Source organism: Schistocerca piceifrons, chromosome 10, assembly GCF_021461385.2.
Source record: "Schistocerca piceifrons isolate TAMUIC-IGC-003096 chromosome 10, iqSchPice1.1, whole genome shotgun sequence".
NCBI lineage: Eukaryota > Metazoa > Arthropoda > Insecta > Orthoptera > Acrididae > Schistocerca > Schistocerca piceifrons.
In genome coordinates, this window is record NC_060147.1 from 135050083 (window position 1) to 135122171 (window position 72089).

General features: G+C 42.2%; 1 protein-coding gene across 1 annotated transcript; it reads right to left on the bottom strand.

Annotated features, from left to right (window-relative positions):
- Positions 1-4884: 4884 nt before the first annotated feature.
- On the bottom strand, positions 4885-32433 carry LOC124718771. The gene is made up of 5 exons (XM_047244383.1): positions 32220-32433; positions 31801-31953; positions 30485-31429; positions 8387-9084; positions 4885-4919 (listed from the first exon to the last, which is right to left on the bottom strand). Exons 2-5 carry the CDS (start codon positions 31818-31820, stop codon positions 4885-4887), a joined length of 1698 nt encoding a protein of 565 aa, XP_047100339.1. The 5' UTR covers positions 31821-31953; positions 32220-32433.
- Between the last annotated feature and the right edge of the window lie 39656 nt (positions 32434-72089).

Consider the following 72089-nt stretch of genomic DNA (forward strand, 5'->3'; position numbering starts at 1 on the left):
AAATAAATAAATGCAGGAAAATGGAGGTGTTCGAGGGAACCTACAGTTTGAGAGTGTGGTGGTACTGCACTTTAACATTTAAATTATAATCAAAGCAGTGGCTGTATAACAGTTTTCATTAAATAAATGAGCAAAGTAAAATATGAACAGTATTTGATGAGACAACTACAAGGGGTGTTAAACATGGACAGTAATACAAGTACCAGTTAAAAGAAAGCCTTAACTATTGAAACTATAGTCTATGTGGAAGTACAAAGACAACTTTCAACAAAGCAAAGTAAGTAATGAACAACAAAGATGATTATATGAAGTTTAGCAGAGGGGAAGTGTTGAGCTGTGTCTGGTCATTTAGGATGAGATCTGGACTGTGAGCAAGATGTTTGTTAATTTCCAGGGCTTCCAGCAGGTTGAGTTTATGGCCTTTATTTGCTAAGTGATGTACATGGGACACTGGCTGGTAGTTGTGACCCTCACTCAGTACATGCTCAGCAAATGCAAAGTCTGAATTCTGCAACCTCCAGCTGCGTTCATGTTCAGCCAACCTAGTTGATATGTCTCTGCCTGACTGAACAATGTAAAATTTGTCACAATCAGAACAGGTGATTTTGTATACCCCACTGTTGGCTAATAACTGGATCTTGTCTTTGCTATTAAAACCACACTGGGCTGTCGTGTTCCTGACATAATAGGAAAGCCTATACTTGCAGCATTTCAATACTTTGGCTACAATCTGTGATACCTAACCTAGAAATGATAGTGTACACCATTTCGTGCAGACAGTGGATGGGGAAGCAGGTGGGGCATAGAGGAGGGGTATAATTTTCCGTTTTTGTTTCCTGTGCAAGATGTTGTCAATAAGAACTGGATTGTAGCCATTGGCTGTGGCAATAAATTTTATTGTATCTAACTCTGCTTTAAAATCGTCTCTGGACACGGGGATAGATATGAGACGGTGTACCATTGAGTGGAAAGCTGCAGGTTTGTAAGCAAGAAGGTATTACTGTGTCTGTAGTTGTTGTTTTTTCTGTGAATTTTGAAACAATGTGTGTGTGTGTACTGATTTCAATGGTGAGACCTAAGAAGTTTATGGATTTGTTGCCAATCTCCATAGTGAACTGGATATTTATATGTTGACTGTTTAGATTTTTCAAGAATGTGTTGTCTTGTAGTACCAGTCCAAATACACAGATCATCATCTTCATATCTAAACCAGATGTTTGCACTCAAAGGTTCTGTTTTTAGAAAATTTTGTTCAAAATTGCCCATAAATATTTTAGCCAACAGTGGACTAAGAGGGGAACCCATAGCTAAGCCATCCAATTGTTTATGAAGAGTCCCTTGGAACTGGAAATAGTTATGTGCGAGGCATTTCTGTGTGGCCAGTCTCAAGACATTCAATACTACAGGATTGACATTAGACTTGTGCATCAGCTCTGTCAGGATATCAATGCATTCTACTACTGGTATGTTAGAAAACAAACTGCTGACATCAAAGGATACTAATTTATCACTGTGAGACAGATATACCTTTTAACTTGTTTACTAGGTCCACAGAGTTTGAAATACCATGCTTTGGTTTGAATTTAGTCTTGCTCTTAATTAGGACATCCAGTTTACTGGCTAGTTTGTAAGATGGAGCAGTGAATGATGATACAACTGGACGAATAGGAACATCTTGTTTATGCACTTTAGGAAGACCATACATTCTAGGAGGCACTGGGTTCATATTAGTTAACAGTTGTGCTTCAAATTCAGAGAATATGCTTTTGCATGAATTGATTGCATATTTAACATCATCTTTGAACAATTTAGTAGGATCTTTAGGAAGGACTTGGAAGCCTGTGGTATTCAGGAAATCATTAACTTTATCCACATAATCAGATTTTGTGGCAATGATACCTTGGTGTTGTAATTTCAGTTTTAAGGACTTGAGGGTGTGAACGTCAATAGACCGTGAGATGTTACACAAGAATTTGGTTTCGTTCTTTAGTGCATTGGCAACTATATATTTTGCAGTGGTGTCTTTCGTTAGAGCATATCCAATATCAACTTTCATAACATCCAGTTATTTTTCTGATGGAGGGTGGGGAGGAGCATATTTAAAACCTTTCTCAACCACTTTTTGTTCGTTTGGAGACAGATAAGTTAATTACACGTTGCGGAAAATTTTGTTTACAGTTTGAGGTTAGAGGAACACTCACCTTCCTAATCATGTGTAGGCATGCTATTCCTATTTTGTGCTACAGGTTTTCCTGTCTACTCCATTGTTATTTATGTACTGTTCAGTTTTTACTTTTTCATTGCAAATATGCTACTTACTGTATGTTTCTACTTCAGTCTAGATGTGTTACTTTTCTTCCAATGTTGTTTGTTAACATTTAACTACTTTGGTGATAACTCAGTAAATGTCTGAAGATGGCCTTGTAAGCCGGAAAAGCGGTTAATAATAAAAGTAATATTGTAAAACAAAAGCAAACTGGAGCTTTTCATTTATTACTAAATTTGTTCTATGCATCACATACACACAGCATGAGTTATGCACTGAAATCTGCCATGAATTTTCTGTGTATTAGCAGACCCTGCCATAGATCCCAGGTCACTTCGAGTCATACAATATCGCGTTTATAATGAACCTCATACTGCAGTGATCACTAAACAATACCACGTATATGCTTTATATTTAGAAATCAAGTAATGTCGACATAAATGGAAAAACGAGAATGATGTATAATTTGACTTATATTAGACGACTAGCAATTCAGGTTGTGTGTAAAATTGGTATGCGAGTCTAAGGATTCCATTCAACACCTTGTTAGCTAGTCCGGTGCAGAAGTTAAAGATAGCAAAACCAAAGCCTAAGTTTTAAATTTCACGTTTAAGACATCGTTCTCGCACGAAGAACCGTACATACATGCCATCTCTTGACCTTCGGACAGATCCCCGAATTGGATGACTCATAAATAAGTATACCTGACATAGAGAAGCAACTTAAAGATTTGATAAACAAATCATCGTCTGGTTCGGATGGCACCCCAGTACGATTTTTACTAGGAGTTCTCTAAGGCATTGGTCCGTTACCCAGCCTGGATTTGTCATGAATCTCTCTCTCTCTCTCTCTCTCTCTCTCTCTCTCTCTCTCTCTCTCTCTCTCTCTCGCCCAATACAAAGGCCCAAACGACTGAAAAAAGGAGCGGGTGACTCCAGTATACAAGGAAGGTGAAGGAACGGACCAGCAAAATTGCATACCAGTAACCCTGACTTCGGTTTGCTGCAGAAATCTTCTACGTATTCTCAATTCGAGTATAATAAACTTTCTTGGGGCTAAGCTGTGTATATTCATCAATCAGCATGGTTTTAGAAAGCATCAATCATGCAAAACTATGCATGCCTTTATTTCACATGATATATCGAGAACTATGAGCGACGTGTAACAGGTAGATTCCATATTTCTAGATTTGAGGAAGGTATATGACACGATGTTCCATTGCAGTGTGTTAACGAAAGCACAAACATATGGAATTGAGAGATATGTGAGTGGCCATTGTGGGGCTGCGGGTGGAATAAATGTTAATGTTCCTATTATTTATTTAATGCTGTTGTTTGCCATTCTCAACACTGGCTCTCTAACTACAATATTGGCAACCAGAAAGTGATTAGCAAAATGTGAAGCCTGTAATTAGAATTCCTACTGCCCACTTCATCTGAGAAATGCATTTATAGCTACAGCTTATAGCTCTGAGGAATTAGGAGATTGTCTGAGATTCATAATCAAAAACCATTCTCTCTAAAATGTTCACTATATTCTGAAAGTCACAGACCAAAATAATCCACTCAATCCAACTACCAGAGCAGTTCAGAGTCTAATGCGCTGATGCAACTATAACTGTTCAATTTAAATGTTTAAGTGAATGCTCGCCATAATTTGATGATAATGTTCATCAAACGCCACGCTAATAATGATAGAATGTCTGTTCTGCAGCGGCACGTGAAAATACGACATACGCAAACTAAAGATAGATCATTAACTTCATCCCAAAATTAACACTTCACTCGAAAACGATTTCATGGTTACGTGTATCCCGAGTAACTTATTACTGCATCCGAGGCTGTTTATAGCAATGATACCGACGCGACGCGACTCCCGGCACAGGTGGTGCGCTAATCAGCGTCTCGAGAGAATTGGGGCCTTCCTTCCTTTCTTCTCTCGCAGCGTTCTTACATATAAAGCCGCGGTGCGGACGGCTAAGGGAACGCCTGATCAGATTTGCTCTCGCGACTAGCCGCTGGGCTAGTAATGCACCACTTCAAGTTGTCAAATCATTGCTTCCTTTGCTGATGGCCGATGAAGCTCTCAATTTAAATGTGCAATCAGCACACAGGTAAGTAATCATAATAAAAGTCTGACGTGGCTAAGTCAAATGTTTTGGGCGAGATAATCAATTTAATTGCACTACACGCAGTAGACGGGCTCCGAACTTGCTCTTTGGAGATACGCTATAGCTATAGTTTTATAGTTATTCTGTTAAAACTTCTCACATTTTTATGATTATAGCGGATCTCCCTTCTACTTAAATTTTAAACATCCTAGCTTTATTTATTCGCCTACTTAATCTATCTTGCTTCCTTAATTTCTGAGATAAAAACCAGAAAATCATGAATTTCAACTAAAATTTTGTGAGATCCAGAATACTGTTTCTACTAAATTATTATGCAAAAGGAAACTAAATATAAATTTTTAAGTTTCTAGCTCTTTTCTGTTGTGCCAATGATTTTTACAGAAAAACATCCAAATTTCGAAAATGGTTCAAGCTATTGAACTGATATCCAACACTTATTGATTTTGTATTACTCCTGACATGCTAGAAACGTTTCAGGTTATTTACTTCATTTTAACCCTCTATTGCCCAAATTATTATTTCCTGTAGAAAAAAATATTTATATGCATAGAATGTTAGAGAATAATGTATTTAACACATATAAGGTGAATTTTTGTTTTTTAAATAATTTTTAATTTAAAAAAAATCTCACGGGATAGATAAGGATGGTTCTCTTTATTAAGAATGGTAATACAAAGTAATATCTCCTTCTACAACAATGTATTTAGTTAACACACCAGACATTTTGCACCAAACATTTATCATCTGCATTAATCCTCCTGCGATTCCTTGTGTAGAGTGAAAATGGCTTGTCTGTTGTAACCACACGTGTTCGATAATCCCTGTAGGGTACCACTCCAACTGCAAATGTGCGATAAGAAATAATGTCTCTTTCATTGTAGGCCTCCATGAATTGACACTAACTACTTCTGTTGTAGTACAAGAAAACTGAATCTTGCAACCAACAAAAGTAACAGGTCCTTGTAGTAACTCCTGTTGACCAGTCTCATTAGGTGTAATTGAAAAGGTGTCCACTGTCTTGTACACTGGCAATCTGCTCCTTCTTCTATACATTCTCCTCCTGTACGGCATGGCGATGCGTAGTGTGCGGCAGCCTCGAGTCGAATGAGCCTGCCGTACAGGCCTGCACATAACAATGAAAAAGACAACAATGTACTCTTAACTCATTAAAAAAAAATTTCACGAGCGGTCTGGCGCGTCCAATAACCACCACAATCATTCAAGAATTGGAGCAGCGTACCGATTTTATCAAGGTCAACTCTAAAATACAGCGCTAGACGCTCCTCCTAATGCAACGCCCTATACATCCGCACTGCTCGGCGGTCGCAGAGCGACTGGCGCTCAGACCGGAAGTGCAGCTGGACCCCTGCAGCGCTCCTTATCAGCGCGATAAGCGACCGGAAGTGAATTTTTCTGCAACACGGGTCTAGTAATACTAGGACCCGTTTTGTGTTGCAGCGGCCAAGTCCGAATTCAAGGTCAAGCGCAATAACTCGCGTAAAATACTTCATCAGAGACAAGGGTATCGCCAGTAGAGCGATAGGACCGCCGCTGTTCTCTGTATACATAACTGATTTGGCAGACGGCAGTCTGCTGCTGCTGTTTACTGATGATGCCGGGGTGTATGGTAAGGCATCAAAGTTTAGTGACTGTCAGAGGATACAAGACGACTTAGACAAAATTTCTAGTTGGTGTGATGAATGGCTGCTGGCCTTAAATGAGGAAGAATGCAAGTTAATGCTGATGAGTAGGAAGAACAAACATGTAACGTTCATATGCAGTATTACTGGCGTCCCGCTTACTTCACTGGTGTCCTTGATCCGTACCAGGTCAGATGGAAGACATCGAAGCAATTCAGTGGCTGGCTGCTAGATTTGTTACATGTACGTGCCATTGGGATGCTTTCGGAACTCAAACAGAAGTCCTAGGAGGATGGCGTTCTTTTCTAGGAACACTACACAGGAAATTTAGAGAACTTCATTTGAAACTAACTACCAATCGATTCTAACGCCGCCAACATTCCTTGCGTATAAGGACAATGAAGACCAGACACGAAAAATTTCTTCTCACATCGAAGTGTGATGACAGTTGTTCTACCATCACTCTACTTTAGATTAATTGTACGTGGAGTCCACATAACTTAAAGAATTCGAAATATGCATTGCTACATATGTATACAAAGAGGAAAAAAACTGTGATAATACCTCCTCTCTAATGCATTAAAAACACGCATACATTAAAAGCAGGAAATTCACCCGTCTCAAAGTTACCTAATACCGACTCCAGCACCGATCAGGTGTTGTGGTTGAAATGACTAAACGGAAGTGACAGCTGTATACGAAATGGAAACCTAGGATGGTGTTATGGGCCAGACTGAAAGCTGAAGACCTAAAGATGGACAGTTTTGATGATAACAGTGTAATACACTTGCCATCGGCCACCTCCATCTCTTCATCCTCCTCTTCCTCCTCAGTCCCTCGTAGCTACTCATCTGCTGATATCAAAAAGGATGTTTATTATTATTATTATTATTATTATTATTATTATTATTAAGCATTACAATCCATGAAGGCTTTTTGCTGCAGAATGGACAATGTTGAACCACTTTGCTCTGTCTTTACAAGTAATTTGCCACTGTCTGTCATGTCCTAGTTTTCTGAGATCGTCTTGAATATTGTCCAAGTATCTCATGCGTGGGCGTCCAAGAGGTCGTCTTCCGGTGGGAATCTCTTCAGTCACTTTCTTGATGGTCCTGTTTGGTGGTGCTCTGATGACATGCCCTATCCATTTCAGTCTTTTGGCTTTAATTTTGGCCACTATATCGGAGTCTTTATATAATTTGTAAATTTCATTGTTATTTAGCAATCTCCATTCATCACTGATCCTATCTCTTATGGGTCCAAATATTTTTCTCAAAATTTTTCGTTCAAATACTCTTAATCTGTTTTCCTCTTTTTTTGTGAGAGTCCAGGTTTCAGATCCATAGGTGAGTACTGGTATAATCAATGATTTGTATACTTGTAGTTTGGTGTTCCTAGAAATTAACTTGCTTTTGAAAACTGTCAAGAGACTATAGTAGCATTTGTTAGCCTTCTGAATTCGTGATTCTATTTCAATTTTTATGGAGTTGTCAGAGGTTACTATTGTACCAAGGTAATTAAATTCATTTGTCTTTGTGAAAGCTGTGTTATTAATTTGCAGTACATTATTATTTGATGGATAGCGGGATAAGATAAAGTACATTGTTTTGTCTGTATTCAGCTGGAGGCCTGTGCCATTTGTGGCTTTAATTAATTGTGCTGTAAGAAGCTTCAAATCATTCTCACTGTCAGATAATAATGCAATGTCATCAGCGTATGCTACAATGTTAATTTTGCTTTCCAGTTGTGCTCCAATTTGTAGTAGCTTTACTTTTTGGATTATTCTATTGATTACTATGTTAAAAAGAACTGGTGAGAGTGAATCCCCTTGTTTGACTCCAGTTTTAACCTCAAAGTCTTCAGAAAGTTTGCTAGCTACTTTTATTTTGTATTTTGAGTTTAAAGTGCAAGATTTTATTAAATTTATCAATTTGTTAGGGATGCCAATCTGCCTCATGCACTTCCATAAATATTCCCTGTTGATACTGTCAAAAGCTTTTTTAAAATCAATGAAAAGCATATGTACATTTTGATTGAATTCATATTTCTTTTCACCCAACATCCTTAGGACATATATATTGTCAATAGTCGATCTGTTAGGTCTAAATCCACATTGGGCATCATCTAGGGAGTCTTCAACGTAAGGGCTTATCCTTGCTAACAGTATATTTGTCAGAATTTTATATGTTGTGTTTAGTAACGCAATTCCTCTGTAGTTTGAACAATTTGTTGGGTCCCCCTTCTTGTATATAGGGCACACAACTACTTCTTTCCAATCATGTGGGACCTGTTCCTGCTTCCAGATGTTGGTGATGATTTTGTGTAAGCAGTTTACAAAAGGAAATTTACTGAGCTTCCATATATCTGTGTCTATACCATCACTTCCAGGAGCTTTATGTCTCTTCAGCTTCTTGATGCTTTCTTTAATTTCTGCTAAGCTGGGCTCTTCGTCCGATGGGTCAGCAGTAAGATATTCATTGTCATCTTCCTGAGAGATGCTTATAGTTGGAGCATTTAGTAACTCATTAAAATATTCCTTCCATCTGTTAGCAATGTCACTTCTTTCTGTTAGCAAGGAGCCATCTGGGTCTGTTATGAACTGTCCATAATTTTTTATATTCCCACTTTTAAACATATTTATGCTCTTGAAAAATCCTCTGGAGTCTGTGGTACGGTCATTCTCAGCTCTTTTTAATTTGTAATTCATAAAATCCCTTTTCTTTTTCCTAATGAGTTTCCTGGCAAGTTTCTGTTTCTCTTCAAAAATAAGTTTGTTTTGTGTTATTGGTTTTTGTAGGAATTTTTCCCTTGCTAATTTTCTATCTTCGATAGCGTTCGAGCACTCGGCATCAAACCAGGGGTTCTTAGTTGTAGTAAAATGTCCCAAAACTGAGGTAGTTGCTCGTGTGATATTTTCTTTCAGAGCGTTCCAGGCTTGATTAGTATCATCATTGTTAATTTTACTTTCCACTTCAGGTTTGTGTGTTTCTAATTCTCTAATGTACTGGTTGAGAATGTTTGGGTTTTTCAGTTTCATTGTATTAAACCTAGGAACACCATTTAATTTAGACCATTTATGTCTTGAGAGTGAGATCTTGAACTTGGCTTTTACAAGAAAGTGATCTGAATCACAGTCTGCTCCCCTTTGACTTCTGATATCATGTATGCATTTATGATGTTGTTTTTCGATTAATACATGATCAATTTGATTTTTTGTGATGCCATCTCTTGAAGCCCATGTTTGTTTATGTATATCTTTATGTGCAAAATATGTACTTTTGATCAACATGTTTTTGGAAGTGGCAAAGCTAATAAGTTTTGTTCCGTTTTCATTACTCTGCTGATGTAGACTATGAGGTCCAATTGTAGGTTTATAATGATTTTCATGTCCTAACTTGGCATTGAAATCTCCTAGAATTATTTTAATTGAATTTTTCGAGAATGTATCATATACCTGTTCCAATTTGTTGTAAAATTCTTCTTTAATATTGTCCTCTTTATCCTCTGTTGGAGCATGGCAATTTATAACATTTAAAGTCTTATATTTGCATTGAATCGTAATGTGAGATATCCTTTCATTCACTGCCTCAAATTTCCTAATAAAAGGTAACAATTTGTTGTTTATTATAAATCCTGTCCCTAGTGCATGTATTTGTGTATCATTTCCCCCATACATTATTGTATACTTATTTTTGTTTATACTTCCATTACCCGTCCATCTGGTTTCTTGTACTGCAACTAAATCCATTTTATACCTTTCAAGTTCCTGTATGACATTTATCAGTGATCCTGATCTATAGAGACTTAATACATTCCATGTTCCCATATTCATAACCTTTAAATTTTGCAAGTTCGTCATCAAGTTTGGTGGCCCAGCATTCTTGTCATTCTGATTCGTAGCAATCCATTTTCTCCTACAGGATCCTGTGATAGGGTCGCTGGCCCTAAGCACAACCCCCAACCTGGAGGACCAGGGTCTTGATTTCGGGGATGCCTACCCCTAGAGCAGTTGCTTTCACTTCAGTTAAATTTATTCAAGCACTTCTATGATTTGATTGGGGACGTTGAGAAGTATTTTTAACAACGTGGGAAGTATGAAGGATCAAATTCTTTCGTATTAAACACTGTGTTGATAACATTAAAAGAGCAATTTTTATTTCACTTCCAAATTCATAGGTAGGAAGAGTGCATTGAGGGTCGCTACGAAAACGAGGACGTATCTCATCTCATGACAGGAAGCAGTAGTCGACATAGAATAGATATGGGCTCCAGTATTTGAATGGGAAATTTAAGAGAGCTTTGTGAGAGGACTAACATTACATTATAATTTCTGAAATAAATGGGGTGGGGTGACGAAGACGCGATTATTCGCGTTTGTTTGTGGAATATACGAGTCCGACGACATACAACCGAAGGCTGAATGAACGGATCAGTTTGGGAATTGTCCGACACTCAGCTTAACAGCTCATGTACTCAACTTTATTACAGGTATAATACATACAGAAGAATGGAAAGGATAATGTAAAGGGGTGTTGTTATACGGCGATCAGTTTAGCTTTAGGAAAGGTGAGAACAGCATAAAGACAATTCCAACGCTGCAACTGATAATGAAAGAAAAAAATCACTACATGTTCATAGGATTTGTTGACGTGGAAAAAGCAGTTTTAGAATTCAAAACTGCCGTAGGATGTTAGAAATTCTGATAAAGTAGGGGTAAACTGTAGGGTGAGATCGGAAATCACTACATGTTCATAGGATTTGTTGACGTGGAAAAAGCAGTTTTAGAATTCAAAACTGCCGTAGAATGTTAGAAATTCTGAGAAAGTAGGGGCAAGCTATAGGGTGAGATGGGTAATACACAACATGAATAAGAGCTAAGCGGGAATAATAAGTACTCGGATTAAAAAGCGTGTAAGAGATGGATGTAGTCTTCATAAGCGGTTCTTTGTACAGCTGACACTAATGCCTCTATAGCAGTTTCTCTTTTCTATCCTCTTCCTTAAAAAAAAAGAAAAAAACATGACTTTTTGCATTCAGGGGAATTTCAATCCTTTTACGACAGTTGTTTATCAGGCAGATTAGTCGTTTCAGATCACATGGATCAGAAACAGAAGTGTGGAGGACCATTACCAGTATGAAGAAAACACAAGTAAACAAAGCAGTAGAAAACCTATGGAAAAGCATTATGCAGACCTTTTAACTGAAAATAGGCCGTATTACACCCAACAGAATGAAGTGAAGATGGAAGTAACTGATCGAAATATAAACATTACAATAGAGGAACTGAATTGTGCATTAATTAAAATGAACAGTGGCCGATCACCTGCTCCAGGAAACATTCCTGGTGAATTATTGAAGGCTGGAGGAAGATGTTTAATAGTTAAATTATGAAATACTGCTCATACATCGGACAGATACGACTATTAGCAGCTGCACAATACTCCAGGCGTTGCACCCAGTTTTCGGACACATCTTCAATAACTGCTGCAGGAATTCTGGAAATTTCATTTTGAATTTGGCTGATTAACTTCTCGGGTGGTCGGATTGAACTCTCCCCTTCAATTAACCCCATATGTATGTCTGTTCCGGCTAAATCAGTTGAGGGAGGCGGCCATTTGAGAAATGTGTTCGGAAATTATGCGGTTACCAAATGCTGCTTGGAGAACTTGCAAGATTTTGTTGATGCGTGATGTGTCACGCGGTCTTGGTGCAACATTTTCGTTTGGACTGTATTCCGAGGCCTTGTTGGCCTTTGATTTGATGCACTGCCAGTTGCGTGGATGTTTCTTACCAAATTCAGTATTAAGACCACATTATTTTCTGAATATATAAGGAGTATTTTTCTTCGAGTTATGAATGAAAGTATTACTTCAGTGAATTGGTAAATAAAATGCGTAAACATTGAAGTAATGCTATTTTCCTCACATATCAGCTAAATATCATTAAATATAGCCTGAACTAATACAGTCGTACATTGTGAAATAAATGATAGTACCTTCTTCTCTAAGTTGCATCACTTGACTGAGAGACATGTTTTGGCTTGGAGTCAGGTAATGCAAAATGCAGAAATCACCATATTATATATATATATATATATATATATATATATATATATATATATATATATATATATATATATAAGCCTCACATGACCCAAATATCATTTCTATATAAATTCATAGTTTTGCAACATTTTGTATGATTTTAAGATATGAGCGTAGAGATGTAATTCAGTTTCATTATTATACTGCTTAAAAAAAAAATTGGTATTGACGCTGAATTTATATTAACAATTTCACGTTTTCTGTAATATCTCGAAGTCAGCTTTTGGCGCTTGGTCAACCGATGCATAACAGCGTCCAGTTGCAAGGAGCTTTGCGTTTCTCATCAGTGTGCAGCACGACCTCGAACAAGGCTTGCTTTTTGCCATCCTATACAGGATTGTTCAGGTCAGAGGAAGTACGAATTTTCTCTCTGTTGCTGTATGTCCGCTGGGTCCGTGTCTCTAGATAGTAGGTGAGGGATGAAATCTTTTTTCAGGTGAATTAGTCAACAAAATATCCGTAGACAGAGAGGGGAGATGTATTTAGTCCCCCCTTGCGGGTTTGGGGCTACTTCTTTCACGATTTTCATAATGCCAGTGAGGATGGTCACTATGACCGGAGGTATTTCCCGTCTGTGTTTCTGAGGCCGAGGGCTGAGGCAGAGCTGTGGGTGTCGAAAGTCTATTCACCGAGAGCTGTGACGGAACATAAACAGTGTCACGTGAGCGACTACGCTCGTTTCCAGAGAAAGCATTCGGTGTTCACGTGATACGTAGGGGTGTGGAAAATCCTTGGCGCACGCTTTGCACCTGGCGGCGTTCGGTTGCCTGCCGAGCTGTCACAACCGACCGTGAGAAACCTGGGCAACAATGTACGAAATAAATTTAACAACAATGTTAAATTGAGTTCATTCTGTCGAAGCAGATTTATTTTCATTCAGGTTGCTAACAAAACGCTCCATTCAAACACAATTGTCAATGTTAATAACAATACCAGTAATAATAATGATAAAGGACGAAACAAGGTTCACTCTGTCGAACTTGAACTGTTTTCGTTGAGGTTTATAACAAACCGCTCCTCTCTCTCCTCTATAATGCAGTCTAATTTCCACATTTGAGTTTCCACTTTTTGTACGACATGGAGGACGCACTTGTTCCAATCCTCTGCAGTCACTGTTCTTACTGCAGTACTTTAACTTCAGGCATTTTCTATGTTTTGTTTTTCGCTGCAACATAGCCTTCGATTCTGGCCCACACTAACTCGATGGCGTTCAATTCACAGTGGTAAGGAGGAATTCTGAGAACAGTTTTCCCTGCATTCTTCGCCATTTCATCTATTGCGTATTCGTTGTGCACTGTTGTGTGATTTTTAACTATATCTAAAAGTTCCAACATACCGTCTTCGTAATTGCTGTTTTTAATTTTAGCCACTCTGATATTTCGTGCTTATTAGAATCCGCATTGGGAACTTTTTCTTTTCTCCGAGACTGTTACGGCGCGTTATCAAGAACAATAACTGCATTTTCCTGAAGCCGAGGAAGAACATCTTGAAGCCACTTCTCGAAGGTTTCCGGGCACATCTCCTCATGATAATCTCCACTTTTCTTGGACTCGAAAGTCCACAAACATCCTTCAACGAACCCTGCTTTGCTGCCAATGTGTGCGATAATCAGACGTTTCCCTTTACCGGTGGGTAATCCGGACAGAAACGCTTGTTTTGAGGAATTTATAGTGTCATCTACCCAGACGTCACTTCGGGTAAGTCCTGCGTCTCGTCCAAATACTAAATGGGTCTGCCTTCATCTCTCAACCGTTTAATGGTTCGAAGATACCGCCGCCTCCATAAAATGTCATCTGTCTATTAGCATGCTATCGCGCCCACGCCGGACGTATTTGAAATTAATTTCTCTCGTTGTTGCTGTGGTCTTCAGTCCTGAGACTCGTTTGATGCAGCTCTCCATACTACTCTATCCTGTGCAAGCTTCATCTCCCAGTAACTACTGCAACTTACATCCTTCTGAAGCTGCTTAGTGTATTCATCTCTTCGTCTCCCTCTACGATTTTTACCCTCCACACTGCCCTCCAGTACTAAATTGGTGATCCCTTGATGCCGCAGAACATGTCCTACCAACCGATCCCTTCTTCTAGTCAAGTTGTGCCACAAACTTCTCCCCAATCCTATTCAATACCTCCTCATTAGTTATGTGATCTACCCATCTAATCTTCAGCATTCTTCTGTAGCACCACATTTGGAAAGCTTCTATTCTCTTCTTGTCTCAACTATTTATCGTCCATGTTTCACTTCCATTCATGGCTACACTCCATACAAATACTTTCAGATATGACTTCCTTACACTTAAATCTATACTCAATGTCAACAAATTTCTCTTCTTCCGAAACACTTTCCTTGCCATTGCCAGTCTGCATTTTATTTCCTCTCTTCCAAGTGCTTTGCTGTCTCTGACAGAATTACAATGTCATCAGCGAACCTCAAAAGTTTTTATTTCTTCTCCATGGATTTTAATACCTACTCCAAATTTTTCTTTTGTTTCCTTTACTGCTTGCTCAATATACGGATTGAATAACATCAGGGAGAGGCTACAACCCTGTCTCACTCCCTTCCCAACCACTGCTTCCTGTTCTTGCCCCTCGACTCTTATAACTGCCATCTGGTTTCTATACAAATTGTAAATAGCCTTTCGCTCCGTGTATTTTACCCCTGCCACCTTCAGAATTTGAATTCCAGTCAACGTTGTCAAAGGCTTTCTCTAAGTCTACAAATGCTTCTAAGATAAGTCATAGGGTCAGTATTGTCTCACGTGTTCCAATATTTCTATGGAATCCAAACTGGTCTTCCCCAAGGTCGGTTTCTACTAGTTTTTCCATGTGTATGTAAAGAATTCGCATTAGTATTTTGCAGCCGTGACTTATTAAACTGATAGTTTGGTAATTTTCGCATATAGTTTGGTAATTTTCGCATCTGTCAACACCAGCTTTCTTCGGGATTGGAATTATTATATTCTTCTTGAAGTCTGAGGTTATTTCGCCTGTCTCATACATCTTGCTCACCAGATGGTAGAGTTTTGTCAGGACTGGCTCTCCCAAGGCTGTCAATAGTTCTAATGGAATGTTGTCTACTCCCGGGGCCTTGTTTCGACTCAGGTCTTTCAGTGCTCTGTCAGACTCTTCACGCAGTATCACATCTCCCATTTCATCTTCATCTACATCCTCTTCCGTTTCCATAATATTGTCCTCTATTGCATCGCCCTTGTATAGACCCTCTATATATTCCTTCCACCTTTCTGCTTTCCCTTCTTTGCTTAGAACTGGGTTTCCATCTGAGCTCTTGCATGAATATCAAGTGGTTCTCTTTTCTCCAAAGGTCTCTTTAATTTTCCTTTAGGCAGTATCTATCTTACCCCTGATGAGATAAGCCTCTACATCCTTACATTTGTCCTTTAGCCATGCCTGCTTAGCCATTTTGCACTTCCTGTCGATCTCATTTTTGAGACGTTTGTATTCCTTTTTGCCTGCTTCATTTACTGCGTTTTTATATATTCTCCTTTCATCAATTAAATTCAACATTTCTTCTGTTACCCAAGGAGTTCTACTAGCCCTCGTCTTTTTGCCTACTTGATCCTCTGCTGCCTTCACTACTTCATCCCTCAGAGCTACCCATTCTTCTTCTACTGTATTTATTGACCCCCATTCCTGTCAATTGTTCCCTTATGCTCTCGCTGAAACTCTGTACAACCTCTGGTTTAATCAGTTTATCCATGTCCCATCTCCTTAAATTCCCACCTTTTTGCAGTTTCTTCAGTTTTAATCTACAGTTCATAACCAATAGATTGTGGTCAGAATCCATATCTGCCCCTGGAAATGTCTTACAATTTAAAATCTGGTTCCTAAATCTATGTCTTACCATTATATAATCTGATACCTTTTAGTATCTCCAGGATTCTTCCATGTATACAACCTTCTTTCATGATTCTTGAACCAAGCTTTAGCTATGATTAAGTTATGCTCTGTGCAAAACTCTACCAGGCGACTTCCTCTTTCATTTCTTAGCCCCAATCCATATTCACCTACTATGTTTCCTTCTCTCCCTTTTCCTACTACCGCATTCCAGTCACCCATGACTATTAAATTTTCGTCTCCCTTCACTATTTGAATAATTTCTTTTATTTCATCATACATTTCAATTCCTTCGTCATCTGCAGAGCTAGTTGGCATATAAACTTGTACTACTGTAGTAGGCGTGGGCTTCGTGTCTATCTTGGCCACAATAGTGCGTTCACTATGCTGTTTGTAGTAGCTTACCCGCACTACTATTTTTTTATTCATTATTAAACCTACTCCTGCATTACCCCTATATGATTTTGTATTTATAACCCCATATTCGCCTCACCAAAAGTCTTGTTCCTCCTGCCACCGAACTTCACTAATTCCCACTATATCTAACTTTAACCTATCCATTTCCCTTTTTAAATTTTCTAACCTACCTGCTCGATTAAAGGATCTGACATTCCATGCTCCGATCCGTAGAATGCCAGTTTTCTTTCTCCTGATAAGGACGTCCTCTTGAGTAGTCCCCGTCCGGAGATCCGAATAGGGGACTATTTTACCTCCGGAATATTTTACCCAAGAGGACGCCATCATCATTTTAACCGTACAGTAAAGCTGCATGCCCTCGGGAAAAATTACGGCTGTAGTTTCCCCTTGCTTCCAGCCGTTCGCAGTACCAGCAGGGCAAGGCCGTTTTGGTTAGTGTTACAAGGCCAGATCAGTCAATCATGCAGACTGTTGCCCCTGCAACTACTGAAAAGGCTGCTGCCCCTCTTCAGGAACCACACGTTTGTCTGGCCTCTCAACAGATACCCCTCCATTGTGGTTGCACCTACGGTACGGCCATCTGTATCGCTGAGGCACCCAAGCCTCCTCACCAACGGCAACGTCCATGGTTCATTATAAAATGTAGTTCTCCGAAAATTGCCCAGATCTGCATCTTCGTTCACGAATGTAATTGTTGTCAACTCGTTACGAAAAAAAATCGTGTACTTTCCTTCGCATCGCATTTCTATCGAAGTCATCAACACTTCCAGAAAGTTTCTGACGAATTTTCCTTTTTTGGGAGACTTCAAAGAGTGTGTGGCCTTGTACTCACTTATCACACGATACACTGAAGAACGTCCAAGACCTGCAGCTGTTTTCGAAACACTCACTCATCGACTGCTCTGGATGTAACAGTTCAGTTTTATACACATTAAGCACCATGTGCTTCTCAGAAGAACTTAATGATTTCTTCTCTGCTCGCTTCTTTGGTGGACTCAGAACTAACACGTCGACCTCGCTCGCTAAATCCGTGGATGACATAATGAAGACAGCCGAATGTGATGCTAATGAAATAAGTGAATATATAAAATAAGAAACCATGCGATGCTATTGGATGCGCACATAAACAGTGAATGCTCAGCGTGGCTACAGACACATATACTTACTCTAACAATCAACAACTAGTCATTCAAGCATCTTTACAGATGAACTTAAGATATCCTGAAATCGCCGCTGTACAACACCCACTAACGAGCTCACACCTGCAACTGAGACGGCCACACTGACAGAGCGCCGCGCCTGCGAACCGCACAATGCATCGCTCATGAAGGACAAACGGTTGCACCCATCGCATTCGAACAAACTACAAAATTAAATTCAAACCTTTCTGAAACTTTTCTCGCATACACCCCCACAAAAAAAATTTAAAGGGGTAAGTTAGTCGCTTACTATATTTCGGATGATTTGGTAAAAGTTCTGCATCAGACGTGAGGTTTTAATTTATTACTTCACTATTACTGACTCTATTGGGCAGAAAATTTGCAGACGTCATCAACATATAGTACTGAAGGAAATTATAAAATTATTTTGCTGTGCGACAAACAGTTTAGGAGATATGGCGTGATAAATATAGAGTAACGCGAAAAAACAACTTTTCCCGAAAGCTTAAGTATTTCTCTTTTTCAGTGACAATAAATTTTAATGTATTGTAAAAAAAAGGTGTTGGAAGGTAGTTCTCGGATCATTTATCATGTTCAGGTGCCAAATTATAAAAAATACAACTTTCATTTTTTAATTTCGGACGCCCCTGCCTTGTACACCCCTCGACGGCAGCGCCGTGGTCACGCGCCTTGCCGTGTTTACAGTACGTCTCTTGTTCCGGTGAATGGAGTATATAGAATACGTGGCGTGAATGACATGCTTTGTCAACTGAATTTGGAAGACTGTTCTCGCTTTCGTAGCTTCACTAGAATGTCGCCGTCAGATTTTGAAATGTTGTTGAATATTGTAGGACCATTTTTTTTTTCTCAAAGAAAGACACAAATTTCAGTAAAGCTATCCCTGTGAAGCGGATTTGCTATTACTCTTCGTCTTCTGGCGTATCAAAGCCTTGCGTATTTACTCCGTGTTTCAAAGCCCGCCATATCTCAAATAGTTGCGGGAGTTAGTGAAGCTTCCTCCAGCAAGAAAAGTGACACACGTCGAAAATGGCAATTTTGAATTTGTCACTGAAAATATGGATACAATTACAGTATTACTTTTCTATATTATGTAACAGAATGTCTTCTTTTTCCTTAGCGTGTGGCCCGCGTGATGGCGGGGGGCCGCTGTTTTGGTTCGTTGTCGCCACTTCTTGGGATCTCGTGCTTGATCAGAGTGATAAGATCTCGAGGTCTCCATGCAGGGTGGCCGGCCGGGGTGGCCGAGCGGCTCTAGGCGCTGCAGTCTGGAACCGTGAGACCGCTACGGTTGCAGGTTCCAATCCTGCCGCGGGCATGGATGTCCTTAGGTTAGTTAGGTTTAAGTAGTTCTACGTTCTAGGGGACTGATGACCTCAGATGTTAAAAGTCCCATAGTGCTCAGAGCCATTTGAACCATGCGGGGTGTCACGCCATCTTGCATTGCTCTTCCTGCTGGCCGTTTCCCACTTACATTTAGGTTGAAACTGGTCTTTGCCGCAGTTCTTCCGTCTGCTCTGAGGACATGCCCGTACCAACGTAGGCGGCTTCCTCTCATTTTGTCAACACTGTATAGCCTGCGAACTTCATTAATTGCTCGACGTGGTCATGCAGTGTTAATCCCGGTGACCACCTAAGCATTTTCGTCCCCATAACAGCAAGTCTTTCCTCTATTTCCTTTGTTGAAGACCAGCATTCAGCCCCATACCAGCATTCAGCCCCATACGGTACAACTGGACGGATTACCGATCGGTATATTTATGATATGATCCTGTTTGGAATTTTCTTGTCGCATAGTACTCCAGTAACGGAACGCCATTTGAGCCACGTGCTGCTGAGGCGATTGGAGATTTCTGCACTGAGATAACAATCGGCAGCAATTGTCGAGCTCAGGTACTTAAAAATCGTTGCTGTTGGGAGGTCAGCACCGTTGATTCTGATGGTTACAGAGTCATTTAAGTCTGTGGAAAGGTAATAGGTTTCCAACATATTGAGACGTAGTTCTGCATCTGCAAGGCGGTCATTTCAGGCTTGTTCTTCAAGGTTGTAGATCATTCTTATCTTCACTGGCCAGTAGCACGTCATTAGCGTACAGTAACGTCCAGCGTGAGGTTTTCTGCAGGCTTCTTGTGACTGTATCCATTACAGTGATAAATAGGTGCGGTGAGAGCAGATCCCTTATGAACTCCCACGGAAATAGGGAAGTCGTCAGATAATATAACAGCATATACTGCCGTTAAATACTTACGAGAAATGTAAAAGAAGTTTCCACTACTTCACCATAAGTTTCGTATAGTTCTTTAAAAGTATTTTCTCAAATATTACATTTTTTATTTGTCACTTTTCTTGCCAGGTTGCGACGTATTTAATTGATTAGATATCTATTTTTATATTATTCTCATATTGGCATCATTCCATGAAGATAATTTCTTCAGAATCCAAATCAGATATGCTACCAATGGATGCGACAGGGGAATCTGCGGTTGAAGTTGAAGCTGATGATCCTGCTGCATCTATGCTGCTGCTTCCTCGGAGCATTTAGTTCTTCCTCGTACAGCACATCACTTACTCGTTTTGTAGCCACTGCCCTTTCATAGGGCGAAGCTCTTTCAACTTAGTGACAAATTTTCCGAAGTCTGTTGCCCATTCCTGTTGTTTGCATTGATGTTGCTGGTGCATAATGCTATGCGACATTTCTGCTGCATTAAGGAGGGACGTACATAAAATACAGGTACAAATGTAACCTGTCACCAAATCCACAATTTTTGAGTTACTTAACTGAAATTATGTACAGTGGTTGAGGGTAGTTGAGGGGATCCACTGAAAGTTTTTTGTAATTTTAATTGAAATTTTGGAATTCTTTTGAAATTATGAAATTTTTGAACTCACGATACACATAGGTACCATTTACTAAGAAAGTTTCTAAGAATTGTCTTGTGAATTTTACAGTATAATCTCTACATTCATATAAAGAAACCTACAGAAGCATTTCAATTTATTGACATTTAACGAACTTTTATATTTTAACTGAAAAAATACACATCAAAATTCTACCTTCTTAATTATATATCTTGGCATTCATGCATGATATTAAATATTCACTCCGTGTACATGTTTCTTATACATAATACCAAAAAACATGCCTAAAATCTGTTACACATCTTTTCTAGTTTTGAAGAAAAATGTACCTGAATAACGTAAATAGTAGTTATGAGAAAATGAGTTTAACATGCTCTTTCATTGTCGTTCCATCCTTCAAAAGCCACCTGATGCATATTCATTGTCCTCATTTCCTTCCACACTTCTCTTCTGGCTGCTTATTTTCTGTCTTGTCTGCTTTGCAAGGTCTTCAATGGATTTATCGCCTGCAAGTATACGTTGAGTGTCTATCCCCTTAAAAGATTTCGCGAGTGAAAACTCCAGGCCCATTCTCTGCAAGACCTTCATCCTCTCTGAGTTCCCACCATTAAAAACAACAACTGCGTCATAAACTACAATTTTAACCATGTTGAACAAAATGTAGTTTTGGGGTAACGTTTCCATATGAGGACATTCAGGGATTCATTAGGATTCTGCGTTTTGCAATGAACACATTTGAGAAGATAGGAGTTGGATAGAACCCCAAATGTTGGCTTAATGACATTGAGAATAGGTTTAGGAAGACTTTCCTTGTGAGTATAAGGAATCCCATCCCTCTGCGCCTGTTTGTAGCGACACCAACTAATTGGGCCAAGATTGTGTTCATCTGTGGATAACATATGAAAGTATGTTGCCCAAACAGACCGGCGCATATCTTTGACACTTGATAGGTTATCTCTAATATTCTTACCATAATACACTTGAAGGGTATCAATCATCATCTTCGTTAACCTGTTCTTTCCACTTAGACCCTTTCCGTCTTCCAACTTCGTGCCCTTCTTGTCATCCACAACTGTTCGCCATCTTGAGTGCATGCGCTTCTGGGCGTGACCTACACATTCAAGATTTTCAATAATAGATTCTTCACCATATGGTTTGCTGTGACTTACTACCTTGAATGCGCCGGAGTCACCAAGATACTTTACGTATCTGACTCCATGTTTAGAAACAGATCTGTTAAAAATTATCTGCATTCCAGCACCTTCCATCGAGCCACATGATCCACAATGGTTCATTCTGCAGCTGTGATTCTTCATCAAATCTTCTGTTTTCGTATTTCTGGTAATAGGACAATTTTGCCAGTACTTGCTCATTACTTGCACATAAAGTACTTTACCTACATCAACACTTATCACAATTGAAATGCCATGTGGGGCTGTATGGCCCCTCTTCATAAATGTGCCGTCATAGGAAACAACCAGATCAGTCTTCACGTGATTACCATACTCATCATCCGAAGGATCATTCTCTCTTACTGCCTCTGCTGTTGCTGCAGATAAATTCTCTTCACAAACTTCATAAAGTGCCTTCTTCAAGTCAGTATTTGCCGTTGAAAATCTTAACATGGTGCTAGCATATTCATCATTCCACAGAGTATATTTTCTCCTATTCGTACACCAATGCATCTTAGAAGCGAATATGAGATTTTTATATGGTCTAATACCAGTTATTTGATTTTGATGTTTTAAGTGAATGTCAACATCACAGTCCTTGCATAAAATATGTAAATTACACACCGTGCCCACTCTGTTACCATCATCGTATAATTCCAGATCATCTTAACCACATATTGTACACACCATGCTAATTTCACTGCACTAGACAACAACTCAATGTCAGCCATGCGATATCCAGTGTTATTTAGACAGTCATCACCATTGTTAGTCATATAGACACCTGAAATCTACTGTCTTGAGCTGCTGGGAGAAGAGTTCACACAGTCGGTACCATTACCGAAATTATTAGCGTGTCTGCAATTTAATAAAGCACGTACACACTTCTTGCACATCTTTTTGAAACTTATTCTTTGTCGTGGCAGTTTTAAAAAACACAACATAATACGACGACGATGTTAGCAAAAAACTCAAATACAAGTATTCGCGACTTTGTAAACAAAGATTATCGTTGTCTTTTGCTTCTAGCGTCAATATCCAAGGCCCTACTACGCCGTAGTGGAGAAGCGAGGCAACTGTCCCCCAATTGAAGCAGCTGATCGCCGCCATTTGCAGGGATGAATCCTAGTACTGGAGTTGTGATTTGAAGCATAGGAGACGCAACAAGAGCAAATTGAAGCACAAGTTAAACACATGTTTGTTTAAAAAAATACTGAGTATTCGAGTCTATTTTAAAAGTATACTTAAATGAATGAAGTTTCCTGATTTCTTAAATACGTCTGCATAGAGACGCAAAATTTAAGAACGTAAGGTTCTTTCCTGACAAGGTGGAGCAGGTTTACATAGAGTTATTTGCATTAGATAATTACATGAAACTTTTAAAGTGGCAGACAGTACGATTATTATTTAATTCACGTAATTTTCCTGTCAGGTCCTGTTTGCTTTTTGCCGACTACTGTGTACATTTTGGACGCTTACCTTTGTTTAGCACAGTATTGTCTACATTTTAGTATGTTTAATTTTAATAACCCATATCACTTTAAATACGGTAGGAATTTCATTCGCACATTAGTTTTTAACACTGATATCACCTCTGAAGGTGGTGAGTTTGCAACGTTTGATCAAATATTTGACCATTTACGAAGTATAGTTGTAACACCCCACCCGTCACTTGTCTGGTTTTGGCGTGTGTTTACCCCAGGTAATTGACTAACAGATCAACAGAGTGTGCAAAACTGCCACAATATCGGATAACGCAAAGAAAGTAATAAGGCCCTATGACTCCTGATTGAACTGCGGTGGCAGTGTTGACACTGTTTCAGAATTGATCCCTTTTAATTAAAAAGGGGTGCACATTGATGTTATATTCAGCTATTGAACACCAGATGCAAATGTAGAACATAAAATTAATTAAGAAAGTGACTTGGGATTTCAACTACTTGATTGAAAACAGATGCAGTCGATTAGCACAAATTTATTTTAACTCACAACCTTCAGTCATCACATTACATGACTCTCCTAACAGGCAGTGGTAATAAATTGCATTTGCGTGGAGTAACTGACCAGGAGTAACGCGAAGTGCGAGAAGATTTCTACAATACACGGCCCATGAAATCCTCGTGGAAACTTTGCCGGCATGATCCAACAAATTAATCAGTGACCTAACTTAAGCCGGAGCGGGCGCAATATCACTGAATTCAGCATGGTGGGGTGGCGTCGTCGTGCAGAAGTCGGCTGGCCTCGTGGTGCTGCAAGGCTGTAATCGTCTGTACACTCCTAGCTATCTTGCTCAGTACATAGCTGAACAAAAACTTTCCATCTCCAAGCTCAATCGTCCCATTTGCTAAATCCTAAACTGCAGAGATGCTCACTCTCTCTCAGGCAAGCTGAGTAAAGAACGCCACGTCCGCACTCTAGGCAAGCTGGGAACGGAAACTTCTACGGAGACTTCTGCCAGTCTGCCCTTTGCCTCGGTTTCCCCTCCAGCAAAATCACTTATGCCAATTGCAGCGCAAGTCGCATTAATTATGCGTCGCTTCCGAGTGCCGACCAATGCCTGCTCTGGGAAGTAAATAAATTCCCACAAAATTTCCCCTCCTCTCAACTTCTGCTATTTAGCTCCTCCCAGGTCACCCATCAATGTTAGCACCTGTATAAAACGCCAATTTTTCTGGAATTCTGACTCCCAGGAGAGTTCTTCAACTTCCTTGGTCCTACGTTCCCATCAGAGGCCGGCATATTTCATTCTGTCGCTCTTCACCTGATTTATTTCAGACTCTGCGGACTGTGAATTCAGCGTGAAGTTGCTATAGTCATGAACACGCATATTTTGGCCTCTGTCGACCGCTTCACCGTAGCTTTGCGTGGCTTTCTCGCATGTTTCACTGAAAATGGGACAACAGACATTTGTCAACAGGCGTAAAAGTTCTCCGTCTGCTTCCCAGTACACCAGCATGATGTGAACCACCCACTCACTGTCACTCATCTTAAGGCAGCTGGAGGCCGCACCCCATTACCACTTTCTCAGAGCTTGAGCCGCCCTAAGCTGCCTATTGTTGCTTCCCTTCACCGCTCCCCAGCCCGGCCGCGGTCAACTCTGAATACTTCCTTGGGATAAACTAGCCTCCAGTAAATCGACGTGTTTCCACAAAGTTGTTATGTCGCATGAATTACTTTAAAACCATCACCCAACATTAATTATTCCAATACGTCCATACTACACCCTCTACAAGATGTATTGTGCCTTGTCAGTCATTTTTGTTCAGCCCTACTGTTCACTCAACGTAAGTTTGGTGATCTTTAATGACTTCATGTAACGGGTAGTATAGTTCTTGCCATCTTACATAATCACCACCTGATAGCACATGTTAAGTATATAAACGCAATTATTCGACCTACCTCTGATTCATACTTAATATGAATCTGATTAAAAATCAAAATACCTATCATGTGCCTAGTTCTTCATTCAGTTCAACTTAGTACATTAACACTGTTAGTAGTTTTAGTAATTTAGATGCAAATACAGTATACGAGGTGTGGCTAGAAAAAAACCAGACTGATGCTGGAAAAAACATTTATTTACAATTATTTACAATTTCATGTTATCTCATTCAATGTACTCTCCTCCTCGGTCTCTACACCGCTCCATACGAATTTTCCACTGTTCATAGCAATGCTGCAGATCATTTTCGGTAAGTCCATACAGTACTTCCGTCGCTTTTTCTTTTACTGCTTCAACAGTCTCAAATCTAGTTCCTTTCAAAGCTGACTTGACTTTAGGGAAAAGAAAAAAGTCACAGGGGGCCAAATCAGGTGAGTAGGGTGGATGATCTAAGATGGGAATGTTGTGTTTTGCCAAAAACGTCTTCACTGACAACGCACTGTGAGCTGGGGCATTGTCTTGGTGAAGGATCCATGACTTTTTTCTCCACAAATCGTTTCGTTTTCTCCGTACTCGCTCACGTAGGGTAGCCAGGACGCTAATGTAGTAATGCTGATTCACTGTTTGTCCCTCTGGTACCCAATCAATGTGCACAATCCCTTTGATGTCAAAAAAAAAAAAATCATCATTGCCTTGAATTTCGATTTTGACATTCGTGCTTTTTTTTTTGTCGTGGAGAACCAGGAGTTTTCCAATACATCGATTGGCGTTTAGTTTCGGGATCGTAAGTAAAAAACCACGATTCATCGCAAGTAATAACATTTTGTAAGAAGGTGGGATCACTTTCAATGTTTTCCAGGATGTCAGAACAAATCATTCTTCGGCTTTCCTTCTGTTCAATTGTGAGACACTTTGGAACCATTTTTGAACACACTTTGTTCATGTTGAAACTTTCATGAAGAATCTGCCTAACACTTTCCTTGTCAACTCCTGTTAACTCAGACACTGCTCTGATTGTTAAACGGCGATCTTGTCGAACAAGTTTACCGATTTTTTCAATGTTTGCATCAGTTTTTGCTGACAATGGTCTGCCAGTGCGAGTGTCATCACTGGTGTCTTCGCGGCCATCTTTAAATCGTTTAAACCACTCAAACACTTGTGTTCGCGATAAACAATCATCGCCGTACACTTGTTGTAACATTACAAACGTTTCATTTGCAGATTTTCCTAGTTTGAAACAAAATTTGATGCTAACACACTGTTCTTTCTGTACACTCACCATTTTCCGACGCACAGACAAAACGTCAACTACTTAAAACAGACGCCACGGGCAGACTGAGTGCAGGAGGCAGATGAAACTCGAGCAGTAGGCGGAGCGAGAGTCACGTGACAGGCCACGCGACTTTCAGCCTTATTGCATTCGTTTTATTGTTTCACCAGTACTAGTCCGGTTTTTTTCTAGCCACACCTCGTAAGTACTTGACATGCAACAAAGGAGCATTGTCTGTAGTCTAACACTGCAACTTTTTCATTATGTAGCAATTTTTGTAGCAGAAAGCTTATTAGATACAGTATAATGTGTAAATGTAGACATCAGGTTAGGCTATAGAACAATCTGCTGTCGCCTACATTTAGCATTTGCATTAATTGGCTTTGCAAACAAATTGTTACTTTTTTAATTTAACCTACAACTCAGAGGCATCGCATATTGATTTATCACAACCAAGATGTAGTGTCACTTCAAGAACATCCTGTAACAACCATTATTGGTATTTTGACAACTATGCATTAATATACCTAAAGGTATTAAGAAGAGTCAGCTATCCATGTTTTTAGTAACTTTCAAGAGCACATTAAATGTCATGGAAGTCAAAACAATCAAAGAACTTTCAATGTGGCAACTCCTTGAAATCTATTCAGTAAATCTTAATTTATTATTTTGGTTATAGAATTAGCACTTTAGTACAATGATGTAATAACTTTTCACTGTCTTACACAGACATGTACATCTCTAACTTCATTCCACACCCCATGGAACACTACTGATGTAATGTTCAGTAGGAGGAGGTAAGAGGTGTAAGGAAGGACCACCACACTACAGACATTGTCATAATTAAGTTCACAGGATTTAATTTTGTACACATACATAAGAAAGACATTTACAGCTGTCTGGATTATTCATACACAGGTGGTAAAATGAAAGAATTGAAATGATACAACGCTATTTTCAAGTTTAAACAGTTTTATTTTTAATTAAAAAACATCATATTTCACCCATCACTGATTTTGAAATAAAACTGATTTTGTCAGTGTCTGTCTAATAACTTTTTTGGGCAATTTTGCATTGCATATGTTTGTAATATGGTGACAACAAACATACTGCCTTACAATTGATTTTACAATAATGTACCAATGATTCTCTGGGAAAACATTTTCCATCAGATGGTCCTTCAGTTCAGGAAATAAGTCCTGCTGCATTACTATTGGCACAACATTTGACATTATTTCAGTGAGTGTATTGCTTTTCTGAATTACATTAGTTGATTTCACAACCCGTAGCCATATTATTTTCTCAGCTTCTCTGCAAACCACAATTACTCCTGCTGATGGCATAATCAAGCCACCATTGTTTTTCCTCCTTAACAAATCAGACAACTGAACTGTTTCTACACTAAATAAACTATGTATGCAAGAACTGCAATTCAATTTCTTTACCATGTGTTTCACAACAAAACATGTAAAATATACAAGAAGATTACTAGTGTACTCTGTTAAGTTATTTTGCAATATCACATAATCATGGGCAGACACACTCCACATTTGTTTCATCAGTACAGTCATATCGCCTGCTGTTGCAAAACTCAACTGGTTCATACAAAACACGTTTCTTTTCCCAGTCCAAGGTAAAAGACATGTATCATCTTGAAACTGACAGTTAGCAGTTGCCTTATGTCTGACCTCATTTGAAATTAGGAGGTTCCTATATGCTGCTCTCAACTGTAGGTAGGATGGATTGTTATTCCATCCTAACTTAGATCTAACTAAAGAAAAATACATTTCCAGATGATCCTGGCTAAACTTGTACATCAGCAAGTAGTTCATCTTTTTTGTCATGATTACATCATTATACAAGCCTTTAATAGTTTCACACAGTGCTAATATCCCAAGTATAGCTGTCTTCCTATTACCTTTACATAATAGCTTCCCATTTGTATCTTTAAGGGATGTCAAATAACCAGCTACTGTCTGAAGGAAAGGCTCCCAAACACACTTACTACTCTCCCGTATTGGTGCTTTGTATCCCTTACCCAAAGGATTTTTTGAATTGAACATACCAAATATTTGATCAAAAATAAGACAGAAGTCTGCTGTTCCTTCAGATCCCTGAAATTACTCTGATTTTAAATTGCAGCATAAATATTGCAGTGCAGAACTAACTGAAGCACTTAATACCTGGACAGCTAACTCCAAAGTTCAGGTGCAATAATTTCAGTTTATTAGCCAGAGTAAGCCTCTCCCTTTCTTGTGTATAATGCAGCTTTTCGATATACTGCCAGGAGACTTTCTTCCGCTCCCATCAACTAAATACATATTTCTAACTAACTTGATCATATGGCAGGGACAAAATAATATATACAATGTTACCTGTAACAGGATGAGAAAAATAGGGTTTCATATCTTCAACAGCAATATTTGCCACTAACTCCTTTGCCATTGTAATATTGGTGGAAAGTCCATCAAAAGTAACAGCTAACACATTGACATTTACTTCATACAACATTGTAATGGCCATTTAAATAATTGTTTTCTTCTCCCAGGCAGAAACACACACGAAAATAATCTACTGAATAAAGGCTTACATCATCATGTCATTCCTTAAAAGGATCGCGCTCTTGACTTGTTGGAGGAGTTGGGGTCATAGGTGACCCCAATCATCTTTACTATGGATAAAATAATATTTCTGTTTCTTGTAAAAATCCAGAATTTTATGACTTCTACCACACAGTATTGTAGTTCTCTCACAAAAATTTTTAGACGCCCTGAAAGAAAATTTCTTATTAATTTCATGTTAAGTCACCGCTGACTTGTCAGGTGTGTGTGTGTGTGTGTGTGTAATTGAAAATGTATCCACTGTCTTGTACACTGGAAGTCTGCTCCTCTTCATGTATCTTCTACGGCGGTACGGCATGGTGATGCGTAGCGTGCGGCTGCCTCGAGTCGAATGAGCCTGCAGGTGCCTCTGGACACAGTTATCAAAGACATGACGTCAGAACTTCCTGCCCCCACACGCGCGCACAGCGCCAGCGCGCCTTATCAGTGTTGCGCAATCTTGATTTTCCAGCAACACGGGCCTAGTAATACTAGTGCCGGTGTTGCCCGGCTGCCTCGTCCAGCGGCTAAGTCCCACTCAAGGTCACCCGCCTTACACGGCGGCATAAGACCACTGCAAGGACTTACAGTATAACACCCACCCACCTCCCCAGGGGTCATAACCCCTGCAACCCAAAGAAGAGAAAGATGCTTCAGTAGCTGAATTAGTATTTAAAAAAAAGGGGGGGGGGATAGATAAGGATGGTTTTCTTTATTAGGCATGGTGATGCCATCTTTAAGCCAGCCGCATTCATCAATGCCACCTAAAGGCTGACCAAGACGCGACTCACGTCCATCAACACGCCAAGGGCTACCAACATCACTTAACCTCTGAGCATATTGACTTAATTCTGCCTCACTATCACTAATTGGCTGATTTTGCTGACCACACGGAATACCCAAACAACAACAAATATTACCACAACGACAAACATCATGAGGTTCAAAATTATCATTAAATCTTCCTGATAAGACATCAGCCATATAAGGACTAGGTACTGCATTTTCAACAGGTAAATTATCCCTAACCATATTACGAATTTCTACACTTTCAAATCATTTAAATTACTCATCTTCTTCGTCAAAAAATATTTTGAACTCAACATGTATTGGTGCTTTATATATTCTCTTAACAAGTCTTCTTAACTTATGTCTACCACACAACCAACGAGCACTCACAATATAACCATCACAAAATGTCATAAAACTGTCTTGCTTTACTAATGTCTTCAAATCCACTTTAACTTCAAAATGCCTCATTCGTAAACGTACCACAACGGCAACCACTTAGCCTTTCTTAAATGCCAATAGCTATACTGACAACGTTCTTTATTACGTAGCTGAACTAGAAATCTATATACCTCTGAAAACAAATCCAACAACTCTCCTCGATTAAATTGAAATTGCCACAAGCTATCCAAGACCAGTAAAGCAGCACCTTCACTTATTCTATTTCCATAAAACAATAATGCTGTCTCAAATATATAATCTTCTCCGACGTTTGGTGCGTTGGGATTAAGGAGGGCGTCACGGACAACAGGCGAAAAATCAACAATTCTTCCCCAATTAGACTCAAAGAAATCTCTTGCAGTCATTTATTTCTGAAATTACAAACAAGATGCTGAAGTATTTTTTAAACAAAAAGTTACATAATAATCAACTTTACACAATACAGAAACAGATTTTCGTAATACATTTTCTGAACCCTTCTGCGGCTCAAAACCACTCTCTAAAACACCCATACAATAATCACCAAATGAATTAGAATACAATCTACAATGATCTGGAACTTTACATTCTGTTTCTAAAGTAGACACAGCATTATCCTCTTTCAACACAGTATCTATTGGACAAGATGTACTAGGCTTAAAATAACGATAAAACTTAAATGTAGTCCTCTTATTTATTTTACGATATTTAACATTTCCTGAATCATACTTAGCTAAACTGCCCAACTCTTCACCATACTTTAAATGACGAATACTAACATAAGCATTCTGAGCAGGCTTTGAAACAACCAACATCTCACTTGGCTGAACAGCACCAGTTAATTTACATTTAGAAAGACTGTCCAAACATGCATTTAATCTCCGTTGCATTGAACTATTGTCCTTAGTTTCCACTTCTTCATTTGTAAAATGTGGAAATAACATTTCATGAACATTGAAACCATAGAATTTTATTATAGCTTTAGACGGAATTACCCTACCATAATTACATCTAAAGGTATGAAACCATTCTTTATGTTTTAAGGGCACCAAATTCAATTTCTTAAAATTTTGATCAAAGTCTGCACCACCATATCTAAAACTCATATTTACAGTGTGCCAAAAAGACAGTTTAGCACGACACATTGGTGCAATTGGCATTCTCCATAATGGCTGAAGACGACGAGCTTTTTTATTCAATCTCTTAGCTCGACGTGCTTTAATATACTTCGGAAGAAGACAACGCTTCATCCTGCGCATCTTCCTCCTCTTCGCAAAGTTCAATAATCTCCTGTTCAATCGACTCCTCGGGCGTAAGCGGAGGTTCCACCTTGACCGGAGACGATACCTTGCAATGACAAATGTATCAGCTCTCACAATATTAACACGAGACAAAAAGGCCTCATCTGTCACTTGCAATTCATTACTGACAAAGATAACTAAACCTCTATGAACAATTTCTTTAGGCGGTGAGCCTTTAACATTCACTGACACACGGCTACCTTCCATTACTCTCTTCAAAATAAAATTATAATGCCTCCACTTAGACCACTCAAATTCTTCAAAGAGAATTACTTGATGAAAACCTTGTATGTAACCACCAAAGCCAAAATTATCTGGGAAAGGTAAGAACACTTGGTATTTTTTTACAATTTTATCTATCAAAGTACTCTTACCAATATTTGTACCACTCCAAAGATATAATTGATCTTTCCTTACCTTCTTGGATTGTATCGCATTGTTGTACCAATCAACGATTTCCTTAGCCCAACCAGAATACGGATGTTCAAACAGAGTGAAAGACTTCTGTGGCTTTGGCTTCGTCTTAAAAGAAGCCAAAAACTTCTCTATGTAGTTTACTCTGTGGTAATTCTGACAAACAAAGGCATCACAATAATCAATCACAGATGTAACTTCTGCGTAGCGGTGCAACTGATAATAGAAACTCAATCTAGACTGATTTATGTTCGTTAATGCATAGCCATCTTCCTTAGTTATATAATGTAACCATGCACGCTCGTTTCTCGGAAACTGGATATCAAATGTACCACAGCCTCCATATTTCCTCAAATAACGTGCACGAACATAATTAGCATAGACTGCTTCTTTAAGTTTCATGTAAACATGAATGTGCTTACCCTCTCTTAAGTGATAGCACTCCTCAGATACACAATACTCCTCTACACAAAACTCAGAAAGGAGCCACTCTTTAAAAGCAACCTTCTGCACTGTCTCACAGTCAACTGTAATACCGAACTTTGTGCCAGGCACAGCGCGCTTGCGCTTATCGCCACTTCCTGTTCTCCTACCAGCACCGCGCCGCAACCCGCCGTGGCCCCTAACCACAACTTCCGGTGCAGCTGCGACCAGCGCGTTATCAGCAACTTGATTTTCCAGCAACACGGGCCTAGTAATACTAGGACACACACACACACACACACACACACACACACACACACACACACACACACACACACACACCATCAAAAAATAAGAAAGCCTAGCCTAACCAAAACCGTGAAAGAAAATTTCTTATTAATTTCATGTTAAGTCACCTCTGACTTGGCTGCTTGGTTCTCTAAAATTCTAGTCATCAGCATAAATAAGTCACAAACACAACAAAAAATACTTTGGGTGAAACAGGTGATTGTTTACATTATTTGGTTGTTAAGACAGAACTACACTGTGAAGAGACTTTTTATTTAATCAACTTATACACAGAAGTGCTTCCAAACTGTGTAACAAACAGCACTGTTTGTTAACGATGTATCACTATTAATAATTTCACACACTTGATCCCTTTCTAGATCAGACACTATTCTGTAAATTTCGTCTTTAACTTGTATTTGCCGCAATGGGGACAATCTTTTTATACTGGCACATATCCCTGAAAGAAAACTGTCAATGTGATCTTCCTTTATCTGTGTCGCTAGAATATAATTTATCAAAGAAGCAGATGCAGAGTCTGGGGTTCTCCTCTTATTGCCACTTTGACTACGCTTTTGCATGACAGGCCTGCTTGTCTCTGACCTCAAATCACTGTTATTTTCAATGTCCGGAATAGGTGATGACACCTCACTGTTTGATTCATCCTCTGAACAAATATCAACGGTTATGTTAGAAACTGTTTCTCGCTCCAGCATGTATGGGTGCAGGAAAGCCATAATTTCCTCATACTTCCATGGCTTTTTGGGTATGGCAGCTTGTCCACTCTTTGTTTTTTTAATAACACATTTTCTAAATTGGTCTCTCAGTGACACCCATGGTCGCTTGCATTCAGGGCCTGAAATAAGACAACATATACAGCTGTTAATAGAGTGCATGGAGTAGTCTAACGTTTTTTCAAAAAATAATTAGGGACTTCCCAAACTGTTAACGGGGACACAAACACGGTTTGCTTTCATTTATTTTTACAACAGCTTCCCAATAATATGAGGTACTTTTCATTTGCTATGCTGTTAATCAGCACATAGGCAATAGACACCATTTCTTGGAAATCATCCAGGTTTCTATAAAAACATACTTTTGTTCAAAAATTTTCATGAGTAAACACTCTCTACAAAATGTTCAATTACAGCCTACACAAAGCTGAAGAAACTTTGTAAGCCTTATCTAGTAATTTACAAAACTGCTAGAAACACAGGGAAGAATGTTTTGACGTGACGGAAACGTTCCGTTAAGTGTGAATCGACCTTAAAGCCAAAGACGTTTCTCACAAGCGGAGAACATTCTCTGTTTTTGTGAGTGAGCTCCGTAGTATACTTAGAGCTGAGTGAGTTGTGTTGTGATTAAGCGGAATTTGTTTCTTGAAAGGCAAAAAAAAGATACAGGTGGTACGCTGGAACACAGAAGAAAGGAAATGTACAAGTTTGTATAGATTTAACAGTCAAAACATTAATTGGCTCGCGAATCACTTTCTTCCGGAAAATCACGAAAGAGGAGGCGCCCTTTCCAATGAATGCAAAATGAAAATATTTTTGCGCTATTTAGCGGACCCAGGCTTTCAGATAGGTGTAGGAGAAGATTTGGGAGTACACCAGACTACAGTATCACTAACATTTTCGTATGTTCTGCAACAGGTAAACAGGAAAGCACCGTTGTGGATTAGATTTCCGAGAAATATTAACGAACTAGAAACAGCGAAAGTTAAATAGCAATCGAGACACAACTTTCCATGTGCGGTAGGGGCCCCAGACTGCACTCACATACCTATAATGAAACCTCCTTCACATGGAGACGAATAAGTTAATCGGAAGGGCTTTCCATCTATAAACGTGCAGGCGACGTGTGACAACTCTGAAATGTTTACAAGTATTGATGCTTCATAGCCAGGGTCTGTACATGACGCTAGGATATGGAGAAACTCCGATGTGTATCGTATATTGCGTGAGAACCAGTGCAACGCCCTAATTTTAGGAGACGAAGGATATGGCATTGCACCGTGGTTAATGACACCATTTCAAAATCCCGAAACGCCTGATGAGAGGGCATACAACAGACTTCACTCCTAAGGAAAGGGTGATAATCGAACGGTGCTTTGGACAGGTGAAAAGGCATTTCCTAATTCTGCAAAATAAAATAAGGCTTGCCCAAACAAAAATAGCCTGATTTGTTCTGCACAACGTAGCAAAACATGTAGGGGATGAGGATTTTGAGGCACCTAGTGATGATCTTCCAGTACTGGAAGAAGAGGAAGCAGGAAACGTACGTGTACGTGGAACAAATAGAAGACGGGAAATTGTAAATATAATACAACTGTAATGTATGGGAGTCTGTCCAAACATTGAATAATTAAACCCAATTTGTATATTTTTTGTAATTACAATAATTATTCCCTCATGAAAATACAGCACAGTGCTCTGATGTTGCATAATAAAATGCTGTTTAGTGTTTTTCTTCATTCTCTATCATCGATTTTACTTTCAACAAAAATTGTTTAACATGTAACTATTCAAACTGGAACAGAATTTTCAGATACTACTGTAAATAGCTTTGGACACAACAGGTTAACATGAAGTGCTGCAGATTGATGGCACAAGTTTTTATTTTACTTTACCAAAAATGTTCCAAGGATGTTGTGAAGGTATTTGCCATGTGCTACAGTGAATAAGTGCACAAATGTCTAACCTGCAGTATTTAAAATAGAAACAAGTTACTGTTTTTGCTTTACTGTACCAAAAATTAGTGCCGAAGGTATTTGCCAGATGCTACAGTAAAACAAGTTACTCTTTTTGCTTTACTTTACCAGAAATTGTTTAAATGATATGCTGAAGATACTGGCCAGACACAACAATATAAGTGCATACACTTTTTTAACGTTTCAAATTGGATTATATTACTCTTTATTGTTTCATTGAAAAGATATTTGTACTGAATAATTTTTGTAAGAGGATATGGAATTTGGGAAATGAGGAATGTAAATGAATATTCACTTAAAAAAGATGTTTTTATTAATAAAATTCGGTACATAAATAAGACACTACACAATTTGTTTTATTGTTTATCTTCATCACGCATCAATTCTGCTGCTTTCGTTTCAATATGTCCAATTGGTACAATAGCACCAGCATTTGCAGCTCTGAAGTAGACAAATTGTCTCATCTGTTTTCATGCTTAATCTCCGACGTTTAGGCACTCTCTCATGCCCCGAAGCAGGCGATTGAGAAGGTATGACGACTTTGGGGCCCATGAGATCCATATGGTCGGCTGCAACAATTAGTAGTAGCTGCAAAATGATTCTTGTTCATACAATGTGCAGTCTGTGTCAGCTACCTCCGAATTCTGTGGTGAAGTGATGACACAGGTGGAACCACCACATACTGCACAAGCGCCTAATAAAAATAAAAAAAGTAATAGTAGTGAGTCAATATTTAGTTTCTAGTTAATAAATATACCAAGCAGGTTTACGCAGAAATGTGGGAGGGGTTCGTCCAATTTCATGAATAATACACTGTGATACTTTTGCTGAAAAGTGGTGATATAGTAGACGAAATTTACCAAACATTGTTTCATTTTCTCATGTTGAAAATACGTATTTTTCTTAATCACAATTTCAAAGCATTAAGCACGTAATAAAAAAAATCGGAAAGTATGGGACTCACCAGGAACTCTGTGGATAGTTGGGTTGCAGTCATCTCCATCCAAAAACTTTAATAATGTCTGCTCCCATTTTTCAGGGAAATCTTAATGTGTCCCGTCTTATTAACATCCGTTTTGGCCTTGATACGGGATTTCATGTTGTGCAGTTTCTTCATTATCTGCTTGTCCGTAATTTTTTTCCCGGAACTAACCATATAACGGTGTTGTATTTCTTAAATACAATCCGCCTTCTCTCTTCTTGCGGCCGGAGTTTGCGATTTACTGATGATTGCGGGGTAATCTTTAATCATGTTGACAAAGGCTAATTCTGAGTCTTCCATACAGGCACAGAAATAACTTGAGAAAAACTTTCGGTATCACAAAACAAACGCAAACGAAACAAACTGAGAATCAAAGATGGATTTTAATCTCTTTGCTGAGAACTTACTCAGTAAGGAGGGGAGGTAGAGAGAAAGTACTCCAGGGTCAGAGATTATGCTTCCTAGTTTTTATTCATACGAAACTGAAAACTTTCTTTCAGAATGTTCTTTTGCTCCGAGTATCAACTCTGGAGAATGTTCTCGTTTTTATTCATACAACGATGTCACGCCAAGGTCTCAGGAGCAGTAGGTCATTTGTTGCACGTAGCATATGGCGGGCGGCCTCGAGATCATCGTAGCCATCGGTGTGACTTATCATCGGTGCAGCCTTTGCCACGTCATCCTTGTCACTCCCACACTGCGATGGAATGTTGACCGTGTCAATTATAGAAGAGTCTGTCACTTCACTGTTCGTCCGAATTTAACCACTCGCCTACTTCCACCTCTTCTGCCTCTTCCCACCCTGGCAATCTTCTGATTAAATTACACAATGGTTAATCGTCCTCATCTGATAAATCTTCAGTTTCTGTGTCTGGCATACTTCCTGTAGAATTTTGCTCCATGACTTAGAAATTGTGTCTGACTTTATTTCGCTCCAAGATTCGCTACTCCAGTACACGACGTCCTTCAAAGTCACTTTCTTCAAATCTCCTACAAAGCTTTCGTTGTCTTCGTAATGCAGGATTGACTGTAGCAATCGCCGTCGATACTTTTTTTAGACATTCCAGAACACCCTGATCCATAGGTTGAATGAGACAGGTAACGTTTGGTGAGAAAAACAAGGCGCGGATACCTTCCTACCGCACTTGGATGTGAGGACGCATTATCCATGAGCAAAATTGCTTTGCATGGCAGTCCCCTTTCTTTTAAAAAAATTCTAACAGTCAGGTACAAATGAGTTAAAAAACCAGTTCTTGAAGATTTCCTGATTCATCCAGGCATTATTCCGATGTCTATAGACAACCGGAAGAGCTGAGATGGATACATTCTTGAATGCTCTTGGCTTGGCAGACTTCCCAATCACAACTAGTTTTAGTTTGTGGTTTACAGTTGCATTTGAAGCTGCCATAACTGTGAGCCGCTCTTTGCTTTTTTTGTGCCCAGGAGCACTTTTTTTCCTTCACAAGAAGCAAGTGTTCTCGCTGGTAACATTTTAAAATTTAGCCCAGTTTCGTCACAGTTATATATTTGTTCATTAGACAAATTTTCGTCAGTTATGACTTTTTTTAAAGCTCGACGATAAATTCTGAAACGGCCTGGGCGTCACCAGAGAGTTTTTCTCCACATACGTCTACTGGACGCACTCCATACCTCTTCTGCCACTTGTCGAGCCAGCCCACACTAGCGGCGAAATTGTCATCTCCTTCCTGCAGCTGGTTGCTGAAAAACAAAGCTTTTCCTTGCAAGACTGGGCCAGAAATCGGAGCACCCTTCTGTCTCTCTTGGGTAAACCACATGAACAATGCCTTACTTGTTTTTACGAAGTCTGACTAATGTATACTACTTCGACTGAGATATTCGTGTGAGCATTTCTGTGAAGAAAACTGTTCAAATTTAAGTCGGTTTCTTGGTTTCTTCGCCAGTCACCAACAGTAACTTCACCGACACCATATTCGAGAGCAAGTTTTTTTATTGTTTCTCCTTTGTCAAGTCGTCTTAGTGCTTCTAATTTTAGATGCAAAGGCACAAATTTCCTCTTTTTTTGTTACAGCACTCATCTTTGTAAGGTGCACAACAGGACACACAGTCAACAAACAAAACGACACACAACACTGTATTTCTAGCCGTCTTTATTCATTTTACGTGAATAACACATATATATATTACATAGTCGAAGGTAGATGTAATTCGCCAATGTCCACCACCGGGGTGGGGACTTACAGGGCGACACCAAATAAGAACTAATGTAAATATATATGAGGAGGAAAACACAAATGGAAAGACAAAAGAAAACAAGAATAAAGACGGATGATTCCTCCTGTGGATAGGCCCCAGGAGTCAAGGCGAAGAGATAACCAGCAGCCTATCCGACGCCGGCTCGTTCCATCGGGCGTGGCGCCGTCATGTGCTCGAAGATCCGATAGCTCGTGCAGCAGCTCTGCGGTACCCTAGTGCTAAGTACCGCCAGTTCTCGGGGTCGAAAACCAATTGTAGAAAGGTCCTTCGCCGACGCTGGAGACCAAACACCCCTCCAGTTCAGTGTTGCGGTGGACACAGTCACCTCCTCGACGTCTCGGTGCAGGTTGGAGATGGCATGCCTGATGGACGGCGTGTCGTAGTAGGCCGCCTTCTGTGAGTGACACCAGTCGAGCCGGAGATGGTCTCCGGCTACCTGGGCGTCGATCACGCGGGCGATGCCGTCTTTAACCGCCACCACGTCAGGCCTGCGGATTCCCTCAGGTGTTCGGAGGTGGGGCTCCACTGAGACGTTGAAGCCCCTCTGCACGAGTCCACGAGCGACATAGCGCACGATCGCGTCATGTCGTTTAACTCGGGACCCGTGCGTCCTGAAGCAAGCCTGTAGTACGTGGTTGGCGGTCTCCACGGCTTGGCAGCCCGCGCGGCATCTGGTGTCCGCCTCCCGCCCCCGACTGCGCCGCGCCCTCGTCGGGAAGGCGTTGATGCGGGCGTCGATGTAGTTACGCCCAGATAGCAGGCGACTGGTGTCGGCGACCCATTGATGTTGCCTCTTGACGGCGGCAGAGGATGACAGCGCCGCACCGTCAAAGGCAACGTGCAGGCGCGCGGCCAACATCTCCCCAACCTGCGTCGACGATTTGAGGAGGTGTCCCTCCCACGTAAGGTGCCGTTCCAGCACCTCAATCTCACGCTGTACCTCGCCTTGGCCTGCACTGTCGAAGGCTGGCCCCATCTTCTTCAAGGCCAGGAGACGGGACCGGCGAAGGATGGGTCCCATCCATCGGCATGGTGGGATGCCGAGGCCCCCCTGGGCAACAGGAGCGTGGAAGTAGCCCAGGGGAGTGTCCGCCGGAAGGCGGAACCATCTCCTGACGGCGGCCCTGATGGTCACGTCGGCCGCTTTCAGGGCACCCACTCGGGTGCGACTGAGAGCCAGCCCATGGTACAGGCCAGGCAGAAGCACATTGGTGAGAGCGTAGAGGCGCTGTTGCGGCTTAAGCGGAGCTCGGGAGATGACGTCCAGCTGCTCCCCCAGGTGACGTCGGGGGCTAAAGACGCAGCGACCGGCGGTGGAGAATTGCAGCCCCAGGTACCGGAAGGTTTCACCCACACGCAGGGCAGGCACGGTGGTGTTGCCTGCCTTGAAGGTAACGTCTGCGTCTACCTTCACCTTCTTGTCACGTCCAGACGCGACCAAGGCGAGGGTGAAACACTTCCGGGCGTTGATCTGCAGCCCCAGGTGTGCGACGGCTGCGTCGATGAGGGACTGCAAGCCCCTCGCGGTCGATGCAAACAGCAAGACGTCATCTGCAAAGGCCGCAGCTTTGATTCTGCGACCAAGGATCCGAGCTCCAATGTGGGAGGGAAGTTGACTCAAGACATAGTCCACCGCAAAATTGAAGAGGAGGGGGAGAGGGGATCGCCCTGACGTACGCCCCTTGACGGCTGCACAGACACTCCCACGCCGGCGCCGCCCGCTATCACCGTCGCGCTGCCCTCGTAGCACCTCTCGACGTACTCGATAAAGCAATCCGGCAGGCCATGCGCCCTCAGCACAGGGCGGAGGGCAGCATGATCCACCGAATCAAATGCTTTAGAGACGTCGATCGACGCCACAAAAACAGAGCGACAGGAGCGGACCGCGTCAGTGACAGCAGTGTCTAAGATGGTGTTTTCCAACATCCCATCCCGAGGGATGAATGCCCGCTGACGTTCGTCCACAGCACACGCACGCAGCAGGCGTGACGCGAGAACCTTGTGAAAGGCCCGCGCCAGGACCGAGCAGACGGTAATGGGGCGAAAGTCAGCGGGGGATGTTGGTGCAGCCGTTTTGGGGAGAAGTGACGTCCGCGCGCGAAGTAGACGCTCAGGAAGGGCGCGGGCCAGGAGGAAGAGGTTCATGATTTTCACCACGACTTCGTGCGGCAGGCGCCGCAGCTCCGCTGGGGTAAGGCCGTCCGGCCTGGCTGCCGATCCCCTGGGCGGCAAGGCAGCCGCGACCTCCCCATGTGTGACCGGCCCCCAAAGGCACTCAAGAGCGACAGGCTCCGAGTGCGGGAGGAGGCGGTCACGGATGAAGCCCGCGGTGGAGATGGGCTTCTTTGTGAAGAGGTCCGCCCAGAAGTCCAGCAGACCAGGGATGGCAGGTGGCGGCTGGAGCAGGGTGCCATCCAAAAGGCCGCGCACGCAACGTGCACGCGACCTTCGGAAGGCATCCTGCGTTCTCGCGTATTCCCAGCGGCGCCGCTTGCGCTTCTGCAACGGCGGCGTAGCGGGCGGCCGCTTAGATGGTTGGCGCGGCCGCTGTGTCCTGGTGATCGATCTCTCCCCTCTGGACCCGACCGACGCAAGGGCATCAGGGAGCATGCCCAGGATGACATCGGGCGGCGTGCCCCGCCCCAGACCAATGACTCGATCTAGAGCGGAAAAACGCTGGGCGGAAGCAGGTAGCCCCGCCAGATGCTCCCAGATGGCGGCGTCAGTCGGCCCCTCCGGCGGCGGCCCGGTGGTGCTGGCCGCGAAGTCCTCAGCTGCGTCGTCGGACGGCACAGCGGCATCACCCGCATCGGGCAGCGAGCTCGCTGCTCCCCGGCGGGACGCCGGCTCTTCCCCCCGACCGATCTCAAGCGCCTCCATGAATTGGCGGACAAGCTGCTTGTGGGCAGCTTTCCGCCATTGGCACTTGATTGCCTCGAGCGTTCGGTCGGGGAACATCCTAATCAGCTCTTGGTTGACAAAGAAGAACCGTGCGTCCCTCTCGAGGAACAGTTCGGCCTCCGCCTTGGCGAGCGACAGGATTTCTTCCTCCGTCCACCTCGCGCGATGCCTCTCCGTGACGATCTCCGGGTTGGCGGCCGCTAGATGTTGGCGGCGGCGATGGACCCCGAGACCGTTCTTGGTCGTGAAGCTGCGGTGACACTCACTACAGGCGTAAACAGCTGCAACAGTTACAAAATTTACGGCACGGCCGGTAGGCCGGCTAGGTGCTGGGGAAGCTGGGGTAGCTGGGGTGGCACCTTCAGCGGAAGGGCCACCACTTGTGTTTTCTATCGTGCTGCCCCCAACTTAAAAGGGATAGTGCGAGGGGGGGCTGGTAACCCCCCCCCAAGCCCCTGGTGCGGTCTTCCACTCCGAAAATCAGCGGGCCCACGTGAAGGGGAGAAGACCGCAGGAGAGGAGAGGCTAAGAGGGCTAGGCCCATGTATTGCGCATCACTCTCCCTGTAACTACAACCCAAGGAAGGCACCTCGCAGTAGCAGCACGACTACATCAAGACCACGCTTCGGAAAGCCGAGCCCGGATGCAGCCACACCGCCGTCACTTGGCCATGACTAGCCGTCTTTATTCAATCAAATTGAATAACACATATATATACATGATGTGTGGCAGATGTTTTCGCCAATGTCCGCCACCGGGGTGGGGACTTATAGGGCGACACCACAAAATTTTAAAAACTAATGTACATATACATGCGGAAGAAAACACAAATTTAAAGAGACAAAGAAAGCAAGAACAAAGACGGAGTATTCCTCCTGTGGATAGGCCCCAGGAGTCAAGGCGAAGAAAATAACCAGCAGCCTAGCCGACGCCGACACGTTGCATCGGACTAGGAGCCGTCATACGCTCGAAGATTTTGTAACTTTTGCAGCAGCTCTGTAGTATACGGGTGCTCAGCACCGCCAGTTCTCGGGGTCGGAAGCCTAAGGCGGCGAGATCCCTCGCCGACGCTGGAGACCATACGCCCCTCCAGTTCAACGTCGCGGTGGACACAGTCACCTCCTCAACGTCACGGTGCAGGTTGGAGATGGCACGCCGGATGGATGGCGTGTCATAGTAGGCCGCCTTCTGGGAATGACACCAGTCGAGCCGGAGATGGTCTCCGACTATCTGGGCGTCGACCACGCGGGCGATGCCGTCTTTGACCGCCACCACGTCAGGCTTGCGGATGCCCTCAGGTGTTCGGAGGTGGGGCTCCACGGAGACGTTGAAGCCCCTCTGCGCGAGTCCACAGGCGACATAACGCACGATCGCGTCATGGCGCTTGACCCGGGACCCGTGCGTCCTAAAGCAAGCCTGAAGTACGTGGTTGGCGGTCTCCACGGCCTGGCACCCCGCGCGGCATCTGGTGTCCGCCTCCCGCCCGCGACTGCGCCGTGCCTTCGTGGGGAAGGCGTTGATGCGGGCGCGGAGGGCGTCGATGTATTCACGCCCAGATAGCAGGCGACTGGTGTCGGCGACCCACTGATGTTGGCCACTGACGGCGGCAGAGGATGACAGCGCCGCACCGTCAATGGCGATGTGTAGGCGCGCCGCCCACATTTCCCCAACCTGCGTTGACGACTTGAGGAGGTGGCCCTCCCACGTCAAGTGACGCTCCAGCACCTCGATCTCACGCTGCACCTCATCCAGGCCTGCACCGTCGCAGGCTGGCCCTATCTTCTTCAGCGCCAGGAGATGGGACCGACGGAGCGTTGGGCCCATCCAACGGCACGATGGAATGCCGAGGCCCCCCTGGGCAACAGGAGCGTGGAAGTATCCCAGGGGGGTGTCCGCCGGAAGGCGGAACCATCTCCTGACGGCGGCTCGGATGGTGATGTCGGCCGATTTCAAGGCACCCACCCGGGTGCGGCTGAGGGCCAGCCCATGGTACAGGCCAGGGAGAAGTACGTTGGTGAGAGCGTGGAGGCGCTGTTGCGGCTTCAGCGGAGCTCGGGAGATGACGTCAAGCTGCTCCACCAGGTGGCGACATGGATTGAAGACACAGCGACCCGCCGTGGAGAATTGCAGCCCCAGGTAGCGGAAGGTTTCACCCACACGCAGGGCAGGCATGATGGTATTGCCTGCCTTGAAGGTGACATTGCTGTCCACCTTCACCTTCTTCTCGCGCCCTGACGCGACTAAGGCGAGGGTGAAACACTTCCGGGCGTTGATCTGCAGCCCCAGGTGGGCGAGGGCTGCGGTAGCTGCATCGATGAGGGACTGCAAGCCCCTCGGGGTCGCTGCAAACAGCAAGACGTCATCTGCAAAGGCCGCAGCGTTGACTCTGCGACCGAGGATCCGAGCTCCGATGTGGGAGGGCAGTTGACCTAAAACGTAGTCCACCGCAAAGTTGAACAGGAGGGGGGAGAGGGGTTCGCCCTGGCGAACGCCCCGTGCTGGCTGCACAGACACGCCCACGCCGGCGCCGTCCGCTATCACTGTCGTGCTGCCCTCGTAGCACCGCTCGACATACTCGACAAAGCAATCCGGCAGGCCATGCGCCTTCAGCACGGGGCGAAGGGCAGCATGATCCACCGAATCGAATGCCTTAGATACGTCGATCGACGCCACAAAGACAGAGCGGCAGGAGCGAACTGCGTCGGTGAGAGCAGTGTCTAAGATGAAAGTATTTTCCAACATCCCATCCCGAGGGATGAATGCCCGCTGACGTTCGTCCACAGCACATGCGCGCATCAGGCGTGACGCGAGAACCTTGTGAAAGGTCCGCGCCAGCACCGAGCAGACCGTAATGGGGCGAAAGTCAGCGGGGGATGTTGGTGCAGCCGTTTTCGGGAGAAGGGACGTCCGCGCGCGAAGCAGGCGTTCCGGAAGGGCGCGGGCCAGAAGGAAGAGATTCAATACTTTCACCAGGACTTCGTGCGGCAGGCGCCGCAACTCCGCTGGGGTAAGGCCGTCCGGCCCTGCCGCTGATCCCCTGGGCGGCAAAGCGGCGGCAACCTCCTCATGTGTGACCGGCTCCCATAGGCACTCGAGAGCGACAGGCTCCGAGTGCGGGAGGAGGCGGTCATGAATGAAGCCCGCGGTCGAGATGGGCTTCTTAGTGAAGAGGTCCGCCAGAAGTCCAGCAGACCAGGGATGGCAGGTGGCGGCTGGAGCAGGGTGCCATCCAAGAGGCCGCGCACGCGACCTTCGGAAGGCATCCTGCGTTCTCGCATATTCCCAGCGGCGCCGCTTGCGCTTCTGCGTCGGCGGCGCGGCAGGCGGCCGCTTAGATGGTTGGCGCGGCCGCTGTGTCCTGGTGATCGATCTCTCCCCTCTGGACCCGACCGACGCAAGGGCATCCGGGAGCATGCCCAGGATGACATCGGGCGGCGTGCCCCGCCCTAGACCAATAACTCGATCTAGGGCAGAGAAACGCTGGGCGGAAGCAGGTAGCCCCGCCAGATGCTCCCAGATGGCGGCGTCAGTCGGCCCCTCCGGCGGCGGCCCGGTGGTGTCGGCCGCGCTCGGCTGCGTCGACGGGCGGCGCAGCGGCCTCGCCCGCGTCAGGCAGCGAGCTCGCCGCTCCCCGGCGGGACGCCGGCTCTTCCCCCCGACCGATCTCAAGCGCCTCCATGAATTGGCGGACAAGCTGCTTGTGAGCAGCCTTCCGCCTTTGGCACTTGATTGCCTCGAGCGTTCGGTCGGGGAACATCCTTATCAGTTCTTGGTTAACAAAGAAGAACCGGGCGTCCCTCTCAAGGAACAGTTCGGCCTCTGCCTTGGCGAGCGACAGGACTTCTTCCTCCGTCCACCTCGCGCGATGCCTCTCCGTGACGATCTCCGCGTTGGCGGCCGCAAGATGTTGCGGCGGCGATGGACCCCGAGACCGTTCTTGGTGGTGAAGCTGCGGTGACACTCACTACAGGCGTAAACAGCTGCAACAGTTACAAAATCTTCGGCACGGCCGGTTGGCCGGCTAGGTGCTGGGGAAGCTGGGGTGGCACCTTCAGCAGAAGGGCCACCACTTGTTCTCTGATTACTGCCCCCAACTTAAAAAGGGATAATGCGAGGGGGGCTGGTAACCCCCCCCCCCCCCCCAAGCCCCTGGTGCGGTCTTCCACTCTGCGAAAATCAGCGGGCCCACGAGAAGGGGAGAAGACCGCAGGAAAGGAGAGGCTAAGAGGGCTAGGCCCATGTATTGCGCATCACTCTCCCTGTAACTACAACCCAAGGAAGGCACCTCGCAGTAGCAGCACGACTACATCAAGACCGCACTTCGAAAAGCCGAGCCCGGATGCAGACACACCGCCGCCACTTGGCCATCATAGCCGTCTTTATTCACGTACAGTGAATAACACAAATAAGTGAATACCCACAAAGCGGGTTTACAGATGGTACATAAATTACAAAACACACTTAATAATAAACACAGTACATGAACAAAGAAAGGTATTATGCCTGAGAAGGCCAGGCAGCAGCCGAAGAATTGAGACCACGCTAACCGACGCCAGTGCGGGGCATCGTGCGGCGGCGAGGGGCAGTCATAGATTCGAAACGCCGCGCCGCCATGATGCTGCCCAGAAGTACTCTGGTGCCCAATGTTGAAAGGTGGCCCTTCGTCACACCAACCTCATGCAATGCTTTAGCAGAGGCTGGAGACCAAACCCCACGCCAGTTGATGGTCGCCGACGTGGTGGTGATTTCCTTAACCACTGGAAACAGCTCGCGTACCTTGTCGTAAACAGCCTGCTTGTCGTAGACGGCTACTTTCTCACGGTGACACCTACCGAGATCACGGTTGTCGCCAACCACCTGCGCATCGATGACAAATGCTGCAGTGTCACGGACCGCCACGATGTCTGGCTTTTTCAGGCCTTCGGATGTACGAAGGTGAGGCTCTAGCAGAACATTGTAGCCTCTGCGGCGGAGGCCTCGCGCCAGATAGGACGCCATGGCATCGTGTCGAGCAATGCGAGCCCCGTCGCTTCTCCAGCACTGTTGAATGACATGGTTAGCAGTCTCCGTGGCATTGCAGCCAGCGCGGCAACTGGTGTCACCTTCCCTCCCACGTAGCAGCCGTGCCCGAGTAGGTAAGGCATTAATCCGGACACGCAGGCATGAGATGTAGTCGCGGCCGGTTACGAACTGCCGAGTATTAGAGACCCAGCAGTGCTGCCCTGGTGTTCGGGCAGACTCATGTAGCGCAGCGCCGTCGACCGACGAGTGCAGGCGGTTGGCCCAACACCGGCCCAACTGGTAACTGGACTTTATAACTTCCCCCTGCCATTGCAGGGCGTGGTCCAGTTGGTGAATTTCTCGCTGGATTAAGTCCTGGGAAGAATCGTCTGCGGCCGCACCCAGTCCCTGCATCTTCGCCAATCTTCTCCTACGAAGAAGAGGGCCCAGCCAGCGGGCTGCAGGCACCCCCAAGCCCCCATGAGAGATGGGGGCGTAGAAGTAACCGACAGGCGTATCTGCTGGCAGGTGCAGCCAAGATCGAATAGCTGCACGGATACAGACGTCAAGGGAAGAGAGGGCCCCAAGACGAGTCCTCCCCAGGGCGAGGCCATGGAAAATACCCGGGAGGATAACAGAACGAAGGGCAAAAAGCCGCTGCTGAGGTTTGAGTGGTGCACGCTTGATGATGTTCATCTGCTTCTCGACCTCCCGCCGAGGATGAAAAAGACTGCGTCCGCACGTGGAAAATTGCAGGCCCAGATTATTTATTTCGAGTCAAAAACATTACAACAATATTTACAATATATACAATATAACAAATCAGGTCAAATCATAAAAGAACAAACTAAACGGTATTAGCCCAAAATTGTGCAACGGCAGCAGCATTGTCTGAAACATCAACAAGCTCTTGTGTGGAACATGATACAGGACATCTAGGACAGTTAATTAAATGTTTGGTTGTCTGTTCTTCTCCGCAGTCACACAAGGTGGAAGATTCCTTCATGAAGCCCCATTTAAACAGATTGTCCTTAGTTCGTCCGACGCCACTCCTGAGCCGATTTAGAGACTTCCACACTGTCCAGACTTGATTTCCACCAGGAGGAAGGGTCTCAGAAGGAGTCATCCAATCGTTACTGTCAGATTTTGCTGTCCACTGAGATAGTCTGGCTGCTCCAGTCCGACCGGTGAGGGGTGTAGTAGTTCTCATGAAGCTCCTCCTAGATTTGAGTCTACTAATTGGTAGCTGGTATCCATGTAGCAGGTGATCGGTGTTATGATCTGCTTTATGTCTCTCAAGTTTGGCTGCGACTTCACGCCTTATGTCTGGAGGAGCAATACCTGCTAGTTTATGGAGTTTATCAATAGGTGTAGCTTTGAGGCATCCCGTTACTGTCCTGCAGGTTTCGTTCAGGGCCACATCAACCTGCTTTGCATGAGATGACTTGTACCATACAGGACATGCGTATTCAGCTGCGGAATAACACAAGGCCAAGGCTGATGTTCTTAGTAGTTTGGGATCTGCACCCCAAACGCTGCCAGTGAGCTTCCGCAGGATGTTGTTACGAGCAGCAACTTTCTGCTTGGTGTTAGTGCAGTGTTTTCTGTAGGTCAACGTTCGATCTAAGGTGACACCCAGATATTTGGGGTAGAAACAATGTTCAAGCTCTTGATCTTCCCAAAACACTGTAAGTTTTCTATAGGCCTCTCGATTGCGTAGGTGGAAAGCACAAACTTGAGTTTTAGCAGGGTTCGGTCTTAAGTTATTGACTCTGTAGTACTCAGATAGGTCCTTGAGAGCAACAGTAAGCTGGTTTTCTACTGTGTCAAAATCTCTGGCTTGTGTGACTAAGGCAAGATCATCTGCATAGATGAAACTCTTTGTAAGAGAAGGTTGAGGCTGGTCATTTGTAAATATGTTGAACAATATGGGGGAAAGGACACTACCCTGAGGCAAGCCATTCCTTTGACTTCTCCATCTACTCTTTCTTCCTTGGAACTCCACATAGAATCGCCGGTTTTCCAAAAGTGTCTGCACAGTTCTGGTGAAATTAATGTCTCTAGTGATGTAGTAGACTTTGTGCAATAATTGTCGATGTTGAATGGTGTCATATGCTGCTGTGAGATCCACGAAGACAGCCCCGGAAATGTATCCTTTTTCATATCCCTCTTCAATATGTTCAGTCAGATTAAGGACTTGTGCTGTACAATTCTTTCCAGGTCGGAAACCTGCTTGTTGAGGTATGAGTTGTTTTTCAACAATGGGAGTGAGTCTATTTAGCAACATTCTTTCATAGATTTTATACAAATGGCAAAGGAGCGAAATCGGTCGGTAGTTCTTGGGATCAGCTGCACCCTTTCCAGGTTTTAGTAAGGGAATAACTTTAGTTTTCCTCCAGATGGCAGGGATCTGTTTCCGCTTCAGACAACCATTATAGAATTGCAGAAGCCATCTTTCCGTGATGGGACCAAAATGTTTAATTTGCTCAATCATTAGGTCGTCTAGACCAGGCGCTTTACCATTTTTGCATTTCTGAATTGCGGTTCTGAGTTCTTGTAAGATGAAGTCATTTGATATATGGTTGTTTTCACGTTCAGGTTCTCTTTTGAGTTTTGTTCTATCTTTAGAACAATTGACCCTTCCATTCTGAACTAGATGATGAGCAATTTGATCTGGTGCAGGCCCAGATACTTGAAAGTATCTCCCATCGCCAGTGCTGGGATGTTGTTCCCTCCAGCACGAAAGATGACAGTCTCGTCGACCTTGGTTTTCTTCTCCCGGCCTGATGAGACGAGGGCGAGAGAAAAACACTTCCGTGGGTTGACCTCGAGCCCGAGATCCCCCAGGGCCGACGTGGCGATGGTGAGAAGTTCCTGCAATCCATCACGAGTCTCGGCGAACAGCAGGAGGTCATCGGCGAATGCAGCCGCATTTATCCGCCGTCCAAGAATGCGTGCACCAATATGAGCAGGCAGACGAGACAGGAGAATGTCAATGGACATGTTGAAGAGGATAGGAGACAGCGGGTCACCCTGCCGAACACCCCTCGAAGGCCGCACTAGATCTGACGACTTCCCATCCGCGCAGATAACCGTCGATCCCGCCTCATAGCATCCCTGGATGTAGTCAACGAACTCGACCGGCAAACCATGGGCCCTTAGCACAGGGCCAAGGGCACCATGGGCAAGCGAGTCGAAGGCCTTTGACACATCCAGAGATGCCAAGTACAGCGAGCCGGCAGCTCGGCACGCCTGGGTCATCGCCAGATCCAGAAGAAAGGTGTTGTGAAGCATCCCATCCTGAGGGATGAACGCCCACTGACGACCATCCAACACACAGTAGCGCATCAGGCGGCCAACCAGAACCTTGTGAAAGGCTCTGGTCAGCACCGAGCACACTGTGATCGGACGAAAGTCAGCAGGGGATGCTGCGACGGTCTTCTTGGGCAGCAGGGTTGTCCTGGCCTGAAGGAGTCGGGATGGAAGGGAACGGGAAAGGAGGAGGAAATTAAGGATCTTGAGGAGAACCTCCCGGGGAAGGCGACGCAGTTGCGTCGGCGTGAGGCCGTCAGGACCTGCAGCAGAATTGCGAGGCGGGAGAGCAGCGGTGGCTTCTTCTGCAGAAATGGGAGCCCAGAGGTCACGGAAGGGCACCCTCTTCGAGAATGGCAACAGCTCTTCGGACAGACCCTCCCCACGCGGAGGTCGAGACCTGACACGTGGTGGAGAGAAGAGGTCTGTCCAAAACTCAATCAGCCCTGGGATGGATGGTGGCTGATGCAAGAGTGTGCCATCGAGAAGTCCATTGATACAGCGTGCTCCGTTCTTCCTGAAAGCACGCTGAACCACCGCATACTCCCATCTCCTGCGTGCACGCTTCCGCTCTGGGGGCTGTTGGGTCCGCACACTCGCAGCTTGGTGGACAGCTGGCTCCCTGCTGCCTACTTCATCAAGAGCAGACAGCAACATAGCCTGGATTGTTTCACGGCTAGTGGTGGGACCCAGAGCCACGAGATCATCAAGCGAGCGGAATCGGCGGTCTGATTGGGGGAGTTCTACTACAAATGACCAGATGGCTAGGTCAACATCTTCCCCTTGAGGTGGAGACTGTGGCAAAGAATGACTGACGGCAGGCTCGCTAGCAGGACCACGAAGGCCGCGATCCATGCCAGCGAGCTCGGTGAAAAACTTCGCCACCATGTCTTTGTACGGCTGCGCTCTACGCTGACATTTAATTGATTCCAGCGTACGCTCGGGGAAGGCCTTTGCAAGTTCCTGGTTTAATAATCTATAACCCTGGGTGGCAAGAGTCGCTTCTGCATGGGCCAAACGCAGGAGCTCTTCCTGGGACCACCTGGCCTTCTTCCTCTCAGTCTTGATCTCAGCATTAGCAGCAATCGGATGGGCGCGACGCCGATGGACACCAAGTCCGGTCTTGGTGGAGAACGACCGCATACAATCAGGGCAGATGGCGGGGAGCGGCGCTCGACCCGCACCGGTTGGCTGGTTGGCTGGCTCATCAGCTGGCACAGGCGCTCCAGTGGGAGGCCTGGTACCACGTTTGCTTCTATTAGTTGCACCAGCTGTAACAAAGGCAGGGGGGGAGGTAACCCCCAAGCCCTAAAAGGCACCCTGCTCTGTCGGTCGGGATACTGGAAAGGTATTACACCTACACGTAACCTTTCACAGCACCCTCACGACTCCCGCCACTTGAAGGCCAGAGCTAGGATTTCCCACCGAGAGGCTAATTGAACCATCATCCACCCAACATCACAAGGATGCTGAGGGGTGAATCGAGAGGGTCCATATATTACGCATCAGGTGGGCTTTGAGAGTCATAGTTACTCCCGCCGGAAGCAGTCGGGGTATTTCGTGCCACACTGACAACAGATGTTCGTGCAACAGGGCAGCGAGCTAATCGTCGGTGCTGATTGCATTGTTGTCTGCTTTGTCATTGAGCTGTACTCTCCCTATCTATCTTTTGCAATGATGTTTTCATTATTTATCATGTCAGTAAAAAAAGAAAGTAGGTCGTTGCAACCTTTATTTATTTTTATTTATTATTATTATTTTTTTTTTTTTAAATAGAGGCTCGGATTTTTGGAGACTCGACCTGTCGAGACTCTACTGTATTGACGTTGGGTCACAAGGGAGGTTCAGTGATGGAAGCATTTTCAATACAAGCGTTTTGGCGAAAAGAATGATGAAACGCACTTCACAACTTCCGTCGCCTGCAGCACTACCTCCAATACAGGAGGCAATGCCTTTCGTATTTGTAGGTGATGAGGCATTCCCTTTATGTGAGAATCTGATGCGACCTTATCCAAAACGAAGCGTCACTGACAATTATGAAAACAAAACAATCAACTGTAGACCGTCAAGAGCACGCCAAACGGCAGAGTGCGGTTTTGGTATACTTGCTTCGCGTTTTCGAGTTTTTTGAGCAACATTTGAAATTAAAGTAGATAGTGTTATCAGTGTTGTGAGTGTGTTGCACAACTATTTAATTACTTCTAAAGCTGAAATAAGTGGAGACGACACTATGGAGGATATGCCATAGGACCAAATGCGACCATTATTACAATCAAATGTAACACGAAGTTCACAGAAAGCTTTCACAATTCGACAGAACTTCATTACATACTTTAACACTACAGGAATTGTTCCTTGGGAAAGGGAAAGGAAAGTACTGAGAAACTAAGAATATCCATACAGCTACGACATAATGTTTCAAATACATGAATTAATTCATAACGTTTATGTCATGCTTCTATTTTGTGAAACATTACATTGGTACATGTTAATTGCAATAACAGTCTTTATGTTGGGATCAATATTAATCAAAAATTTTAATTGATTTACTCGATGTTATTATTATAAACCGTCCTGTACAGCCTGCAATCTGGATTGTTATCGTTTTCTTTGTTGTGACCATGGTTTGAAGGATACCGGGGCTTTTATTGTTGACTGACGTGGTTGTAAGCCCTTATGTGGGAGAGATTTTTATTAAATTTTGTTTTTTACATGTTTAACAAAGTTTGGTAAGAGCGGCTGGCTAGCTACAGGTTCTCACGCCGAAGAAGGCACGAGGAGGACCATATGGCGTGAGTCAGAAGGGGCAGAGTAGCTGGTGAGAAAAGCCCTTGCTGTCGCCACGGCTACTGTATATATAGCGAGAAGTGGGCAAATTTCATTATTATCAATTAACAGAAACCGTATTTTCGCATACAGACATTATCAGAAACAGAATACTATTAGTCATCAGGACTATCCAACAACAAATCAATTTAAACAGTGCTCATAGAACTTTGTGTCATTCTCTGAATATATATCAGAAATGTACTTGGACGACAGTTTCGATTCTATATTGATATCAAAGACGTGGTTAAATACATCTATTCCGTTTTCACTGGTAGATATGGAAGGCTACACGCCAGTAAGTAATGATATTGTAAGGAACCTAGGCATCTTTTTTGATAAACATTTAACCAGGACAGAGCACATCACGAAAATTTAAATTTGCTACAGAGTTTTAACAATGTCATTGTAGAAAGATAACAACGAATTACAATGCAGCTTACCATTTCGTATGTCCGTTTCCTTGGCCACTTCCTCTCACTTCTGTTTTTCAGCTTCGTTTTCAAGTAATCTTCATGGCAGAACTTCGTGAACACGTATGGGTTCAATTAGCTTTTCCACACAAAGGTATTTAAACAATCATTTTTCCGGCATTCCGTATATGATTGGAACAGGAAAAAGTCCTTATGACTGGTACAGTGGAACATACCTGCAACCATGAACTGCACAGCGGTTTGCAGAGTATAGATGTAGCTGTAGACATGCAGAGACCATCATCATGTCTTATAACAATTTCTGTTTTGTTGCTGTCAGTATTTGTTGAATTATTGCAAAATATTTTTTTTTGGTATGTTCCAAATTCTTCTAGTGTATTGAGGACATCTTTTAGGACATCAGGGGGAGAGCTGTAGACGGTAAAAACTGTGTATTAAGGCAGAGATTGGAATACATCGAACAAATAATTGAGGAAGTGGGTTGCAAGTGCTGCTCTGAGATAAGGAAGTTGATACAGATCAGGAATTCGTATGTCTGTGGAATTGTACGCTTTCTTGAAGTCTACAAAAGTTAAAACATGATTTCTGCTGCTTAGACAGTAGTTCATCATGAATTGTTTTAAATTCATAATCTTTTGAAAGCATTGCTCATTTTTGAACTACGTATATCTATATTGTATGTGCTGTTGACGGGGTGATGGGAGTTTCTGTTCAAGGATATCTTCGCTCAGTCGGGCGGAAACAGCAGCACGTGTGGCAGATGGCGACGGAGGAGCTGCAGCGGTACCACAAAAAGCACGGTGAGCTGTGCCCAGGGTGAATGAAGGCATATTGTCATGATGAGTGGACCCGATTATAGGAGAGTTGATACAGGGTGGGTAGAAAATAAACTGGCCCCGAAAGTACACTGCTGTGTGAAGAATAAGAACGAAAGCTACTTTCATCCTTAAGTGTCACTGTAAAGTAATGTAGCTCCATGAAACTCGAGCTGTACATAGAAAGAACTGCCCTAGTGTAGTACAGAAGGTAACTGAGAAAAATATACAATCATACGAACAGAAGTGACACTTCCATTCAAAGTCGAGACTGAAATCACTGCGATTTATGATGGTCCTCTGGACTGACGTGGTTCTTAATAGGGTGTGCGAACACCAAGGATGGTAACGTATGCTGTACGTGCTCCTGTGCTGGCCACTAGTTTGGTAAGGAGCTCGTACAGTAGATCGTCCCATTCCTCCATCAGCATGGTTGACGACTGCTGGACGGGTGTTGGTGCCAGTGGGAATGCTGCAGTATGTCTTGACAACATGCCCCACTTGTTCTCGACAGGCGTTTGCTGGGGGAATTGGCTGACCAGTCCGTTTGCCAAATATCCTCATTCAGAGAACTGCTCACCTGCTTTCAGGGATCATTTGGCCTCACCTAAACTGTGCCAGTCAATAAGTCACTGTTGTAAACGAAGGGGCAGACACCCACTGAGTGCAGTCCAGCTCAGCTTTGATGTTGCCCTAAGACCTTTCAAATGACAGTACTGTATCAAATAATGAGGACCGACTTTACACAAGTTTACAAATTTGCTGAGAACATTCACTGTCAGTACCTAGCAAAGAAATATTAAACAATATAAAATTGTTAACATTGGTACTCTCTACCATGGTCATTTGTTTCAAATACAGTAGCTGCCATGTTGGGGTGGCTACTTTGGGACAGCTCTCTTATCAGTGATTTGATTCCATTGAGAAACTACCAAGCCCCTAAGAAAATGATTTTAACACAAAAGTAAAATCTTTTCTGATAAAAAATGGTTATATTCATTGAATGAATTCTAAGACACTGCTTGTGATATGAACCAGTAGCCTATCAGCTATAACAAAAAGTTTAAAATAGGTCTAAAATGCAAAAGTTGCTTTTTAAGAAACATATTTTGTTGATATAATAGTTGTACTATTCTTATTTTTGATGTTCACAAGAGCCGTCATTTTGATGGTTGCATACAAAGAAAATGTAAATAGAAACAAATGCATTAATCAATTAATGTAGTGTATTTGTGAAATAAGTTGCAGGTTCTGGTGATAAATGTAGAGTTGGCTCCTTCTTTTTGAATATGGATGTTTGATATTTATTCCATATAAGTCAGTTATTTTCTTAAAAAAGGCTGTTGTCATTACCATACTTAGTTTTAATCATCATTTTATTAATTAAGCACTTCACACATTTTCTAGTTTTGCTATAGTTGATGTTAAAATGTTGATATATTTACTGATACCAGCCATGTTTAGCGGCTGTGTTGTAAACATATTTGTGTGTACTAATCAGTACTTGACAAACAGTGGTATATAACTTGTGGTGCAATGTGGGGTGTATTGCCAACACTAGTTGCTCTTTGATTGCATTTTTTAAAGAAAACTATTTTGTATCTTTATAATCACTTGAAGTAACTTTTTGAAAGGGTTGTTGAGTTTACATCCTGCAACCTTTATATACAGATAACATATTTTGCCTTGGTAGCTTAACTAGTGTGTGTTGGTGTATTTACCAGACAGTTGACAAAATGTAGTTACTCAACTGAATACCACATTTTATACAAAACTGCCAATTTGCCTGTGTTGGGTGACGTTAAGAACTGACGTGCATCTCTCTCAGTTCAGTGGTCACAAAAATATCGGACAGATGTAATGCTCTAGACGTTTTACTTGGTTTGTACAAATTCCGTTTGTTGAGCATGGATTGAACAGTTTGTAATCTGATAAAGTTATGTGTATTATTGAAATACTATAATTTATATGAAAAATATTGTTAACACAAGTAGTTATTCTTTATGTTGTAACGTGTATAGCTTTGATTATGTAATTGTATAGTTTTGGATATGGAATGTGCTGCATAACATGTAAGAAGGTCCTGCACTGTGAGAGCATGTTACTTAAAATTACATTTCTGAATAACAGTGCTGTTACTTTCCATGTGAAAGTGTCTTTCCAAATTGTGCAGTGATTTGTGCTGTTGTGTATTGCTCCTTTGTACAAACATCTTGCCCAGAGCTGATTGTGCAACCTTTGGGTTTGCTGTGTATAATCTCTGTTTAATTCAGTTATAAGTGAATAGTATACTTGTATTACAAGACAACACAGTATCATGCGGACATGTCAGCTCAGCATGCATATGTTAATTACACAACACCACTATATTATGAGCTTACTAATGTTAATCACTTCACTGACTGCCAGATTTGAAGAGCAATAATCGTAGTCAAATGCAACAATACTGTTTCTGTGCCAAATTGGTTTTTGCTCATCTTTGAGAAATCATCTCTTGTCTGATTGCTAGTGAGCTATTCTGTGACTTTGTAGTGATGTTATCCCTGGATACTGAAATCCTTCCTTCACAATCCCAGTCTTTACAGTATGAAGTTAATCCGTATTTCTGATGGCGTGATCAGGTACATTTACATTTGTTTCAATCTCTCTATTACGTTTTGTTACTGATGTTCATATTGCTTTATACAGTCTAGCAAACAAAAAACAGTCCTGAGTAAAGGCTGCTTGCCAGTTACACACAAATTGTTACCCATCCTGAGCAGATACAGCTAATTGATGCATAATAATCAGATAATAAAGAAATAATACAAAGCTAATGCTTCGAACAGTAGATGACAGTTGGCAGTTGGCGGTTAGCTGTCTAATGACTCAGGACTGGATTCTTGTGAGCCATCCCTTATATGTGTGTAAGCAGTTTAAAAGATGACATAACAAAACCACCATCAGCTGCTCTAACATTTCGTTTATTGACAAACAGTGTCGGTTGAGCATCAGTCTTCTTAATGGATACCATTCATTATAACATGAGAAGGAATGTTCCTTGGCGTTTAATCATAATTATTCACAGTTCAGCATCAGTCACATTGTTGTGTAAATGTTTTTCTACTAGTCACTAAGTACACAAATTGACAGTCCATTGCATTGTATCGCATGAGACTCATATCCAAACCAATGAGTGAAGCAGTGAAAGAGTGTCACTGGACTGAAACTGATTGTCAATAAATAAATGCACATTAGAGCAGCTTTCAACTGGTTTCAGTGTTGAAGTTACGCAGGAGTGCTCACAGGAGATACTTGTGCAAGAAATAACTGCAAAGAAGGGCTTTGAATGATTTGTGTGTGACAAGCATGTTTCTAAGAAAAAGCACACCACCTACTCACTTTTTACCACTGTAAAGAATTTGCCTCCTAAATCTGTGGTTCACAGTGTCAACTGTTATGATTAGTCATTATCTGAATGAACAATCTGTATATTCTGTTTGGTGTTGATAATCATTTTCCCCTGATACCCTATCCAGTAATGTTTTGCTGTTACAAAATAGGAACAGTTTTGGGAAAAAGGGAGCTTCTGCTTTTGTATTCTAGTTTACCACTGTCATTATCATCATTTTGTCATAATTGTCATTATTGTTATTGTTGTTGTTATCCTTTCATGCTGATATTATTTTGCTATTACACAATGCACCTGCAGGCAGTTTTAGCTATGCCTGTATGTTTCTGGAGCGGGGGTGGCCAGTGGACAAGGAAGCTCAGTGCTATTACTTTTGTGTGTTCTCTGTGATCCAAAAGATTCTGTATTCACTGCCTGTGTTGCAGGCACTAAGATATATTTTGTGCACAGATAGCAGTGCTCTTTCCGTGTAATTGAATTAACTCTAATTTTGGGCAGTGAATCACATTTCTTTCAGTTGGAGTGAACATCTCTCGGCATCAGAAATGTACTGGGCAGGATGGAAGAAGTAGAAATAAACTTCTGAAGACTTCCCCATAAGGAAACATACCAACTGATGGGAAGTGTCAACCAGCTGTCACCGCCATAAATGGAAAGATGATACTGGAAATGTGTGGTCTCAAGTTACTACCTGTACTACAGGGACAGTCTTGCATAGGAACTCGCCACTGAAGCTGAAGCAGCTGTGTAGGCTAGCAGACAGCCAGTCGCAAGTGATACAAAGTTCTCACATGCATATGGGACTTGACAGTTCCCATTTCACAACTCCCGACACCATTGTGCACCTCTCACAGACATCTACAGTAATCATCATTTGTGGGTTGCAGCTATTAGTGGAGGAATCGTGGTTATTGTCAGTATAGGTGGTAGTACTGGTCCCCTGCTAGTAGCAAACTGACATTGGGCCTAGCAGCTTGGCCTCACTATTCAAGAATCTTCAGTTTGACAAGGAATGAGATACACTTGGGAGAGACTACTACATCACCTGGGAAGCAACTATGGAGATCCTACACCGTAACCAGCATACTTCTTCCTGTTGCCATCTGCAAGATGTTCACCATCATTGTCAGAGCAAGGACACCCAAATACGACGAGCAGTTCACGAGTGGCTCTGACTAGACCTGTCATTTCCCTGGCACACATCTGCATCGTAATTGCTTAGAGCACAGTGACTTTGGCCGAATCCTATCCAAGTATCCACGGACTGTTACTTCTTGTCTGTTCTGGAAGCAGTTAGCTTACCAGAGGTGTAGTTGTAGATGGCCACCTGAAACAAGCACCATGTATGTGGAAGTCCCTTCCTGACAGTTGCGGAGCAAGTCAGTGTTACGTGGGTCATTTGTCTCTGTGTATGTTGTATAATAAGCTACACAAATGGCAAATTTTAATGGTGTCGCCTGTTCCTCAGTCGCTGTCTCTGTGGACAGAAACCAAAATCTTTCTTTGTGGCAGACTGGATCATCAGAGGAGTGCAAGACATGATGTCGTGTAATGAGAGAGACAATCGCCCACCTCGTGCCACTACTCCTAGAGCAAGGTGTCAGGTGGATCGTCATCTGTACACTGTACACTGTAACAAAACAATTTGCTAGGCCATTCTCATTATGTGAGGCAATACAAACAAATGAATCTTCACATGCTTTCGTCAAGAGGGATATTTTGTAGTTACTAGTCCTTATTCTGTGTAATAACAAGTGTTTATTGTACTATCGGCCAGAGTGATCATGCAGTGGTGGGGGCTGAGACATCAAAAGACAATGTGAAGAAAAAACAATTAGTGATAACAGGCAGTTTTTCTAAAGTGAAAAAATACATTTTTAGTTACATGAAGAGGTATAACACCATAAACTTCATCTAATTTCTCTTTAGATATACTCAGCATGTCTGTTATTTTAAAGCATACTTCAGCTACACTGCTACCATTTTTTGTGCATTTTGGACGTGCCTTGTTGTATGTTTAACTGAATAATGTTATATACATAGGTAATTTGTGATTTTAACATCATCTCTTATCTCTGTTTAGTGACAACACTACTACTGCAAAGAATCCACACAATATCCAACTCGTGTACGGGTTTTTGTTTGTTTAAATGCAATGTTTTTAGATTAATATGCAAACAATTTAGTAAGCTTTCAGGTATCATCTTTCATGTGTGTATTGAAATAAGAGATATGTAAATAGTGATGTTAATTAGTGTCTATGAAATAAGAAATAACGATGAACTTTTTATTAATAATGAAAAGGCAAAGCACCAATTGTGTAGAACCAAATGAAACAAAATATATCACAACCACTCACTGATACTGCCATTTTTCCTTATTTTATTTGTAGTGACATTCTCTCTCTCTCTCTCTCTCTCTCTCTCTCTCTCTCTCTCTCTCTCTCTCTCTCTCTCTCTCTCTCTCTCTCTCTCTCTGGCTCACCCTCACTGTGGTACGGTTAACACACACTTTCTTTTATGATGGTTTCCATTGACTTATTTCTCACGTAGTTCTCTCTTTTGCCTATGAAACAGAATGAATGTAATTTTGGTAGCTCTTTAACATGATAATTAGTGAAAGATGATGATAAGATTGTGCAAATTCTCATATAATATTAGCTAATGCTAACTTACAGTGTGAAGTGACTTGTGTAAACATTGTACAGTAGTATTTAGGACTTGTATCTTTTTCTACTGTAGAAATTATGTACAGATATTTGATTCTTGCTTATTATTTTGCACTTGCTGTGTATAGTACAGATGTCGAGCTGTACAGTGGAAGATTTATTATTGATCACAAAGGAATGTTTCCATTAACAAGTTAACATCAAAACAGGATTGTCAAAGTGTCTAACTGGGCAGGTATTTTATCCAAATGTTAAATACGAATGATACAAACGGAGCAGTATGCATCTAGAGTTGTAGAAATTTTTAACTAGTGTGGATATTGAATAATATTAATGTAAGTTACCTGTACTCTAGTGTAATAACAGAGTTACTATAAAATGTATGAATTATATCTTTGAAAGTTCTAAAGAGAAGCTCACTTAGGGAGTTCAGTCAATCATTAAGGATATTTTATTATTCAATACTATTGTAAATTAAATTTCTAGTTCCTAAAGGATATTTCAGTTTTTTCTCCAAGGATAGTATTTACAAAGGCTTTCACTGTTGTCCTTTGCGTATTTATTGGCGAACAGATGTGAAGAGATGAGCAACAGATATTGTTACGCATAGACTGTTGGAGCTTGAAAGCACAAACTTTCCTATACATCTAGTTTGGGAACTTCTGCCATTTGTTCATACTTAGTATGATGTGATACAACAACATATTAAGTTACATGAGAGTTTCTCATCAAATATTGATTTTTTGTATGTTGTCTGTTACTGCAGGTCCATACCAAAGAAATCATCTGCCCGCAATCGTGTGTAGCATACAGTGAAGTAATTGCAATAGTGTTTGTATTTTCCATTCACTTGTATGTTGAAATTCTGTAATCGTACCATTACATTCTATAAAATTTATATTCAGCTATAAGTGAGGTATCCCAATGTAGCCTTATGTAGATCTGAGCCTTATGTACTGTAATACTTACCATAATGAATTAATTTTGCTAAAAAATTAGTTGTAAGAGTTTCCCAACCTCATTTTCTTTACATATCTTCATTGGTGTGATATGTTTTCATAACACTCATTGTTGGTTATGCTATTCCATCTCTCTGTCTAATTTGTATATTCACTGTCGTCATGCGTTAATGTCTGCCTGCTTTCAGGCAAGTTTGTGTTAAACAAGTAATACTATATGTAAGCACTTTTTTCTTTTAATGGCGTAAGCATTTCTTTTCCAACAATGGATGTGTGTAACTGACTGCCATATGGTAGTCTCATGTAATAACTTATATAGTCATACATAATGTAATAAAATACAGTATGGAGTCTACAATTTTGTTTTAATATATTCTCCTCCTAATACATTCCATCCATATATGTCACAGTAGTGTGTAGAGTACAGGCAAATGGAGCATAGTGTGTTTGTCCAGGACCACAATGCCACACTACGGAGATGCCCAAGGAGCAAAATTCCAAAAAAATATTCGTCATCAGTTCTGTTTCATTCGTCTCCCATGGAGGAGAATTTTAAATTGGCTGCTCTGAGTGTATGAACTGCTCTGAAGCATCAGGCCGCAGTGTACCTTGCCAGAAGATTTTTTATGCAGCAGTCAGATTAATGTTAATCACCTGTCCTAACCAGGAATTTTGACTGGAGGCTTATCCGACACTGTGTCAAGCTACAACTAACATAAATGTAACCACATGTAAGAGCATTCTATCTTAATGGGTGTTTTAAGAGAGATGTTTCAATTAGAAAACATGATTTACTCTAGGTTGATGGAGGTATGAGCACTGACTTCACAGAGGCCTAATAATGCTTCATTTGCATAATGCATTACATAACAAAAACATCGCAATGTTACAGAGCCACATTCAGTAACACACAAAATATAAAAACGGAAAAATTCATTAGCAATATAACAATGAAGGTATTTTGTAGTCAATGTAGTGCTGAAGAATGGCTCTCATGATGAAGAAACATTGATTCTTTAAAATGAATGCAGTGCCAACAGTTGTAATGTAGTAATTTATTCCATTGTAGGCAAACCCAAATTCCGAGATTGAGCTGAATTAACAAAATGTTGCTTATCTGTAGAGTTGTTGTTGTGCATTTTCTATGTCCACAATGGAATTTATGGCGTGCTGATGAACAACTCTTCAGGCTCCACTGTGATTCCATAAATATTGACACTCCTTGTTATGGAGGGTTTCCTCCAAAACATTTAAAAGACACTGATAGCCTCCTGCACCACACCATATTGCAAGCCAGAGTACAGTACACCATGTGTTTTTGCAGGAACCACTGTCATCCACAGAGGCAGACTGGTCATGCATGTTGCCACCCACTCACTAATGACCACAACTATTTGTCTCCTACATTGATAATTGATCTGTGTAGTATAGTTCTCTCTCTTTCATATGTTTCAAAGTGTTTGAAAATGAATATTGTATTTTACACTACACATTCAATTATGATCTTTGATAAGATAACAAGAAGCGTGTGGTTAAAAATAACAAAAAAATTGAAATTTTCACAGACAGTGCAAAAATAGAAATAGTTTCACATGCTACTAAGAGTGTGACTGGTTGTTACTTTCCTAAAACATTGGTGTGCATGCACCCCCCCCCCCCCCCCCCACCCACACACACACACACACACACACACACACACACACACACACACACACACACACACACACACACACACTAAAATTCCGCGAGGGAAATTTATAAATTCAGAGAAAAAAAATTAAATTGTGCATTAGTGTATCAAACCTAGTATCATTACAAGCAGACCATGGATGTGGGCATCTCTGCATCCAAACAAAGAAAATGAATGCACATTTGTATGTATATATGTTCATCATCTCCTAAGTCAGCTAGCCAATTTCAAGAAAACTTGGTACTCGTATCAGTTAGTGTCGACAAAGAATCACTGTGGGGATAATAACTGCACACCTATGAGACGGGTGGGAATGAAGGAGTAGCATAGCTCACAACTTGTGAAATATCCATTATAATAGAAAGGGAGCATATTCAGTGCCTTGCAACAAACTTTGTACATAACTTCAAACCTTTAAAAAACTTTTTCTCACTGTCAGTGCCAACAAAATGATGAAAAAAGCTTCACTTACATTTTTGCTGTTCGTGCAGTTATAATGCCACATCAGGCTTGATGTTTTAATTTCTTACTTCTTTACTACTAAAGGTATTAACGACATTTTTCAGGCAGTATCTACATATGTTGCTAAATGTACGTCGAAAATTATATCTCTGTAGAACATATAGTTCTGTAGATGTAACGTCATAAATACAGAAAGGCACGGAAAACTGCCTCATCGTGCACGACATTTAAATTTATTACTTATCTGCTAGTAACTCTATTTGGAACAAATTTTGTCAACAGAATCCGCACATTCCACTTGATGTACCCATAGAATTGTGTCATTTTACGACAGATTGTTCACAAGATATGACATAATGATTGAACTGCTTGAAAATGAAACTGCAGGGTGAAATTTGCTATGGGTACAGGTGAAATATGTGTGAAATAAATTAAAATATATGGGATGAGGATGATGATTGTGAGAGAATGTGGGGAGTAAAAGGACAGAGAGAGGGAGAGGAGCAAATGGACAAATGGGAAGGAGCTGAAGGACTAGCAGAACAGTTGAATAAATACACACCCGAGCAACACCAGACACTGAGTTGTTGCTTGCATAAGAAAGTGCTAGATAACTGACATTTCCATGATAAAATGCACGTTATCTATACGAGGTCATTTTCTGCATACAACACTCTCGCTCACCACTGCTACCTTGCATTTTAAGATTTATTTCTTGGCAACCCAGTGACACTTTCCAGTTCACACAGTTTGGTTTGCCGATATTTTTTTTACTAATATTTGTCAGGTGAGCATAATACAAAGACCTGGATATAGTACTCGATAAACTTGTGATGTGCAGTACATGTTTACGTGTAGTGAAGTCAAAAATTTCTAAATGATAAGTGCCAGAACCTTTGTTTGATTGCTGCACGAAGAGACCGATGGGGAAGAAGAAATTTGTCCTGACAAAAAAAATCGATGTCACAATGGAAGGAAATTGATTGATAAGTTGCTATAGTTTATTATGAATCTGACAGGTACACCTCAAAAGGTCACAATGGTTTTCGGATTGATAACGTATTAAAAATTATGTGAGAGGCAGGAACTGAAACCTTACCTTTTGCAAGTAATGCTCTTACAGAAAAACCTATCCATTAAATGGGTCGATGTTTCAAAACGGCGCGTTTCAGCACAGAGGAAAATATTAATTGGAGCAAGAGATGGGGGCCAACTATTTTTCCGCTTCATGATGTTTGTGGGGCACATGTCGGTTTCTCACATACTGCTGTGAAATACCAAAATGCACGTTCTTGAATATCTCCCCTAAAATTATTGGGAAATCTGATTTATAATAACCAGATTTCCCAATGATTTTGGGAGTGGAATAAATTTTTAAGTTGATTTTTTCTTCCTTGTAATACCGGATATTGTGGAGCTTAGCAAACAGATCTACACTGACAGTGTAGGAGGTGAGTAGAATGGTACTTATGTCAAGAGTATGTGAATTATCAATTATGTTGGATGTGATCCTCTGCCAAGCAAATGCAACACCTCGCTGCAGGAACTTGGAGCTCATATACACTGTTGCGTCCTGTGGCATTAACTGTTCTACATTAAGGGGAACATTAACACTTACATTGGGCATTGTGTTACTAGGCAGTGGGTGCTAAATATTGGTGACTGCTGAGGTTTGTCATAATAAATGTGTAATAAAATTAATTTGTATGTAATCCATAAATTTATTTTCCTGAAGCATGAGCATGTACTCAACATGGTAAATCACTGAAGATTTGGCCCAATTAGTTAGTGTGAAACCTCCCTCATTTCCATGTTTTTAGAGTTGGTATATTGTGCACTACTTCTAGGTTCACCTGTAACACACAATTTCCACAAGCTTGTGAGTAGACATGTTACATACAAGGGCTTCAGCAAATACTGAATGAATTGTTACGGTGTGTTGTGTGCTACAGGGGAAAAACTTTTTGTTTCTGATATAAATATATTCTGAAGAAAACTTAATTTAGAAAAACTTTTCCATAATGAAGAATCCGAGTTTGTTACTTCATCGGTCCATGTTTAAAGGAAAAATCTTTGTGCTCTTGTGCGTGTTTAAAGTAAAAAGCTATTTGCTCATGTGCGGTGTATTACGATTGGAACTGAATACAGTCTCTCTCTCTTTGACAATTTTGAAAGTTCCTTAACATGAATAACACTGAAAAAAGCAAACATGCAAAATTAAGTGGGGCGGCATTTCGGAAATTATCGAAGGAAAGGCGAGAACGAGAAGCCAATGTTCTATAAGTGCTTGGTAGAGTATATAAATTTTTCGCAAAAAATGTTGCTGGCTCGACTTCGCATTCAAGTAGTACGGATGATATATCTGGCACTGCAGCTGTTGTAATAGAAGTAAATATAGACGAAACGAAATTTGAAAATGAAGAAACAAATTGTTCCTGATTTCGAGTTTCGCGAAAAACTAAATGTCGAGTCAGACATTACAAAAAGAGAGAACCTCGTTAGTGATGATCCTGAGAATGGTCTGTCAATGAATCAACAATCGACATTCTCTTACAACGTGGCATTAACCAAAATTGTAACGGTGATTCTTCTAACTCAAGAAGATCAGTAGGCGATAAAACCAAATACTTCAACAAAAATGTGTTCTACCCCAAACTTTTAAATGGTGAATCAACTTTGCTGGATTTTCTAGTATACTTCTGTAGCACCGGTGGCAATGTTGCCAATTTAGCAAGTTTTGCCTTCGTCTTAGCGACAAAAAAAAAGTTTTTAGAAGAAAAAATTATTTAGCGACTTATCTGAGGACTTTTGGAGTACAAATCAAAACTATTTTGGGCCAGTATTTTCATTAACAAAACTAAGATTTTAACTGTAGAATGGGTACTGCACTGACTTTGTTCCAGATTTACTACGTTAATTTAAGTTCTTAGCAGATCATGTAGCATTGTTCAGCATTTAGTAAACCTGAATGTGGGATTTACCTACAGAGTAAGAAAACCTTGACTATAGAACAATTCATTATTCATTAGCCACTAGCCTGTTATCATCGATAGCGTATCGATCTATAATTCTTCAACTTTTGAACTCCCTTTATTTTTCGAATTGACAAAAAACATACGTAATATTAAGTATAATAAAATACATTTCTGTCCAGCAACATCTAATTTTTCGAAATGTTGATTCGCAGTCAAATTATTACCACATGCACAGTGGTAACGCAAGAACAATTCGGTGAGGGTATCTCAGACATTCTTACATTTTAAACAATGAACAATAGTACTGATATCTAGTTACCGAGTGAGTAGATTTGTTCATGACCTCTAGTTCGCTTGAGTTTTAATGTATTTTCAGTGATTATAAATTGGTGAAACTTATGTTGTGGTGGCTTACATAATGGATTTACTGCAGAAGAAGAAGCAGTACGCTCAAAAATATCGGGATGCGTGGGAAGCAGAACCAGAATTCAACGGGTGGCTGAAACCAGTCGTTGGAGACTTATCCAAGGCAAGATGTCAACTATGTGCAACAGAGTTTTATGCTAAATTGTGTGATATTAGAAAGCATTCGAAAACTATTAAGCATAAACAAAAAATTGATTTAAAAAGAAAAACACAAACCACCTTACCTGTGAAAATTGTTTCGAAAACTACAGTTAGAATAGCAAGTAGAGCGGAAGGCGCCCTTTCTTTATTTATTGCTGAACATTGTTCTGTTTTAGCTGTAGATCATTTAGGAATACTGTGCAAAAAGGTGTTTTCGGTGATGAGGGCGCTAAAAACAAGCAATTACATCGTACAAAGTGCACTAACATTTTAACTGAAGTTTTGGCTCCATATTTTACACAATCATTGGTTGAAGATATAGGTAACCAAAAATACGGTACACTGATAGATGAATCCACAGATGTATCAATATCTAAAATGCTAGGTATAGTTATACGGTACTAAAGTGTAAACAACCAGCATTTTTCAAACTCGCTGTAGTAGAAACTGCAGATGCAAGAAATCTGGATGCTGTTCTTGTGAATTCTTTGAAAGATCTCAAAATTCCAGTCGCTAATATGGTAGGAATTGGCACAGATAATGCTTCTGCAATGGTTGGAATAAACAATGGGCTTTTCGAACAACTCAAGAGAGAATATGGTTTGAAGCATTTGGTATTGATCCGTTGCATTTGTCACACTCTTCAGCTTGCAGTTTCGCATGCCTGAGTGAATGCCATACGTAGAAACATAGAGTTTCTTGTACAGGAAACCTACAATTGGTTCTCCATTTCACCCAAAAGACAAGAGAAATATAAAAAGGCTTATGGGACAATAAATTGTGGAAAACAACCACTAAAAATTTTGAAGGTCTGTGCAACACGCTGCCTTTTAATTGAATCAGCAATACGAAGAATTCTGGAGCAGTGGGAAGAACTAAAGCTACATTTTTCACCTGCCATGCTTCAAGTCATTTGTTGCATTTATTTATTTATTTACACTGCCGATCTTTTGTACAAGATGTATTGTGACGACTCAAATCATCTTTACATGTTTTACCTTAAACATGCTTTAAAAGACGTACAAATAGCAATAAAAGCTTTTGAAGGAGAAGGGAATGACCCCACTAAATTACTAGATACACGTGTATTTCTCATGCAGACACTCGGACAAAACATAGTTTTTCCAACTGTTGATATGTTGACAATACCAGTTCCAAGCGAATGTATGTACGCAAATCCGAACCTTGGCTTTATGTTTAAACAGAAATTGTCTGAATTAAGTTTTTCTGAAGAAAATAAAGTTTATTTGAAGAAGAGATGCATTCAGTTTATTCTGAAACTCATAAAAGAAATTCAACAAAGACTGCCAAGTAACAATACGATCCTGAAAAAAATGTCAATGCTGAAGAAACACAAAGTGAATAAAAATAATGCTGTAGCTTATGTAGCCAAAGAATTGGGTTTTAGTGGCGATTTCAGAGACGGTATGCTGCAATAATGGCATAACTTCATTAGGTGGAATAACACTACTAACACTGTTCGATTTTGGAGTGAGGTTTTGCAGGATAAAAATGCCACAGGGGAGAATCCGTTTTCTTTTATTTCACAGCTAGCAATGACTGTTCTATGCCTACTGCATTCACATGCAGAAGTGGAAAGAATATTCAGTTCTATGAACACTATAGAAACTAAACAACGTAACAGATTATCGTTAAAGACAATTAATGCTTTGATCATATTGAGAGACCAGCTGAAGAAACAAAATAAAGATTGTACATCTTTTGACATACCGTCAGACATATTGGAGCTTACTGGAACGAAGAAAAGTTACTCTTTTGCGACAAAACCAGTCGAACTGTAACATCATCTTTCGGGCGATGTTCAACCCTCTACATCAACTACAGTTCTGTCAGAGTATGAAACAGAAGAGTTATTTGATTTTCTGAGTGACGACGATGAATATCTCACATACCTGTATGTATATATTTTGTAACCTAATTTGAGTTCTTGCTTTCTTTCGTTACAAATATACACTCCTGGAAATTGAAATAAGAACACCGTGAATTCATTGTCCCAGGAAGGGGAAACTTTATTGACACATTCCTGGGGTCAGATACATCACATGATCACACTGATAGAACCACAGGCACCTAGACACAGGCAACAGAGCATGCACAATGTCGGCACTAGTACAGTGTATATCCACCGTTCGCAGCAATGCAGCCTGCTATTCTCCCATAAAGACGATCGTAGAGATGCTGGATGTAGTCCTGTGGAACGGCTTGCCATCCCATTTCCACCTGGCGCCTCAGTTGGACCAGCGATCGTGCTGGACGTGTAGACCGCGTGAGACGACGCTTCATCCAGTCCCAAACATGCTCAATGGGGGACAGATCCGGAGATCTTGCTGGCCAGGGTAGTTGACTTACACCTTCTAGAGCACGTTGGGTGGCACGGGATACATGCGGACGTGCATTGTCCTGTTGGAACAGCAAGTTCCCTTGCCGGTCTAGGAATGGTAGAACGATGGGTTCGATGACGGTTTGGATGTACCGTGCACTATTCAGTGTCCCCTCGACGATCACCAGTGGTGTACGGCCAGTGTAGGAGATCGCTCCCCACACCATGATGCCGGGTGTTGGCCCTGTGTGCCTCGGTCGTATGCAGTCCTGATTGTGGCGCTCACCTGCACGGCGCCAAACACGCATACGACCATCATTGGCACCAAGGCAGAAGCGACTCTCATCGCTGAAGACGACACGTCTCCATTCGTCCCTGCATTCACGCCTGTCGCGACACAACTAGAGGCGGGCTGCACGATGTTGGGGCGTGAGCGGAAGACGGCCTAACGGTGTGCGGGACCGTAGCCCAGCTTCATGGAGACGGTTGCGAATGGTCCTCGCCGATACCCCAGGAGCAACAGTGTCCCTAATTTGCTGGGAAGTGGCGGTGCGGTCCCCTACGGCACTGCGTAGGATCCTACGGTCTTGGCGTGCATCCGTGCGTCGCTGCGGTCCGGTCCCAGGTCGACGGGCACGTGCACCTTCCGCCGACCACTGGCGACAACATCGATGTACTGTGGAGACCTCACGCCCCACGTGTTGAGCAATTCGGCGGTACGTCCAGCCGGCCTCCCGCATGCCCACTATACGCCCTCGCTCAAAGTCCGTCAACTGCACATACGGTTCACGTCCACGCTGTCGCGGCATGCTACCAGTGTTAAAGACTGCGATGGAGCTCCGTATGCCACGGCAAACTGGCTGACACTGACGGCGGCGGTGCACAAATGCTGCGCAGCTAGCACCATTCGACGGCCAACACCGCGGTTCCTGGTGTGTCCGCTGTGCCGTGCGTGTGATCATTGCTTGTACAGCCCTCTCGCAGTGTCCGGAGCAAGTATGGTGGGTCTGATACACCGGTGTCAATGTGTTCTTTTTTCCATTTCCAGGAGTGTAGTTGTATATTTTTAGTATATTTGATTACAGTGATTGAAACAACAATTTATGTTAGAACAAATAAGCCCTCGGTCACAAATATTAAGTCATATTAATATTAATATTTGTGACCGAGGGTTTATTTGGTCTAATATAATTCTGACACGATCACTGAACCTTAGCAGCTATGTTCAAAGTTTTAACAATTTATGTGTTGCGTCAATTATGATAACATGTTTAATTAAATGTTAGCGTATTTTATATGTATGTTGTTGCAAGCGATGCGTCATTTAATTAAGACATTATAGCAATTACGTATGAGACAATTTTTATTAATATTTTATTACCCCCTTCCCTCCCTGGCTTACTGCACCAATCAGAGCATGAAAGTTTCAGTACACCCCTAGTAAAATCAGTTTTAGCGACTTTTGATATTGAATCTAGCGACTCGGGTTTTTTTAGAGTTGGCAACACTGACCGGTGCTGTTTTTGTACACAATGTAAGTTGTTCAGAGGTAAGGCCGCGATTGCTACTAATGGTATTGCAGATTGGAAAAATATTTCTAATATTTTATCTCATCATGAGAAATCACTTGAATACAAAAATTATGAGTTATCACTCTTAACAAGAAAAATCACTTGGAACAATAGATAACCATTTTGAGTCATATGTTGTGACAGGAAAAATGTACTGGCACAGTGTGTTGAAAAGTGTTTGCAGCAGTGAAGAAGCTAACAAATCGTGGACTTCCCCTATGTGGACACGTTGAAAGATTCCATTCATTACATAATTGTCAATTTATGATGTCTCTTGAACTTATAGCTGAATTTGAAACTTTTCTCACAGAGCAGATTGAACGATATGGAAATCCAGGGCAGGTACATACAAGTTATCTTTCTTGAACAGTCTGTGATGAAATAATAGAGCTTCTTTCTGAAAGAATAAAAAGAATAATGATAAGTGAAATAAAACAGGCCAAATATTTCTCTATAATAGTAGATTCTACGGCGCACATTTCACAAATTTATCAATTATCTTTAATATTGAGCTATGTGAACGAGACTGGTGAACCTGTTGAACGTTTCCTTCTGTTTTTACCAAACCTGGGACACAAGTCCGAAAACTTAGCTGTAGTCGTACTGAAAGTCCTGTCTACAAATTCCATTGATATTACTGACTGTAGAAGTCAGTCATTATGACAACACAAGCAAAGCGTCCGGAACCTACATTGGTTTGCAGGCACGCATTAAAGAACGAAATCCGACAGCCCATTATGTGCCGTGTGCAGCACTTCTTTGAATTTAGTCGCTGTAAACTGTTATCGGGAAGCATGTTCATCTTTCAGTGTAGTACAATACCTTTATAATTGTGTCTCTGCTTCTACACAGCGCTGAGATAAACTTCTTTCTGTCGTGAAATCAGGAAGCAAAACGGTAAAAAGTTTATCAAAAACACATTGGTCACCAAGAGGGGAAGCGTGTGTAAGTTTCGTTGATTTCATTGCGATAGCTTTGTGCGCTTATTTCTGCTACAACGGAATGATTTTTTAGTTTCTGTATCTAAAGTTAATTTATAAATATTTTGCGTATTTGTTTAAAGCTGTATAAACATAGCGTGTCTGACGTCATTGTAAAACCTATGCGAGTTTTTCCTGCCACTGTCGTATTTGCTTTGTTTTCTGCTTTGGATTTACTCTTTGAAGAGAGAATGGCGTATCAGATCACGTGATGTTTTGTTTTCGTAAATACGTATTATGGCGGTTTGTCTGAATCACGTGGATGTGTGTCTGGGGTGGTGTGGCAAGTCTCGTGTTATACTGTAAACACATTTAATCGTTTCTGAAGTTCTGAGCACTCATGACATCGTCTGGCAACCCTTCATTAAATTTCTTCTATCTGCTGTTTTTGCCCATAGTGCATAAACGCAGCCGAAGTTATGTGCTGGTACCTACAGAATGATGCTCCATATCATCGAACAAGGTTTCTGAAATAGTAATACCGTCATTTAACCTAAGGAGTATATTGTTACTGCTCGCATAATGTTGAACTGTAGCTCTATTAGCTTCTTAAACGAAGTACACGAATTTAACACGGGTTGTCAGAATTTTGAAGGAAATATACATATCTTCAGTATCCATGGTATCGTCTCATTAAACCGAGAAATATCACTGGGGTATTTGAGTAGTGTGCATGATATTTCGACCTTTCAGATAAGTTGACGTGGGCGTTGGATGATTGGTCATACATATTTGTTGTCTGTAAAAGTTGCCTTTTTATG

Bases quoted from the DNA above. Each gene is read 5' to 3' on its own strand.
- LOC124718771 (XM_047244383.1), bottom strand. From the start codon at position 31,820: ATGCGATACAATCCAAGAAG. The intron at 31,430-31,800 runs GTAAGGAAAGAT...TGTCATTGCAAG, and splicing joins ATGCGATACAATCCAAGAAG to GTATCGTCTCCGGTCAAGGT. The intron at 4,920-8,386 runs GTAAATTTCCTT...TTTTTTCTACAG, and splicing joins CACAGATATATGGAAGCTCA to GAAATAATAATTTGGGCAAT.